This window comes from Coregonus lavaretus (assembly GCF_964263955.1).
Source record: "Coregonus lavaretus genome assembly, chromosome: 7".
NCBI lineage: Eukaryota > Metazoa > Chordata > Actinopteri > Salmoniformes > Salmonidae > Coregonus > Coregonus lavaretus.
In genome coordinates this window covers 43,679,889-43,751,977 of record NC_139994.1, presented here as the reverse complement: position 1 = coordinate 43,751,977, position 72,089 = coordinate 43,679,889, and the positions used below count along the sequence as shown (strand labels likewise).

The following is a 72,089-nucleotide window of genomic DNA, read 5'->3' as shown; positions in this document are numbered from 1 at the left end:
CATAGTGGAGTTTGGAGTGTGACTGTTTGAGGTTGTGGACAGGTGTATTTTATACTGATAACAAGTTCAAACAGGTGCCATTAATACAGGTAACGAGTGGAGGACAGAGGAGCCTCTTAAAGAAGAAGTTACAGGTCTGTGAGAGCCAGAAATCTTGCTTGTTTGTAGGTGACCAAATACTTATTTTCCACCATAATTTGCAAATAAATTCATTAAAAATCCTACAATGTGATTTTCTGGAGAAAAAAAATCTCAATTTGTCTGTCATAGTTGACGTGTACCTATGATGAAAATTACAGGCCTCTCTCATCTTTTTAAGTGGGAGAACTTGCACAATTGGTGGCTGACTAAATACTTTTTTTCTCCACTGTATGCTATGGGGGAATCTGTACTGTCTCAAAGCCACCACTAGAGGGAGAAGTGACTCAGTTGGAAGGTGGAACTTCGCCCTAGTCTGAGGTCCTGAGTGCTCTGGAGCAGGTTTTCATTAAGGATCTCTCTGTACTTTGCTCCGTTCATCTTTGCCTTGAACCTGACTAGTCTCCCAGTCCCTGCCGCTGAAAAACATCCACACAGCAAGATGCTGCCACCATACTTCAACGTAGGGATGGTGCCAGGTTTCCTCCAGACGTGACGCTTGGCATTGATGCCAAAAAGTTCAATCTTGGTTTCATCAGACCAGAGAATCGTGTTTCTCATGGTCTGAGAGTCTTTAGGTGCCTTTTGGCAAAATCCAAGCGGGCTATCATGTGCCTTTTACTAAGGAGTGGCTTCGTCTGGCCATTCTACCATAAAGGCCTGATTGATGGAGTGCTGCAGAGATGGTTGTCCTTCTGGAAGGTACTCCCATCTCCACAGAGGAACTCTAGAGCTCTGTCAGAGTGACCATCTGGTTTTTGGTCACCTCCCTGACCTTGGCCCTTCTCCCCCGATTGCTCAGTTTGGCCGGGCGGCCAGCTCTGGGAAGAGGCAAACTTCTTCCATTTAAGAATGATGGAGGCCACTGTGTTCTTGGGGACCTTCAATGCTGCAGAAATGATTTGGTACCCTTCCCCAGATCTGTGTCTCAACACAATCCTGTCTCGGAGCTCTACGGACAATTCCTTCGACCTTATGGCTTGGTATTTGATCTGACATGCACTGTCAACTGTGGGACCTTATATAGACAGGTGTGTGCCTTTCCAAATCATGTCCAATCAGTTGAATTTACCACAGGTGGAGTTGTAAAAACATCTCGAGGATGATCAATGGAAATTAGAATGCACCTGAGCTCAATTTCCAGTCTCATAGCAAAGGATCTGAATACTTATGTTTTTTATGTTTAATACATTTGCAAATATGTCTAAAAACCTGTTTTTGGTTTGTCATTATGGGGTATTGTGTGTAGATTGATGAGGGAAAACAATTATTTAATCAATTTTAGAATAATGCCGTAACGTAACAAAATGTGGAAAAAATCAAGGGGTCTGAATACTTTCCGAATGCACTGTAAATACTGTAGTATTACTATATTTATATACTATAGTATTCAATGTATTGTAGTATTTACCACAATGTTTTTTTTGGATAATACTGTAGTATTTACTATAGTATTCTACAGTATACTACACAATTATATAGTAAGTACTACACAAGCAAGGGATAATACAGTGTGTAGTATAGTATTCTACATAATACTACAAAATTATATAGTAAGTACTACACATGATCGAGGGATACTACAGTTTGGAGTATAGTATTCTACAGTATACTACAGTTTACTACATAATTCTATAGTAAGTACTATAGTATTCTATAGTAAACTGTAGTATTTTGTTCATGTGGGACTAGTTGACTGGTTTCCTATTAATTAAGTTTGAGAATGACCTAATGATCAGATAAGACCCACACAATTGGTGGTCTGATGTAATGGTCCAGGACCTGCAGTATAGGTAATAGGCTTGGGGAGTCCAATTCTTAGAAGAATAACTGTAATATGTAGGCTACCTATGAATGAATAAAGTTGTGGCTGATGTTTGGGAATGAGGTTTCACAAAGACACGGAATGCAAACACAGACACACACACACAGTAAAGTAAGAAGATTACTTGACTGCCCATTGTCAACAGGAAACTGAAATACTTTGGTCAGCATCCCAACTCTCCCAAGACACAAACAGAAGCCCTTTTTATACCTGGTACTAACATTTGTCCTGATTGTGCCCACATTTTTAGACAGGTGTGTCGACCATTAAAATAACTGATTGTGATTGATCCTTGATCCGATTACGAAAAGCACAAGCTACTACACATAGTGTAACCAAGTCTCTACATACACCCACAATCCTCCAGTGGCTGGCCCACCTCTAACCTGTCTCCCCAACAATGACATTAGTTAAATGCTCCTCATCTTCTTCTGTGTCCTGTGGATCTGAGGAGTCAATGGTCAGTCAATCTAGTGTGGTGTGAACCTATACACTCCTAGAAAAAAAAGGGTTCCAAAAGGGTTCTTCGGTTGTCCCTAAAGGAGAACACCTTTTGGTTCCAGGTAGAACTTTCTGTGGAAACCAAAAATGTTTTTTTGAAGGGTTTTCCTATGGGGACAGCCAAAGAACCCTTTAAGGTTCTAGATAGCACATTTTCTTCTAAGAGTGAAGGTGTCTAGGACCTATAGGTAAGAGGCTTGAGGAGTCCAAACACACACATGCACGTACGCACGCACACTCACACACACACTGCATGCAGTAGAAAGCACTCCCTGAAGTCAGTTCTAAGAGGGACAGTTGGTTTTGTATCCACAGTTGTACCCAGAAGTTCTAGGAGAGATCACTGGTTTAGTTTAGTGATTAAATGTACATGGTTCCATTGTGAATGAATCCCATATAGGTATTTCTCATTAGATTCAGCTCTTGTGGGGGTTACAGAGAGAATTAATCACATACAGGTGGAATCAAGGCTGTGATGGACACTTCAAGGAAATTGACACACCCTTAAGTCTTCACACGCACGCACGCACGGACACGCACGCACGCACACACACACACACACACACAGGAAGAAGAGACGGTCAGCTCCTCTGGGGTGAGAGAACCAGAGACTTCAGTATGCACATACAGAAGAAGCCAGTCACATAGGTGGGGAGTCAAGTACTTAGAAGGCTCTGGACGGTCCCAAGAAAGAGACAGGAAATGACCACAGAGAGAGTGATGGAAGAGGAGGGCAGAGAGGGACAAGGAGGTTTGGCAAATTTCAGGGCCATGAACTGACCTTACTAAACCATACACATGGGACAAACATTATGAACATACATTGATTAAAGGGACGACACCAAAGAAGGCTTACTACGTTGTCCGTAAAAAAAACCTAACCTTTCCTCTTGACGAACTGCCACATTCGAAAGACACTCTGAGACACGAGGTAGTGCTGTTTTGAAACTCACGTCAGCCACAAATACTATATCTCCTGAGAGACTGAGAAGCTACCCGCTACCTCTATGTGTGTGTGTCTGAACTTCTGTGCTACCCGCTGCTAACATCAGTAGTAATTAAACTTTACCAATCACATGATAGTGTTAAAATGCCCCCTGTAGTGACACCCCCCCCCCCCCCTCTCACCTCCTGCCCTTATTTTGTAGTCCTCCTCCTCCAGAGAGATATGGTATATCTACATGTCATCGAGATGATGAAGCTTTAATTATATCTCCCCCCTCCTTGGACACACACACAGATTCATACAGTACACACAGACATTCATCCAGCATACATGAAGGCGCACACACACATGCGCAAACAGTACACACATGCATACGCACACACACACATACAGTACACACATGCACACACACACACACACACACTCCTGAGACACACTGGGACTATCATATTCAGCTTGCTCTAGCAGTGTGGATGAAGTGAGAAAGAGGTCCCTAATGACATAGTAAGGAAGGGAGATCCCATCGTCTCAGATGTGACCCTCTTATTTTAGAATCTGATTACTCATTTTCTGGGGAATTCAGATCCTAGAATCTGAATTAGTGGAATGGATGTTATGATTACCAGTGTTCCAATGACATATGTACGTTGGTGGCCATATTGGTGTATGAATGTTTGAATCGCTTTGGATTATACTTGCACACATTTACATCATTTAGCAGACGCTCTTATCCAGAGCGACTTACAAATTAGTGCATTCAACTTATGATAGCCAGTGGGACAACCACTTTTTTTTTTATGGGGGGGGGGGGTGGGGGGGTAGAAGGATTACTTTATACTATTCCAGGTATTCCTTAAAGAGGTAGGGTTTCAAGTGTCTCCGGAAGGTGGTCAGTTACTCCGCTGTCCTGGCGTCGTGGGGAGCTTGTTCCACCATTGGGGTGCCAGAGCAGCAAATAGCTTTGACTGGGCTGAGCGGGAACTGTGCTTCTGTAGAGGTAGGGGAGCTAGCAGGCCAGAGGTGGATGAACGTAGTGCCCTCGTTTGGGTGTAGGGTCTGATCAGAGCCTGAAGGTAAGGAGGTGCCGTTCCCCTCACAGCTCCGTAGGCAAGCACCATGGTCTTGTAGTAGATGCGAGCCTCAACTGGAAGCCAGTGGAGTGTGCGGAGGAGCGGGGTGACATGAGAGAACTTGGGAAGGTCGAACACCAGACGGGCTGCGGCGTTCTGGATAAGTTGTAGGGGTTTAATGGCACATGCAGGGAGCCCAGCCAATAGCGAGTTGCAGTAATCCAGACGGGAGATGACAAGTGCCTGGATTAGGACCTGTGCCGCTTTCTGTGTAATGTAGGGTCGTACTCTGCGAATGTTGTAGAGCATGAACCTGCAGGATCGGGTCACCGCTTTGATGTTAGCAGAGAACGACAGGGTGTTGTCCAGGGTCACGCCAAGGCTCTTTGCACTCTGGGAGGAGGACACAATGGAGTTGTCAACCGTGATGGCGAGATCATGGAGCGGGCAGTCCTTCCCAGGGAGGAAGAGCAGCTCCGTCCTGCCGAGGTTCAGCTTGAGGTGGTGATCCGACATCCACACTGATATGTCTGCCAGACATGCAGAGATGCGATTCACCACCTGGTTATCAGAAGGGGGAAAGGAGAAAATCAATTGTGTGTCATCTGCGTAGCAATGATAGGAGAGACCATGTGAGGATATGACAGAGCCAAGTGACATGGTGTATAGAGAGAATAGGAGAGGGCCTTGAACTGAGCCCTGGGGGACACCAGTGGTGAGAGCACGTGGTGCGGAGACAGATTCACACCACGCCACCTGGTAGTAGCCACCTGTCAGGTAGGACGCAATCCAAGAGTGAGCAGCGCCGGAGATGCCCAACTCGGAGAGGGTGGAGAGGAGGATCTGATGGTTCACAGTATCAAAGGCAGCAGATAGGTCTAGAAGGATAAGAGCAGAGGAGAGAGAGTTAGCTTTAGCAGTGCGGAGAGCCTCCGTGACACAGAGAAGAGCAGTCTCAGTTGAATGACCAGTCTTGAAACCTGACTGGTTTGGATCAAGAAGGTCATTCTGAGAGAGATAGCAGGAGAGTTGGCTAGAGACGGCATGCTCAAGAGTTTTGGAGAGAAAAGAAAGAAGGGATACTGGTCTGTAGTTGTTGACATCGGAGGGATCGAGTGTAGGTTTTTTGAGGAGGGGTGCAACTCTCGCTCTCTTGAAGACGGAAGGGACATGGCCAGTGGTCAAGGATGAGTTGATGAGCGAGGTGAGGTAAGGGAGAAGGTCACCGGAGATGGTCTGCAGAAGAGAGGAGGGGATAGGGTCAAGCGGGCAGGTTGTTGGGCGGCCGGCCATCACAAGTCGCAAGATTTCATCTGGAGAGAGAGGGGAGAAAGAAGTCAAAGCATAGGGTAGGGCAGTGTGAGCAGGACCAGCAGTGTCATTTGACTTAACAAACGAGGATCGGATGTCGTCAACCTTCTTTTCAAAATGGTTGACAAAGTCATCCACAGAGAGGGAGGAGGGAGGGGGAGGAGGAGGAGGATTCAGCAAGGATGAGAAGGTGGCAAAGAGCTTCCTAGGGTTAGAGGCAGAGGCTTGAAATTTAGAGTGGTAGAAAGTGGCTTTAGCAGCAGAAACAGAGGAAGAGAATGTAGAGAGGAGGGAGTGAAAAGATGACAGGTCCGCAGGGAGTCTAGTTTTCCTCCATTTCCGCTCGGCTGCCCGAAGCCCTCTTCTGTGAGCTCGCAATGAGTCGTCAAGCCACGGAGCAGGAGGGGAGGACCGAGCCGGCCGGGAGGATAGGGGACATAGAGAGTCAAAAGATGCAGAAAGGGAGGAGAGGAGGGTTGAGGAGACAGAATCAGGAGATCGGAGGGAGAAGGATTTAGCAGAGGGAAGAGATGATAGGATGGAAGAGGAGAGAGTATCGGGAGAGAGAGAGCAAAGGTTGTGATGGCACATTACCATCTGAGTAAGGGCAGAGTGAGTAGTGTTGGAGGAGAGCGAGAGAGAAAAGGATACAAAGTAGTGGTCGGAGACTTGGAGCGGAGTTGCAATGAGATTAGTAGAAGAACAGCATCTAGTAAAGATGAGGTCAAGCGTATTGCCTGCCTTGTGAGTAGGGGGGACGGTGAAAGGGTGAGGTCAAAAGAGGAAAGGAGTGGAAAGAAGGAGGCAGAGAGAAATGAGTCAAAGGCAGACGTAGGGAGGTTAAAGTCACCCAGAACTGTGAGGGGTGAGCCATCCTCAGGAAAGGAACTTATCAAGGCGTCAAGCTCATTGATGAACACTCCAAGGGAACCTGGAGGGCGATAAATGACAAGGATGTTAAGCTTGAATGGGCTAGTGACTGTGACAGCATGGAATTCAAATGAGGAGATAGACAGATGGGTCAGGGGAAAAAGAGAGAATGTCCACTTTGGAGAGATGAGGATTCCTGTGCCACCGCCGCACTGACCTGATGCTCTCGGGGTATGCGAGAACACATGGTTAGACAAGGAAACAGCAGTAGGAGTAGCAGTGTTTTCTGTGGTAATCCATGTTTCCGTCAGCGCCAAGAAGTCGAGGGACTGGAGGGTAGCATAGGCTTGTGCATGCACTCTAACTCAAACACACGCTGCAGCAGTGTCTATAATGTCTATGCATTGAACGAGCAACAGCTGAATTACGTTTTTGTGGTTCAGCTAAGTGTCTATTCATTGAACACCAATGGTTCTCTTGGGTCATCTCAGGCACTAACAAGTTAGTTAGTGGCTTTATCTCAAACAAAGACCTCAACTGTAAATGCTGTATTATCTTGTCCTGACCTGATCCCTTCCTGTGTCCAGTGGCAGGTGTGTGTGTGTTGTGTGTGTTATGTGTGTGTGTGTGTGTGTGTGTATGTCCGGTGGCAGGTTATTAGGGATCAATAGTGTGGTATTATGGGTCCAGATAAGAAGCTATAGCAGAGGATATGACCTGGTAAAGAACTTAAGAGGGATGGCTGGTCATAAACCTATGGCTCACTTATGTTGTCCGCATCTGTGTCTTCAGAAGATCAGTTTCTTTTGTGACGTTGTGGTCAGGTTGTATCCTGACTGAAGAAAGAGGGCTTTTACATTTTTTTACACTCTTTTTAGTGACCAGAAGAATATCTGACTCTATAGCGAGAAGGGCTATATACACCTCTATGTGGCAGCTGATCAAAGCTAAAGCTCAGCTGATTACTGTCCTGTCCCCGTGACTGTTCCCTTTCTGTTGGTCACTCAGTATAACATACTATGGGTAGTCAACAACCAATCCTATTCACCTGAAGCAAACTGAAATCACACCCAATGGGCCAATGGATGCAGAGACCACCCTCGGAAGCCCTGCCTTCCTGGCTAAAATACCGGGGCTTGCATCCATTTCCTCAATTCTTCGCTCTTCAGCTCGCCAGAAGGAAGAATATTTCACAAAACTTTTAAGCACAAAGGCTACCAGATTCGGCTCTGACTTAGGTGTCTGTTAGTGGGGAGAGAGTAATAGTCCCCATAGATGTTGCGAGTTTTGGCTCTTGGTATCGGTTTTTGTGTTGGCTAAAAAACAACTACTTTCTGCTCTGCTTGTGTAGCCAGTGCTTCCTTGCTTGAGTAAGATGGCCAGTGGTAAGAGTTTGAACCTTCAACCGTGCCCTAGGGCATGTGGTTTCATAATGAAAATTAAAGATACTCACGAGTGCTGTCCTGTTGCCTGGAGTGGAAACACGCCCAGGAGGCCTTGGCTCGGACCAGTTTGTGTTACCATTGTCTCCAGCTGGGTTCAACGTACATTGGTAGTCGGGCTGACTTTGTGAGGAAGATTGGTGGTTGGAGTTGACAGGGGTGTCATCTCAATCGAGTTAGGCTCATTCCGGTTTCTCTGGCAGTGTTCAGAGTCTGGATTCCGGGGATGATTTACTATCCCTGATTGGCTCTGGAGGGTTTTTAGAGTGTGTAAACAGGTTTCCATCCAACCTTTTTATATAAGTAAAGTACATGTCGAATAAAAAAATGACAGGCCTGATGGAAACACAAACTGTTTCGGTAAACTTTCCAGATGTCGCCAACACTAAATATGTGGTCCTCCCACTAAGACTCATCGGGAAAGCATGCAGTTTATTAAACTACAGATAAAATAAATTATGATGAACTTCACAGGGTGGTGAAAGTGCAAGGTGATGAGCTTGATGTTCCTTTCCAATAAATATCTAGGGTCTTATTCTGGTGACATGATAATCGATGCTTGGCTGCGGTTTGAAATAAATAATCTCACTCTTTTGTCCATACACTCAAAATATTAGGGGTTCAACAACGGTTCTTCTAAGATCCTCAAAGTTCTTCCAAGAACCCCATAGGAGGTGGGGTTCACTGATGAACCTCAGTTGGTGGGGGTTCTTGCAGGAACCTAACTGCCCAACTGAAACATTTGGATTTGAAAGGACAGCAGGTGCAGGGACTTAACTGAAAAATGTAAAGATCTCCTCAATTTAAGGTAAGGTTTGTCCATTGTATGACCTAAATTGATATTGTTTTATGATGATACCATCTATCTTTTCATATTTGTGCAAATCTTTCTAAAACAGAAAATGGACACAATTCAATGGATATCAATCAACAAAGAGGTAAGAATATGTACTGTAGGCTATAAGAATATGTTGAAGGCTAGCTGTATTGGCTGCAGATGACTGAACTGCTCACCTTTGTGTCTGTCTGCAGATATACAGACGAGGAGGCATACAAAGGTATGTCAATTGGTATTGGTATGTTATGCATATCACATGTACCATTCTCCTCCCTTACCTATTCAATGAAAATCCCATAGGCCTCTATATTATGGACAAGGCATGTGTATGAAAACCATTATTAAAACAAATTTTTTCATTCACATTTACCACAAAAACGAAGGTATGAATACTGTTGTGTGCATACTTTGTTAAACATCTGTATAATTACTATTTTTTGGATTCACAGACTTCACCCTCCCTACACCTCTGATGAATATAACAGGAAACATGTTTGATCACCATGCACTGCAAAATCAATCTGGCTATGGATACGGAGATCATCAACACATTAACATCAACACGCCAGAGGATATACCCATTGGACTTGGGGCTCTGCTGGGAGGTTACCTCATATTTAGATTTTTTGACAGCTAAAATATTGTGTTGTGGTTATTGTTATGCGTATTATTATTATTATTATTAATAATAATAATGGGGGGTATCCTCAACCGTTCCATTCAGTAGCCCACATCTATGGTCAAAAGTAACCCTGACAGCGGTGAATTTCAAATCAACAACCCCACAGACACTAGAGCCTTAATCCAGCACCTTAGACCAGTTGACCACATTATCACAAAGTGTGAGCAGCTGCTACTTATAGCACACAGCAGTAACTGCAACCAGACGCCACAACTCGTGTCTCAGAGTAGGAGGGCTGATCCAGGATCAGTTTTGCCTTTTAGATCACAATGAATAAGATTACATAGACAGGGTAGGACTGGATCCTAGATCTAGATCAGCACTCCTAATCTGAGACCCTTACACATACAGCCCTAGGTCTTAAGCCAGGGCCTGTATCCACAAAGCATCTCAGAGTAGAACTGCTGACCTAGCATCAGTTTAGATTTTTAGATCATAATGAATACGATTGTATGGACAGATCGTAGGTTCACACTCCTACGCAGATGCTTTGTGGATACAGGCCCTGGGGCCTCATTTATAAACGTTGCGTATGTACAAAATATACCCCAAAACATGTGTGCGAATGTCATGAGAATTTCTATCACTAATTCAACCTAAGCTTGAATCATTACCAGGGGAAACTGGTTTTAATCATAAATGATTCAAGGTCCACAACCAGCAAGAATGATCTGTATTTTTTTAAATTCATGGTGAGCTCTGGCGCCAAAACCCATACACTCCTGTTTTATACCCCTTGACACACAAAGGCACTTTGCTCCGCCCACCTTTAGGAAGCTTTTTTTTAACCAGTTTTCTCAGTCCCCTTCACCCTGGAATGTTTAGTCCCGCCCCCCTCTGTTAGTGGGTTGCCACTACATTATAACTCTACACCGTTCACACATTTATACTGTATTTGGGGTGAAATCCTTTAGTCATTATTCTTAAAATACAAATTAATCTAACAATCCACCCCTTTGACTAAATGTTTTCACATTCAGGATAAATGTATTTTACAAGCATGATTAATCTCAGAGATTACGTCAGAACTAATAAACATTTCATCCAATTGCGGTCTTTCAGGGTCCAAATCCTCGTCATCCACCAAGCCTGGAGGATCGTTTTTCACATTCCCCTGGTCAGAGTCCGGAGTCAGTCCATCTCTCATCATTGTTTAGATACCGCATTTCACCAACGCCTGACTCACCAATCCTCGGACACAGGGAACAAGACAACAACCACATAATACAAGAATACCCATACAAACACTGACCGCTCCTAAGATGGTGGCTGCTATGGTTTTCCATTTACCAAACATTTCATCAAACCACCCTATCCACGATGTAGTACTAACTTCTGAGTTCTCAGTTCATTCTTCACTTAGTGCAGTTAATTCTGTAAGAGCTCTGGTGACTGTCCCATCCAGAGTGGTGTTGTTAGGGATAAATGTGCAACAATGGCTTATCATTCCATAGACACCGGCCCTTTCTGCCTGATCTAGAACCAACCTCTACTAAGTTATGAGCGGGATGGCGGATAATTGCTCTGAGATCCCCTTTACTGCATCTCTAGTCTGGTTAATAAATCGTTGTTGGTTGTAATAGATATAATTTATCTAATCCACATTCTTGTTTATTGTCACCCACCTGAAACATTTTGTGGTAAAACCCTCCCATATTTGATTCATAGGTTTGTATTCGTCTGGAACACCCCTGGGGATGCCTATACCATTTATCCAAATTGGGCTATTTCCTTCCTGACCTATATTTCTCCTCCTCCTGATTATTCTTCCTGTCACTGGTCTTTGATGACTAATTATTTTCCCCCCCTCCCTTCCTTATCTAAATCAGTCACATTAATTATCTCCTTACAGCCATCAAAATCACCTAAGTTACGGGTGCCATTTCTATGTCTGTAACACTGGTATTCGCCAGGAGTTAAAGTGAATCTAGGTGGGCTGGCCGAGTAAGTCAACTTTGCCAGCCCAATCCCTGTGAAATTGGGCTCTTTTTGATTGGACCCCAGGTCTAATACACAGGGAAACATTGCCTTTGGCATTGGGGCGGTCAACATTGTCAGTCGCCCAATGGAGCATACATAACAATTGGTCTCACCCAAGGCCCTAGCGGTGTACTTCATCCACTTTAACCAGAGATTCTCATCAGGGACCCCCTCCACTTCCCCTTGGTTCCATTCTTGGAGGAGAAAATCTTTCATAGTGGACGGGTTAGTCGAATTGACTCCGTCATCCCTTGACTGATCTACTCGGCTATTGCTATTAATGGATTAATGACAGTACCTGTCCTCCATATCTTTTGACTCCATCAAATGTAATCTTAGACAAGTATCCCGTCCGTATTCGTCCGCGCAAGCCCAGTAAGTTCTTTTTATGTCCTCTGTAGTGACCTTTACTATTGTTACTACCATCTCCGTGGGGATGTCGTTATACCTTCTTATCCTCCATCTGGACGTCCAGCCCCCCCCCCCCCCCCCCATCTCATCTCTCCGTCCCCCAGTATGTCTAAATACCTGAGCCCAGGAACAATCCGCCGAAGGAGCTGAACATAAATACAATGGGATCTTATAATCCCACGTTGCTTGCTTATACGCCCTGATAAGATCCCTAATCCTAATTTTGAATCTTACTCCCCACCCCTTCTCTGACTCCTATTTTGTAGATCACTCGCCCTTGACGGTCAGTATGTCGGGTTGCTTCCCTTTTATTTCTTAATAATGGTAAGGCCATAGCGTAATTGGTGCGAGGTGGTGGTGGATCTTGACATACGAAGACTATTGCCGAGACTATGATGCAGCTCAGGGTCACCCATATTCCCAAAAACCGCCAACCCTCTCCTGCCTTTAGTCCTTCTGCTTGGTACCACCCCATACTCACACCCTAAGAACACACTACAGTGATGATAGGTCGGGGTAGGAGATCTTCGTTAACAGAGGTGACCCCCGGACCATATTGGTCTAGTTCTTCTCTCCAACTCTGCGTGTGTTAAGTGGTGCTTGTATGTGGTCTTACCCTCTTGCAGTGGGTAACATGGACCCAGGTTGCTCTCTCTGCTATTCTAATGGCAAAGGCGGTGACCAACAAAACCTGATAGGGCCCTTCCCAACAGGCCTGCTTCCAGTTTTTCTTCTTTAGGGACTGGATGCTCACCAGTCACCTGGTTAGATAGAGTGGGTCACTTTCTCCTTTAGTTCACCTGTGGGGCACAAAACCTCTGACATACGGGTGTGGTTAATAAACTATCTTCACACATGTTCAGATTAATCTAACAATTTCTGACTGCATTCTCTTTCTAGACTGTATCTAAAAAAATGTTTTCTTTCTTTCTTTTTTTTTTTTTTTTAAAGTATTTTGTCCTCTCCTTCGTATATTATTTAATCCTACCATTAGCCTCTTCCCCCCTCTTGACACATAGTTCTGCTCATGTGTCAATATTACCACCTACCTACACAATCACTTAGGTAATTTATCAACCAATTGCCATGCCTTTCATTTTTGAGACTGTCTTTTGCTTCTTTATTGCTCCTCCCACTTCCTTTGTCTTTTATGGCGGCTAAATTCGACTTTCATTCAGTTCAGAATCAATTAGTAATCCAATCAATCAATCTCTTATCTTGTAAAAACACTTATGTTTAGTTCAAACTCTGTTCTACCTGAAGACTGATTGTTGGATATGACAAGTCCATATTTAAATATTTCAAACCTAACACAACCCCCCCTCCTGCTGTAATCAATCAAGAAGATAGCAAAGGAGAGACAGGTTTTAGCCTGAACTCTGCTTCATCCTGGTGCCGCTCCCTTCACAATGTTTGAAGAGAGACAAAAGACAGCCATGGATTGAAGTAAGAGCAAGCACTTCGACCCTAGGTCACCTAAGTCTTCTGCCTAGCAACAAAGAATAAAAACCTCTATGTTCGTGATTAACCCAGTTATATCTAATAGCCCACCAAAAAAAAAAAACATCACCATCTTTAAATCACGACCAATGTCATATCCCTCTTTACTCTCTACCATTTGGGTAACATCCCTGATATATGTATGAAAAGCTAAGACTGTTTGGGAAGAGAGCAACAAAATAAACTGTTCTTCCTCCTCAGAGTTCCAAATGATTTTACCATGGGCTGCCATTGCCTTCCCATAGATAAGATCACTTAATTTACCAGTATGCAGTACATAATGGAGTACCCAAGCTTTACAGCAGTCTATCATTACCAAAAAGCTCATCATTCTTCATCTATTTTTTTGGGACATCTAGTCCCTATCTTCCTGATCTTATTGCTAAATCAATGATCTAGGCAATAGCTGTTTCGCCTTAGATTGTACCTTCCTCTGATTACTGCAGCTCATTGCATTAATTTAGTTTCAAATATCACCCAACAAACCGTTCCATCCCACAGCATAGTAAACACCACCTATGAACTGTTGAAAATCCCCTAAATTCAACATAACAACCCTTTATAAACATCATGCTGGGTGTGTTTTTTATTTATTTTTTTAAACCCAATTGAAAAACGATTAGTTACCGGAGTGTAACTCCAGTTATATGAGTGGAGCGGAGCCCCATAGGGGAGCTCTGCTCCTAGTGGTTTACCCTCTGCCCTAAGGCAGCATCAGCCTGAGACAAAATTATGCACACACCTGCAGCCAATAGGAGTACAGGTGTCCCTATAAGAGGGGGACCACTAGGAGCAGAGCTCCCCTCAATCTGCCTCCCGAGATATTTATCTTCAGCGAGACTAGAGAGGGTCGGCAGGGCCTTAAGTCCTATGGGGCTCCGCTCCACTCATAGAACTGGAGTTACACTCCGGTAACTAATCGTTCTATATCGTGGAGCTCCGCCCCATAGGGGAGCTCTGCTCCTAGCGGTTTAAGGCGGAGCGTAGCGCTCCAAAATGTACTCCCTGCCGAGCCTAACACTTCCCATTAAAAAATGAAAAGGTCAAGCCTAGCAATGGCTGCAAGCAATTCCCGCAGTACTGCAACTAAGAACCCATACGGGCGTCACAATATACCGCGTCATCGGTTAAAGACCCGCCCCACCTAGTTCAATGGCAATGCCAATGACTAATGGGCAGATCACCAGAATAGAAGCCATACTAATCTGTACTAGCAGATAGATGTGCCTCAATATCCTGTGAAAACACTACCGACCACTAATGGAATGACACCAAGTGTCACTCTACATTGTGTACACGGTAGACCGCCTCACTCACTCAATGGAATCCCAGAGATTAGTGGGCAGGAACAAAACATGGGTCATACTAAACTGAACAATCAGATAGATGACCTCACATTCTGTCAAATCAATACATGCCTCTACTGTACTGAACCTGTCAGTCAGGAGTCATGCCACAAGATATGCTTTCCTATCCAAAGCGGACCTGATGGAAACCTGTGTCCATCGTCCTGCTTTTTCCCTCTCCTTCTAGCTCAAGATTCCCCTTCAGCTAAGCTGAGTACAAATCGAGCCAAAGAGATAGAAAGCCTATCTATCAAAAAACATGTTTTCCTAACCAAAGCGGACCTGATGGAAACCTGTGTCCACAGTCCTGCTTTTTTCTCTTTTCCTGGCTCAAAATCTCCTTTCAGCTTTGCTGAGTACAGTCCGAGCCAAAGAGTTAGAAAACATATCTATCAAAAACACGTCTTCCTAACCAAAGCGGACCTGATGGAAACCTACGTCCACAGCCCTGCTTTTCTCTCTTTCTTGCTCAAGATCTCCCTTCAGCCACGCTGAGTACAGATCGAGCCAAAGAGTTAGAAGACATATCTAAGAGATAGAAACGGATAAATGGAGACGGTGTCGACCATGACGCTGCTCTACAAATATCCTCTACCCCTGTTCCTCTGAAAAGGGCAGTAGAAGCTGCTACTCCACGAGTGGAGTGAGCTCTGATACCCTGAGGCAATTGTCGCCCCGCTGCCTCGTAAGCTGTCTCAATGCCTTCACAAAGCCAATGAGACAATCGCTGTTTTGAAAGTGGTCTACCTAATGCAGCCGCACCGTGACACACAAACAACTGAGGCGATGACCTAATCGCTACTGTGCGCTCAACGTAACACGCCAAAGCGCGCACTGGGCACAGACAATGAAGCTTTTCCTCACTCCTCTCCCCATGAGGAGGGGGAGAAAAAGCCCACAACTCCACGGTCTGTGATCTATATGCACTGCTAATAACCTTCGGCACAAACGCCGGGTTAGGACTTAACACCGCTCTGCTCAGATCGCCATTAATGGCAAGGCAGTCGGGTCTCGTCGACAGAGCACACAAATCACTGACACGCTTAGCGGTAGTCAAAGCGAGCAACAGTGCCGTCTTGATAGACAGCATCTTGAGGGGTATTTGATTCAATGGCTCGAACGGCGACTTACATAGCGCTTCGAGTACCAAAGCCAAATCCCACTGGGGCAGCGTGGCTCTAGGCATTGGCCTAAGCCGCCGCGTTCCCAATAAGAAACGTTTCACTAGAGGGTGGCTGAACACATTCGTTCCGCCAAACCCCTCATGACCAGCTGAAATCGCCGCTGCAAACACTCTAATGGTGGAGGGCGATTTCTGCTTATCAAACATAAGCTGTAGGAAAGAGAGAATACTCTCAACCTGACAGCTCATGGGGTCTACACCTTGTGTGACACACCATTGTGAAAACACGTTCCATCTACTGGCATACATCTTCGAAGTGGGACTGGCACGTGAACCCTGTATGGTCCTGATCACTGCATCAGATAACCCACGGCGCTCTAGCCTGTCCCTCTCAGCAGCCAGGCCTTCAGTGGTTGGCCGATTATGGGCAATTTCCCTATCGTGCCTCCCGCCTGAGACAACGCGTCCCGTCATCTGACTCATCTCCGCAAACCAAGGAGCCCCCGGGCGATCGGGCGCTATCAGTATCACTGACAGCCCCCCTGACCTCACCCTGGCTAGCAGTGGGAGAATACAGGACAGCGGAGGGAATGCATACAGGAGAACTCTCGGCCACGGTTGGTGCGCGAAGGCGTCCCTTCCCAGTGGCGGTTCGTCCTGTTCCCTCAGAGAAAACCACAGAGGACATTGCGCGTTCACGCGTGACGCGAATAGGTCCACCTCGGCTCTCCCGAATTGTTCCCAAATCTGGAGAACAATGTCCGGATGCAGACACCACTCGTCGTCTCGAGGACCCGCTCTTGACATGAGGTCTGCTCCTACGTTCAAGTAGCCCGGAATGTGTGCTGCTCTCAATGAGCGAAGGTGCTCGTGAGCCCACAGCCACAATTCCTCTGCCACCCGATGGAGAGCAGGAGACCTGACTCCTCCCTGGCGATTTATGTGAGCTACTGTGGTCCGGTTGTCTGACCAGACCAGCACATCGCGACCCCGAAGGGTAGACGCGAAGTGGGTCAGAACCAGTCGAACCGTTTCCAACTCCAAGAGGTTGATATGACGACCTGATTGAGGCCACACACCTCCTATCGCTTGGGTCTGACATGTCCCTCCCCATCCCGTCAGGGACGCATCCGTGAATACTGGGATGTGAGAGGACACCTTTCCTATCGGGACTCCGTGCGTGAGAACGCGCGGGTTTCTCCAATAGTTCAGATCTGCACTGAGCGAGAGGGGAACCACCACCAACCGATGACGTTGACGCAATGGGTCTAGTCTTGGTTGGGCGAACCATCGCTGCATCCTGCGCATATGCAGGAGTCCCAGCGGAACCACAGAGTGGGCTGACGACATGAGACCCAAAAGTGACATGATCGACAGCGCCGTCACCGTGTGATTCGGACGACACTTCCTCAGGGCTAGCAACAAGGCTACCCTTCGGGGGTCCGAAATTCGAGCCCTCATCCTCACAGTGTCTAGCTGTATCCCCAGGTAGACACTCTGATGAGTGGGCCAGGGCGCGCTCTTTTTCCAATTCACAGCAAACCCCAGACTTGTGAGATGCATCACTGTCTGTGTTGTGTGAGTGATCGCCAGCTCTGCTGACGGGGCGAGAACCAATAGATCATCCAGGTAGGCTAGTAGCCGTATTCCCTGACGACGCAACGGTTCCAATGCCGCCTCCACACACTTGGAAAATGTGCGAGGTGCCAGGGCGTACCCAAATGGCATCCTCGTGTATTCGTACGCCACCCCTTGAAAGGCGAACCACAGAAACTTCCTGTGACCGAGGCCATAGCCTGCGACAGGGCACCATCCCCAGCAAGCGATTGCGTCATCGTAGGTGACTGCAAACCGTTATTAGAGCCACTCACTACAATACTCCTCGAAGTCTGTAATATGAGGTCTCTATGAGGTAACACAAGGCGGCGCCTTGATACCGTCTTACCCTTCACCTTCTGTGTGTGTTCAACTCTGCACCTCTGGTGGGTTGAGTCACGCTCAGTGTGGTGAGTATTAGCGCATTCAAAGGAAAGTGGGGGCGCCGATACACTGGGCACCTTCGTGACCGTGGTAATCGGGCCCTCCGTGAACGCAGCATGGGTCTGAATCGCACTAACCGAGACCTTAGTCTGCGATAGTGCGCCATCCCCAAATAGCGGCTGCGTCATCATGTCTCCTGACTGAGACTGCAGCCTGCTATGAGATACACTCACTACAGTACTCCTTGGGTTCTGTAATGTGAGGTCTCTTTGAGATAAGCCAAGACGGTGTCTTGGTATCTTTCCTCCCTTCACCTCCTGTGTGCGTTCAGCTCTGCACCTCTGGTGGGCTGAACTACGCTCAGTGTGGTGAGTATTAGCGCGTTCAGAAAGAAGTGGGGGCGCCGATACACTGGGCACCTTCGTGACCGTGGTAATCGGGCCCTCCGTGAACGCAGCATGGGTCTGAATCGCACTAACCGAGACCTTAGTCTGCGATAGTGCGCCATCCCCAACTAGCGGCTGCATCATCATGTCTCCTGACTGAGACTGCAGCCTGCTATGAGAGGCACTCACTACAGTACTCCTTGGAGTCTGTAATGTGAGGTCTCTTTGAGATAAACCAAGACGGCGTCTAGGTATTATTCCTCCTTTCACCTCCTGTGTGCGTTCAGCTCTGCACCTCTGGTGGGCTGAACTACACTCAGTGTGGTGAGCCTGGGCGCGTTCAGAAAAAGGTGGGGGCACCGATACACTGGGCACCTTCGTGACCGTGGTAATCGGGCCCTTCTTGAACGCAGCATGGGTCTGGGTCGTACTAACAGAGACCTTAGTCTGTGATAGTGCGCCATCCCCAATGTGGTTATTATCAGCGCGTTCTGAGAGAAACGGGGGCGCCGATACGTTGGTTACGCCCGTAACCGTAGTAATCAGGCCCTCCGTGAACGCGGCACGGGTCTGAACTGCACTGACTGAGGCGTTAGCCTGAGACAGAGCGCCGTCCCGAATAGCGGTCGCGTCATCATGCCATTATCTGGCTGAGACTGCAGCCTGCTATGTGAGACACTCACTACAGCACTCCTAGGAGTCTGTAAAGTGAGGCCTTTATAAGGTACACTTAATACCTTTTATATACCTGCCTTATGTGTGCGTTCAGCAACGCACCATGGTGGGCTGAGCTGCACTCATAGTGGTAAGAGAGAGAGCGAGAGTGAGGAAGGTCGAACGCTCTCGGATGTATTATGGAAAAGGGGCTCTTTTTTGACAGTGTCAAGTAGAGCCAACTCTTTATTACACACATCAACAAAAAACATTCTCCTCCATACACTCAACGGTAGGGTGGGGGGGGACAGTGGGCTCGGTCACAGCAGGCGCTGCGCCGTCTTCCGTTCTCTCCCCCTCGCCTGTCATAAACGGCGTCTCTTCTGGCCGCCCTTCGGGTGATGCCAGGATGACGCTTTAATGACCTCTCTCGCCGGCACCTCTGGCGCTGCAGGGGGGGGGGGGGGCGAGGCCCGCTCCCTTGCTGCTGGAGGCCGCCGTCTGACGCCAAGCTGTAGCGAGAGTAACGGCCGCCCTTCCTCATATCCACTTCCGGGTTGGAGGGAATGGGGGGCAGCTTAATCTCCCGCTGTTTAGCAGCCCACTCAATGAGACCTGAGAATTCAGAGCACAGAGAGGCTGTGGCGTCATCATCCAGGGATGTAATGACCTCACAATTTCCTGAAGGAAAAGGGGTGTTAAACATCTGGGTCAGTGTAATGAATTGTTCCAATAGAATATTCATTTCTTCCCCAATAGCCCTGTCATCTCCTGAGTCAGCGCCTTCAGATGATGCCTCAGAAGCTGAGACTAACACTGATAGCACATCCTCAAGAGGAATATCCTCCCTAAAAATGCCCAACGCTGCTTCCACTCATTCAAAAAAGGAGGGCGCAGCTGGCGCATAGTGGGGGATTAATGAGGCCGTCCCTGGCGTGCTGTGTCCCTCGACCCACGAAACATATGTCAGGGGGGGTGACAGCCGCCAAGGGGAACAGCGACATTGAGCTCTGAAAAGAGCTTTTGTTAAATACTTACCCTATGGATAAGCTTGGTGTGCTCATTGTAGGACGACGTCGATGATCTGGAAAATCGACGGCGTTTTCTTCGTCCTGAGTCTTCTCTTCGTCTCTTCTTGGCTTCTTCAGTCTAGTCCAGTCGCTGAAGATAAAGGGAGGCAGATTGAGGGGAGGCATCCCCTCTTATAGGGACACCTGTACTCCTATTGGCTGCAGGTGTGTGCATAATTTTGTCTCAGGCTGATGCTGCCTTAGGGCAGAGGGTAAACCACTAGGAGCAGAGCTCCCCTATGGGGCGGAGCTCCACGATATAGAACAACAATCAAAGATAGCCAGGCTCAACTTAATTTGGTAGCTCACTTTTATGACCTATATACTCCCTAACTTCACTACTGCTCCCCCTCGCCCTGAGCAACATTCCAATGAGATAAACTAATCTCTTTCTCCTGGTTATACATTTTGTTAACCTTCAATTACCATCAGTAATCTAAAGATGGTAGTACACACAAAACATGATACAGATATCCCCAGTCCTAACCCATCAATAATGTTTGTATCAATCTAATTCCTCATAACTAATCCATAAAACCACTCAAAATTCCTCGAGTATACAATTATTATTTAATTGATTACCCTTAATCTGCTACATGTGATCTCATCTCAAATGATCCATTATCAATTATTTGATCAACCCCCTAGGAAAATCTGTCTCCCCTTCTATTACACAATTCAGTTATTTTTACCTTTATCTCCCCAATTTACTATTCCTTTCCTCATTGCAACTTGATGCATTGATGTTCTTAAAATGTAAACCTATTGTTTAATAACTTCATACTTATAACCAATGTTTTTTCAATCCATCATCCTAATAGTAAAAACGATATCCCATTGTTCACGTAACGAAACTAAATTATTTATTTTTTAGAATCCACCATTTATTTTCATACAATATTATAATAATAATAGAATATAATATGCCATTTGAATTCATCAAAGCACTTCCTTTCAGTAAAGTCTTTAGACTTCTACTTGAAATTTTCCAGCTCAATCTAACTCGCTGGACTGTCTCAATTTTTTCCCGCCAACCAGAGCCATAAATTATTCTCCTTTGTCCTCAACTCAATTTTCACAGCTCTATCGCCACTCAATCTCTTTAACCGTTCTCTCTGATTCGGCCCCAATCAATAAAACAAATACTTGATATCGTTGATAAGCATACACTTAATTACATTCCTATTATCTGAACTATGTACTGTCTCTCACCTCTCCCCCCCCCTCTCCTGCTCCTTCCTACATTACGGGGGAGGCGCGGGGACCTTCCCTACAAATCTTCCTTCTTAGGAAATAATGTCATTCGTACTTGTAACATATTTTCATAGACCTATCTAGAATACTACTAAAGCTATCTAATGCAACTTTTAATACACGTAAAAACTCTCTCTCCCTACACCCATTCCCCATTGAATAAGTGAGTCTTCCTAGTTACCCCCCACGCCTCAAATCTTCCATTCAGCATTAACCAACCAAACACTAAGTAGTATCCAGTTACCATTCACACCAGCCGTTGAATTCCCTCATACACACAGACTTCACCCCATGCCATCCAAATGCCCAACAAAACATAATAGCTCAATAGAACCCTCTATTGGCTCTCCACTATTTATACATTACTTCCATAACCACTTTAGTTATGGTCCGATTACCCATTAAACCTTATCACATAACCTTATCACGTAATCAAACAACGGCACAACCTTAAACCCATATCGGCCGGCTGGTAGCCCAGTAACCAAGAGCACCGTGTCAGCAACCGAGAGGTCGCCGGCTCCAATCCCCGAGCCGACCAGGCGAAAAATCTGCCGATGTGCCCCCGAGCAAGGCACCCAACCCCCACTGCTCCTGCAAGTCGCTCCGGACCAGAGCGTCTGCCAAATGACCAAAAATGCAAATGTAAATATTCTCTACTTTCTCACTCATGACGTACGTCTACGTTTGGGTGAGAAAGTTCATACGTATATATCGTTGGAAATTTATAGGTACCTCTCAAATAATCGCTTCGTGGTGTTTTTAGCCAATTCTTAATCGACACGAATCATTTCTTCAAACATTTTACCCGTTGAACCAAAAAATAGACTGTCCTATCTCCGACACTGCCCTTTCCTTTACCCCTGCAGTCACGATGGTTATGACCTGTTCTGTTACAGTATTTACACGGGGCCTTACACTCCCAAATATCCCTCTTTGTTACAGTTAAAGCACTTCCTCTCTCCTTCGCGCTTCCAAAATACCCTTGCTGTCTCTAGCCCCTCCCCTCGCTGTTTCTTCAAAATCCGTTCCACAGTTTACATGCATCTGCTTAATCATAACTTCTAACTTTTCCACATCGAGATGCCCAATAAATCCATACCTCTTCTCCCAAATGGATCCATAAAACATATTTCTTCGATCTCTTCCTAACATATATCTTTCATCCCCCGTTAATTCTCGGACCTCTTTAGAATATTTATTTCCCATGGTGGAAAAATAAGAAATCCCCCCGTTTAGTAATAATTCAATCCAGAATTATTTTCCTACAAGTTATTATTAGATGCGTCTCTTGAGCCAATGTTATGATCTGCTTTTGTAATTAAACATTTAAATTATCTAACCCGTAACCCAGAGTTTTTTTTTTTAACTCCGGTTTCATGAAAGGGGTAAGATAACCATTTTTTCTCACGCGATCTATTTCGTCCCTCCTTGAAACAATTATCACGTATTTCGATGGATCATTAAGTCTCACACGTACACAGCATTTTACGATTTATTTCTAACACTATCCGTAACCTAGAGGTCGTAACTGCTCCAGTTTCATGAAATAGACAGTTAGAGCAAATCCCCAGTTGTCTATGCAACTTTTGACTTATCTATCTTACACGATGATAATTATCTCCCTTCCTGTTTATATTGTAACACTGTACCCCGTACAATCTCAATATTAACTCGTTTATTTTGGTGATGGCCATTCACCTTGAGTCATTTCAGACCCCCTCCCTTTTAATTCTCTTATGAGATTTTGGTAACTATTCTCTGCCCTCCACAATAATAACTATTCTCATACAAGTTCAAATCATTTCACCAAAATCCATGAATAAAAATTACTGACCTTTTCCTTGCACTTTGGAATTAAATGCTTTTTCAAACTCGTTAACGTCTTTATCGTTCATAAGATTAATCACCGGCCTGTTTATAACCTTAACGTCGAAGGCCAGGACTATTCTCCACGGATGCAATCACCCGCACGTGCACGGTTTCGGTGTCCTTAGAACGACAAAGACGTATTTTAAGATCCGGCTCGAAGGACCACTTGTCATGAGAATTTCTATCTCTAATTCAACCTAAGCTTGAATCATTACCTGGGGTTGTAAGGCTCTGGTTTTAATCATAAATGATTCAAGGTCCACAACCAGCAAGAATGATCTGTATTTTTTTAAATTCATGGTGAGCTCTGGCGCCAAAACCTATACACTCCTGTTTTATACCCCTTGACACACAAAGGCACTTTGCTCTGCCCACCTTTAGGAGGCTTTTTTTTAACCAGTTTTCTCAGTCCCCTTCACCCTGGAATGTTTAGTCCCGCCCCCCTCTGTTAGTGGGTTGCCACTACATTATAACTCTACACCGTTCACACATTTATACTGTATTTGGGGTGAAATCCTTTAGTCATTATTCTTAAAATACAAATTAATCTAACAGCGAAATTTATAAAAACTGAACTTGACGTGAGAATGTGCTTAACTTCCCGCCAACTTTAGACGATGCGTACGCAGTTTCTAGTGGTTGAAGTATTGCATTGCATGCAGGCAAGTAGAACATTGCAAGCAGGCAAGTAGCCTAATATTTCAACCTTGTCTCAGAGCATTTCCTATTATTCTGTACACTCCATTTAGTATGCTATGTTACGTTTCGTATGGTATGCATTAATTTGTGGATGTCCACCATCCATTTCTTATATGTAACAAATTCGTACAATATGTTATGAATTTGCAGTAGATACAGTTGAAGTCGGAAGTTTACATACAGTGAGGGAAAAAAGTATTTGATCCCCTGCTGATTTTGTACGTTTGCCCACTGACAAAGACAGGATCAGTCTGTAATTTTAATGGTAGGTTTATTTGAACAGTGAGAGACAGAATAACAACCAAAAAATCCAGAAAAACACAACTCGAGGGAGATTGACAGTTATTTTGTGTTTCTTCCATTTGCGAATAATCGCACCAACTGTTGTCACCTTCTCACCAAGCTGCTTGCCGATGGTTTTGTAGCCCATTCCAGCCTTGTGTAGGTCTACAATCTTGTCCCTGACATCCTTGGAGAGCTCTTGGATGCGTATTCCAGCATGACAATGACCCAAAACACATGACCAAGGCAACAAAGGAGTGGCTCAAGAAGAAGCACATTAAGGTACTGGAGTGGCCTAGCCAGTCTCCAGACCTTAATCATATAGAAAATCTGTGGAGGGAGCTGAAGGTTCAAGTTGCCAAACGTCAGCTTCGAAACCTTAATGACTTGGAGAAGATCTGCAAAGAGGAGTGGGACAAAATCCCTCCTGAGATGTGTGCAAACCTGGTGGCCAACTACAAGAAACGCATTTTTCTGGATTTTTGTTGTTGTTATTCTGTCTCTCACTGTTCAAATAAACCTACCATTAAAATGATAGACTGATCATGTCTTTGTCAGTGGGAAAACGTACAAAATCAGCAGGGGATCAAATACTTGTCCCCCCTCACTGTACACCTTAGCCAAAAACATTTAAACTCAGTTTTTCACAATTCCTGACATTTAATCCTAGTAAAAATTCCCTGTTTCAGGTCTGTTAGGATCACCACTTTATTTTAAGAATGTGAAATGTCAGAATAATAGTAGAGAGAATTATTTATTTTAGCTTTTATTTCTTTCATCACATTCCCAGTGGGACAGAAGTTTACACACACTCAATTAGTATTTGGTAGCATTGCCTTTAATTTGTTTAACTTGGGTCAAACGTTTCTGGTAGCCTTCCACAAGCTTCCCACAATACATTTGGTGAATTTTGGCCCATTCCTCCTGACAGAGCTGGTGTAACTAAGTCAGATTTGTAGGCCTACTTGCTCCGAAAACTTGAGCGTGCATAACTATTCACCCCCCCCCCCCCCCCAACAAAGTCAATACTTTGTAGAGCCACCTTTTGCAGCAATTACAGCTGCAAGTCTCTTGGGGTATGTCTCTATAAGCTTGGCACATCTAGCTACTGGGAGTTTTGCCCATTCTTCAAGGCAAAACTTCTCCAGCTCCTTCAAGTTGGATGGGTTCCGCTGGTGTACAGCAATCTTTAAGTCATACCACAGATTCTCAATTGGATTGAGGTCTGGGCTTGACTAGGCCATTCCAAGACACATTTACATTTTTGATGGCCAAAAAACTCAATTCTAGTCTCATCTGACCAGCGTACCTTCTTCCATATGTTTGGGGAGTCCCCCACATGCCCTTTGGACGAACACCAAACGGGTTTGCTTATTTTTTTCTTTAAGCAATGGCTTTTTTCTGGCCACTCTTCCGTAAAGCCCAGCTCTGTGTTGTGTACGGCTTAAAGTGGTCCTATGGACAGATACTCCAATCTCCGCTGTGAAGCTTTGCAGCTCCTTCAGGGTTATCTTTGGTCTCTTTGTTGCCTCTCATATTAATGCCCTCCTTGCCTGGTCCATACATTTTGGTGGGCGGCCCGCTCTTGGCAGGTTTGTTGTGGTGGCATATTCTTTCAATTTTTTTATAATGGATTTAATGGTGCTCCGTGGGATGTTCAAAGTTTCTGATATTTTTTTATAACCCAACCCTGATCTGTACTTCTCCACAACTTTGTCCCTGACCTGTTTGGAGAGCTCCTTGGTCTTCATGGTGCCGCTTGGTTGGTGGTGCCCCTTGCTTAGTGGTGTTTCAGACTCTGGGGACTTTCAGAACAGGTGTATATATACTGAGATCATGTGACACAGATTGCACACAGGTGGACTTTATTTAACTAATTATGTGACTTCTGAAGGTAATTGGTTGCACCAGATCTTATTTAGGGGCTTCACAGCAAAGGGGTTGAATACATATGCAGGCACCACTTTTCCGTTATTTATTTGTAAGTTATTTTTTTCATTTCACTTCACCAATTTGGACTATTTTGTTTTTCCATTACATGAAATCCAAATAAAAATCAATTTAAATTACAGGTTGTAATGCAACAAAATAGGAAAAATGCCAAGGGGGATGAATACTTTTGCAAGGCACTGTAGGTGGCTAAAGTTAGCTAGGCTAGCCGTTAGGGTTAGGGATTAAGGTTAGGGTTAACTGGGCCACCTGTAGCTCAGTTGGTAGGATGGCGCTTGCAACGCCAGGGTTGTGGGTTCAATTCCCATGGGGGGCCAGTATGGAAGTAAAAAAACGATGCACTAACTGTAAGTTGCTCTGGATAAGAGCGTCTGTTAAATGACTAAAATGTTAAGGTTATGAGTTAGGTTAAAGGGTATTAGCTAAAGTTGTCCATGATGAGATTCGAACACGGAACCTTTTGGTTGCTAGACGTTCACAATATACACCCACCCACCCTCCTTTCGTTTTTGCCTTAAGTAACCTTCTGTCTTATGTAACCATACAAAACTTAACATAGCATACTAATTTGAGCTTCCGAATCTATTGTATGAGACCAAGCTGAGTATTTTGTGCAAATGGGGGGGATATGATGACACGCTTATTCATAAAAATAAAATAAACTGGTAAATATAACAAGATGCAATCATTTGCCATTAGTAGAAGAGTGAAAATAAACATGTTTGCATTCTAAAATAGTTAGAAATATGCATCTATTTCCTATTTCATTACCATGATCATTGCAGAATAAATTCCTGACCTTTTATGACTGTGATGGTTTCATACTTGTGAAGTAGCCTACAATGTCCCAGATCTCATTTAATTGGACCCACGTTACTGTTAAATCGCTCAACTATTTCAAGTATTTTGCTCTATGCGATCCGATGTGCAGTTTTTTTTTTTTTTTTCAATGTCTCAAGTAGTTCCCTTTTTGTTTTCTCAATTTGATTGGGTGCAATTGTGTTGCCAGAACCAGCTGGCTGCAGGGACTCTTTAGGTTAATCTCCTTGCAGGTTAGGGCTTTGTGAGGGAAGGTTTGGGCATATAAATATTTTTGTACATGCACAGTCTTTTCAGAAATGGCACGTAGCTATTTAGTGTGAAATGTACTAAACGTTTATAAATGAGGCCCCAGGACTCCGTCCCAGGACTGAAGTTCAGGAAAGAGATATAGACTTGATACTATATCATTGGATTCCCAAAACAAACAAAGTTGTGTGACAGGTTATGTGATAGCGTGGCCAAGTGGTCTAAGGCGCTCCAATCTCTTTAGGGACGTGGGTTCAAATTCCACTGCTGTCAGGGTTACTTTTGATCATAGTGGACTACTAAATGGAACAGTTGGAGGGACTCTAAGGATAGGTTTGGGAAACACTGGTATAAGTTGTTTGAGCCAAAAGGTAACTAGAGCCCTCAACTGTTAGAAGGTCAACATTTTATTCTAGAGAGGTGGTCCAACTGTCAGTCAGTGGCTGTTGTTGGCCAGTTGCTTTCTGGGTATAGACCTTTTGAAGCAGAGTCACTGTGCATTGGCCAATGAGTCAACTTATGACATGTAGTACACACATGTACATGCCATACACACACACAAAGAGTCCCCTGTCCAGTGGGTATACTGTCCTTCAGTGGAGGCTGCTGAGGGGAGGATGGCACATAGTAATGGCTGGAATCAAGTCAATGGAATGGTATCAAACACATGGAAACCATGGTTGATACCATTCCATTGACTAATTCCAGCCATTATTATGATACATCTTCCCCTCAGCAGCCTCCACTGCTGTACTTGTACATCAACTCTGCCTCTTGCTACAGAAACAGGAGATAAGCTCCAGCCCCATTCTGGCTCAGACAAGGCTTACTAATACGTACACACCATTGACTATGACACACAAAAATATAATGAGGGACAGTTGAGGCGGTAAGATGTACATGAACACTTTTATTGCAATAGCTCTATCGAAAGCAAAAAAGTCTGATAAATATAAACACTATGCAATGCTCCAAATTCCTCCACTAGGACTTCACCCCCATTCCCCTTTCCCTCCTGAAGTAAGAGAGAAAGAGGGGAAAACAAAAAGGCGCCTGGAGGCGCAATTAACATGAAAAAAATACTATTATATGTACGGGGGTGGGGGTGAACCAAGAACAGTTCTAATTTTTAAATCATGTATTTTTTTATTTTTTTTTACACCTTTTCTTTTTCGTAAGGACATATGTTGCAGAGAAATATAATGCACATACGAGGATCAACACCTCCACCGTATGAAGAACTGTCTGTTCCATAAAGCTAAATAACAATGGCATTAAATTCTGAAAGAAAACACAGGTAGCAATGAAAATGACATCATCATCGTTGTGGTTGCCATCAATCAACAGCATTCAAATTGTTATTTTGTAGAACTACACAGCAGCAAATAAAATAGTAATAGTTACAAAACAGAGGTTATTTTTTTATTCTGTTTTTTACAAAACTGCTAAATGTCTACGTCCTCATACTCTTGAAAACAAGTTAAGCCCACTGTCTCCGTTTAGTTAAAAAATCATTTTAAACCCCCGTCTTTAAGAGGTCAACCAAAAGTATCAACACAACACCCAAAAAACTATGGAGATTTAACTTATGCTTTCTATAAACTAGATAAAAAAAGAAAAAAATACTGTTGCACATTTATTTATGCAGTACCGTTTAGTTCCTCTGTAATATATTACGTAGTTATTATTAGAATTTCAAATTTCCCCATTATTTTCTAAAATAGTTTCTTATTATCGTTAACTCGAAACGCTACGGCTCTGTTCCAACATCCACACTAGCATACTACTTAGTATGCACACTAGTAGCTAGTCACACACTACTGAGAATACATGTCCAATACATTGCTAGTATGGAGTTTGGGACGTAACCATAGTGGCCTATAATATATCATCAACAGAACATCAGGACAGTACAAAGTAGAATCATCATCCACCAAATAGTATAGAACTGAACAAGGCTATTATGAGTATCGATTATCAAGCCTATTTTTGATTGAATTGATTAGGAAATTGATTAAGTAAAACTTCTCAATCACAGAAAGTCTTGCCAAATAAAGCTTTTGTATTGGTCAAATCTAATAGCTCAAAGCCAAGAAGCGCTGCAGCGTAACCAAAAATAAATAAATCACAGTACAGCCTTTAAATGTGTTCCAACCATAGAATTAGAATGATGATAATTCCAGTTCTATGGTTCCAGCCTTGGGTAGGTATAGTAACAGTTCCTTTTCCATAACATACAGTAACAGTAGGTTCTGTGCCCCATAACTGTACCATATAAGACATTGGTTGTCCCAAATGGGGTAACTCACACTATTTGTCCCAATTGGGGTAACTCACACTATTTCCAGGAGGGGTAGCTAGATGGATGGGATCTGACGGGTTGTTGAAGGGTTTCGTGGGTCAACTTTTTCACATTGTCCACTTTTCTGCACCAACAAATATATAATCTTTATACTGAAGTTAACGCACCGACAAAACGTACTATGGTACTTTTGAGCCCTTCTAATCCCCCCCCTCTTCTCAACAAGCATCAAGCTCTTTTTTATTTTCACTGACATTTTGGTTCAGTCATCATCATTTCAAATGACTAAGGGAGATGGAGAAAGAGGGAAGAGAAAGGAGAGGGGGAAGGGAGTGAGCGAATGAAATAAAACAGTCACACAACAGTCACACACACAAGTCACACAATCGATAGTGCCACCATCTTCTCCTCCCTCTATCCTCCTGTCTCTCCCCACCCCTCCCACACCCAGAGAGGGTTAACTATATAAAAGGCTGAAAGAGATTACACAGAAAAATACACAACAGTACTCCAGCAGAACTCACTGCTTTCAGCCTTTCAGAAGGGAGAGACAGGAGGGTAAAACATTGAGGGATACATCTTTTTTTTAAAGGCTTGGCACACGAGTCAAAATACTGAAATGAAAGAAAATGAAAAAGAGCTAAACCTACAGCTGGCTTTCAGTTAGGATGGTAACATGACTTTTCTAACGGAGTCATCTTGCTGTGTGGTGAATCGATGGTGGAAATGTGTGTTGTTGTGGCAAGATGTAAAGATGTGCGAGGGCTGCTGTTCTGTTGAGATTAATAAAGCAAATGATTCCAAGCAACATATTGGACGAAGTATTTTATCTTACTTGTACCTCATCTCTTGTTTTTAACCCTTTGTTGTAGCTACACTTTCCAGCGCTAACCCTAAAGTAACGTTGTCATATCCGGCAAACATCTCAACTGGTTCTTGTGGATCCCAGTTTAGGCCGAGAATAGACCCTCACTCCCCCTCCGCTCTCTCTCCCCCTCACTACGGCCAGCCTACATGCTTGGCAATGGGAGGGGTCTAGCGTGCTTAACCAGGGAAGTTAAAGCTGGCAGAGGTGTGTGTGTGTCTATGTGTATTGATTGTGTGTTTGTCTGTGTGTATTGAGTGTGTGTGCACCTTGGGGGGGGGGGTAGTTACTGGAACCCCTAACGTCACCCAGCACCCTTACTGATGGACTAGTGGAGTCACAGCAACAGGGGGCGTTGCCAAGCCTAAACGGGACGTGTGTGTTTTTGTGTGTGGTCAGTTACTGTAGCCAGGGCCGTAACTACATGAGGCCACAGAGGTCCGGACCTCTAATCTTTTCTAATAAAAATAATTACAAAAAATATTTTTTACACAATAACAAAGAATCTATTATGGGTCAACATCTAAATATTGCTTTCAGCATTGATCAAATCTCAGAACGCTCACATTCTTGAGCTGACAGTTTTAAATCCAGCTGGCTTCTTTGCGAACGAGTGGAATCAGGAACAGTGGTTTGTTTATTATGTTTGCCTGTGTCCCCCGGATTTGCCTCCCGGATTTTCCTTTTTAGCAGCACATTCACCACTCTCTCAAATGGCTAACTCCGCCCTCTTGTGGCACAGACTGAGGGCCTGAGACATGAAAACGAACTACCCCAGCTCGGAATCGGCTCAAGTAGGCAACTAGAGACGTTGCTGACAGTGTGTTTGTGAGATGACAGACAAAAGGCAATTTTTAAACAGTCCCGCCACTCTTGCTGTGTCTACAGACATCCGCCAAACTAACAAAAACCGACTATCTGAGAATGAGCGCACAACTGGTAAATAGTCACTTATAGATATGTCAGTCAGGTGGCTAGCTGCCGGCAGAGACCTCGATTGCAGTAATGTTGAAGGGCTCTGGCTTGTATTACTTAGCCAGCTAGAAGGATGAAGTAAGAAGCTTATGTTAAATGAAGCCTACCTCAACAGGAGCAAAAAATTGGCTCAGTTCTCACAATAACTTTGCTTTACAGAGAGTAGGCTACTGAGACAGACAGTGATGTGGCACTCAGTGTTGAGGTTGAGGCAGGCTGCAATGGAAGCAGAGGAGAGGGAGATTAGTACACTGGTTCCCAAACTTGGGTCTGGGCCCCATGTGGGGTCCCCTGAGAAAATCGGAACTAATCTTTTAAAACAGGTTAGGAACTTCAAAGATATGTTTCAATATGAACTTCTCCGCATGGCCTATCTTCAAATCAAAATGCAAACAATACAGCACAATAAAAATGACATACGTTTTCGTTTATATTGGTAGCTGTTTACCACTGGAGTTTATAGTTGACCCATTACCCACTTTTTCTTTTTTACCACTACATCACTGATATTAATACAGAATTGTAATATTCTAATAATTCATGTGAATGTGATAATACGATCTGTGTGCACGTTTGATGTCTGTTTGTGCAGAGCTTGATTAGTAATGCCTAGGAATAGAAATGTGAACGCTATGTAATTATCATTACAACTGACTCAACAGTCGCTGATGCTACGTGTCAGTTTGAATCATTACAATTGTATAGCTAATATATGTTTGTAGATCGACTGAGGTGAATGAATGAACCTACAGCAGCCAAGGTAATAATGGCTGTCGTAATTACGCTTGTTTTTGCTGTTCTACAAATAGCATTTTTTATTGTATAGAAATGCAGTAAATGAGCTTCAACGTCCCCCAAAAAGTCCGGACCTCACTAAAACCTTGGTTACGGCCCTGACTGTAGCCTAAAGAGGACAGACAAGCAGCCAGATATGTGAAAGTGTATGACATTGTCTGTCTGTCTGTGTGTGTGTGTGTGTGTATTATTATATGTCTGTGTGTGTGTGCCACACTGTACCAGACCTGTGCTAATAAGGCCCTTAAGTGGAAATAAAGTACCTGCTTCTTTTATGGAAAATATTTTTCACCAGGAAAACTGGGACTATCGTTGAGTCCAGTACCATTTTCTGCTTGCTAATAGAAAAATACTGAATAAATCATGTTAGAATAACACATGCACTATGTGGCTATAAATACATTTAGCAGTTTCTCAGTGAGAAGATAAGAGTAAACTCTAGGATAAGAGTAATACTTAACAGTAAACTCTACTGACCAGTCTCAACCCAGTCTAAGAGATGTATTATTATTTGGCTATTATTATTAATATACAGCAATTCTGTGTTTGAGCGAAGCTCCCTTTTTGCTCTGTAGATCAGAAATAATGTTTTTATATCTAAAGTCCTTTAACGATGAGAGCAGCCTCAAAACCTGCCACTGAGGAAACAAAGATCTGAAATTAAAAAAGTCAACAAAAAAATTTTGAAAATGCGAGCGCCTTCAGTCTTCATCTTCGTGATGTTGTTGTTCAAAGGGAGCGTGACCTTGTGGGCCAGCCTTGGGGTCGAGGTTGAAGGTCAAAGGGTGGTGGTGTGGTGCCGGAGGGACTTAGTCAGGGGGTCTGTAGTACACCCCTCTATCTCAGATCAGATCCCTCCACCCAGCTTTAGTCTGTGGAGAGAGAGAGAGAGAGAGAGAGAGATTATCAGTTAACTTCACCAAAACAGTTGGTAAAGAAGCATGTCCCCTCGTGGCCTCAGCAAACCTGATTTTACACACGCACAGGTTCTGGTAGTGGATTGGATTGGGCTGGGCTCTGGCTGGCCTTGTGTGTGTTCTGAATGTGTGTGCGCGTATCCCCTGTATCTAAAGCGTGTGTGTATATCCCGTGTGGCATGCACGCATGCCTGTGTGTGTGCGTGCGTGCGTGTTTTAAGGCTGGCCCCAGTTGACCCTGAGCAGGGCTTTGATAGGGGGCTTTGTCCTGTTATAACAATGGCTGCTGGGTCACAATACAGATGCTTTGAGAGAGGGCTTCAGCTGTGGACGGGCTGGAGCGACAGGAATGCTGGCTAACGCTTTCTATCTGTCTGTTTGTTGGGGGGGTGGATGGAGAAAGGAGAGGGCGGAGATGGGGACACAGAAAGAGAGTGAGCGAGCGAGAGAGAGAGGAAGAGAAGGAGAGGGGAGAGATAGGGGGAAACAGAGCGAGAGATAGAGAGGGAGAGAGATGAGACAGAGCGAGAGAGAAGAGGTGGACAGAGGTCTTTGGGATCTTTTCAAAGCAGTTGACTTTGACCATAACAATATGCTCAGGCTCCGACCACTGCAGGACACTACTGTACAACAGCCTCAACTGACCCCCTTTGGCAATGAAGCCCCTTATAGACTTTGGTCCTCTGTAGCTCAGCTGGTAGAGCACGGCGCTTGTAACGCCAAGGTAGTTGGTTCGATCCCCGGGACCACCCATACACAAAAATGTATGCACGCATGACTGTAAGTCACTTTGGATAAAAGCGTCTGCTAAATGGCATATTTAGACTTCCAGTAATTGCACTAACACTAGTTAGCAATTAAGCAAACACTAGAGAGCAACTTTCTTCAAATTGCACGCAGACACATAAAAATGATATCCACAAGTTAATCTGACTCTGGGGAAGTAGATAAAGGGCATTGGCAAAATCCCAAACTATCCATTTAAGTCTACTTACCTCGACTAGGGTTAGGTTGGTTAAACTGGGTCATATTCATTAGTACACAACGTAGCAAACGTTTTACAATGAAAAAAAAACTACAACAAGTGTTTCTTAGTGAACAAATTCAGGTAGGTCCATCCCTGTTTGCTTCCTGGTCAGGTCTGGGTTAGGATTAAGTTCTGCGGTAAAAGGTCAAGTGTTAATCAGCTTACAGGTTAAGTGTCCTTGATTAGCCGATATCCATTGTTGCTTTGGCACGGGGTCTGTCTGTGGTACAACACAGGACTACTTCACAGCTAGCTAAATACACAGCTAGCTTGGATACTGTCCTGTCTGTGGTACAACACAGGACTACTTCACAGCTAGCTAAATACACAGCTAGCTTGGATACTGTCCTGTCTGTGGTACAACACAGGACTACTTCACAGCTAACTAACTTTATAGCTAGCTTTGGCACTGTCCTACCTTTCCCTCCCTCTCTCTATTCCACATCTCTTTCACCCTTCTCTGCCTCTCGCTTTCCATCTTTCTATCAAATCTGTTTCTACCTTGTACCCTCTACCTGTTCTTTGCCCCCTTCTTTGCTCCTTTTCCCCCCTCATACATACAGTGCATTCGGAAAGTATTCAGACCCTTTGACTTTTTCCACATTTTTTGTTACGTTATATCCTTATTCTAAAATTAATTAAATAGTTGTTTTCCACATCAATCTACACACACACACACACACACAACCCCATAATGACGAAGCAAAAACAGATTAAGACATTTTTGCTAATTTATTAAAAATAAAAAAACGGAAATATTTCATTTACATAAGTATCCAGACCGTTTACTCAGTACCTTGTTGAAGCACCTTTGGCAGCAATTACAGCCTCGAGTCTTCTTGGGTATGACGCTACAAGCTTTGCACACCTGTATTTGGGAAGTTTCTCCCATTCTTCTCTGCAGATCCTCTCAAGCTCTATCAGGTTGGATAGGGAGCGTCCGGGCTCTGGCTGGGCCACTCAAGGACATTGAGACCTGTCCCGAAGCCACTCCTGCGTTGTGTTGGCTGTGTGCTTAGGGTCGTTGTCCTGTTGTAAAGTGAACCTTTGCCCTAGTCTGAGGTCCTGAGCGCTCTGGAGCAGGTTTTCATCAAGGATCTCTCGGTACTTTGCTCCATTCATCTTTCCCTCGATCCTGACTAGTCTCCCAGTCCCTGCCGCTGAATAACATCCCCACAGCATGATGCTTCCACCACCATGCTTCACGGTAGGGACGGTGCCAGGTTTCCTCCAGACGTGACGCTTGGCATTCAGGCCGAAGAGTTGAATCTTGGTTTCATCAGACCAGAGAATCTTGTTTCTCATGGTCTGAGAGTCTTTAGGTGCCTTTTGGCAAACTCCAAGCGGGCTGTCATGTGCCTTTTCCTGAAGAGTGGCTTCCGTCTAGCCACTCTACCATAAAGGCCTGATTGGTGGAGCGCTGCAGAGATGGTTGTCCTTCTGGAAGGTTCTCCCATCTCCACAGAGGAACTCTGTCAGAGTGACCATCGGGTTCTTGGTCACCTCCCTGACCAAGGCCCTTCCCCCTCGATTGCTCAGTTTGGATGGGCGGCCAGCTCTAGGAAGAGTTGGTGGTTCCAAACTTCTTCCATTTAAGAATGATGGAGGCCACTGTGTTCTTGGGGACCTTCAATGCTGCAGACATTTTTTGGTACCCTTCCCCAGATCTGTGCCTCAATACAATCCTGTCTCGGAGCTCTACGGACAATTCCTTTGACCTCATGGCTTGGTTGTTGCTCTGACATGCACTGTCAACTGTGGGACCTTATATAGACAGGTGTGTGCCTTTCCAAATCATGTCCAATCAATGGAATTTACCACAGGTGGACTCCAATCAAGTTGTAGAAACATCTCAAGGATGATCAATGGAAACAGGATGCACCTGAGCTCAATTTCAAGTTTCATAGCAAACGGTCTGAATACTTTTGGTATTTCTGTTTTCAATTTTTTATACATTTGCAAAGATTTCAAAAAAACGGTTTCTGCTTTGTCATTATGGGGTATTGTGTGTAGATTGATGAGGACAAATTATAATTTAATCCATTATAACACATATGGAATCATGTAGTAACCAAAGAAAGTGTTAAACAAATCAAAATATATTTTATATCTGAGATTCTTCAAATAGCCACCTTTTGCATTTATGACAACTTTGCACACTCTTGGCATTCTCTCAACCAGCTTCACCTGGAATGCATTTCCAACAGTCTTGAAGGAGTTCCCACATATGCTGAGCACTTGTTGGCTGCTTTTCCTTCACTCTGCGGTCTGACTCATCCCAAACCATCTCAATTTGGTTGAGGTCGGGGGATTGTGGAGGCCAGGTCATCTGATGCAGCACTCCATCACTCTCCTTCTTGGTAAAATAACCCTTACACAGCCTGGAGGTGTGTTGGGTCATTGTCCTGTTGAAAAACAAATGATTGTCCCACTAAGCCCAAACCAGAAGGGATGGCGTATCGCTGCAGAGTGCGGTGGTAACCATGTTGGTTAAGTATGCCTTGAGTTCTAAATAAATCACAGACAGTGTCACCAGCAAAGCACCCCCACACCATAGCACCTCCTCCTTCACGCTTTACGGTGGAAAATACACATCCGGAGATCATCCGTTCACCCACACTGCGTCTCACAAAGACACAGCGGTTGGAACCAAAAATCTCCAATTTGGACTCCAGACCAAAGGACATATTTCCACCAGTATAATGTCCATTGCTCTTGTTTCTTGGCCCAAGCAAGTCTCTTCTTATTATTGTTGTCCTTCAGTAGTGGTTTCTTTGCAGCAATTCGACCATGAAGGCCTGATGTTGAGATGTGTCTGTTACTTTAACTCTGTGAAGCATTTATTTGGGCTGCAATTTCTGAGGCTGGTAACTAATGAACTTATCCTCTGGAGCAGAGGTAACTTTGGGTCTACCATTCCTGTGGCGGTCCTCATGAGAGCCTGTTTCATCATAGCGCTTGATGGTTTTTGCGACTGCACTTCAAGAAACGTTCAGAGTTGAAATGTTCCGGATTGACTGACCTTCATGTCGTAAAGTAATGACGGACTGTCGTTTCTCTTTGCTTATTTGAGCTGTTCTTGCCATAATATGGACTTGGTCTTTTACCAAATAGGGCCATCTTATGTATATCCCCCCTACCTTGTCAGAACACAACTGATTGGCTCAAATGCATTAAGAAGGATAGAAATTCCACAAATTAACTTTTAAGAAGGCACACTTGTTAATTGAAATGCATTCCAGGTGACTAACTCATGAAGCTGATTGAGAGAATGCCAAGAGTGTGCAAACCTGTCATCAAGGCAAAGGGTGGCTATTTGAAGAATCTTAAATATATTTTGATTTGTTTAACACTTTTTTGGTTACTACATGATTCCATATGTGTTATTTAATAGTTTTGATGTCTTCACTATTATTCTACAATGTAGAAAATAGTACAAATAAAGAAAAACTATTGAATGAGGTGGTGTTCTAAAACTTTTGACTGGTAGTGTATATCTATCTATCTCCCCTAATGTTAGCCCCGTCACTAAAGGTTCTTAAAAGGTCAAATGGCCACCAACGCCACTGTCCCAGGTTGAGCTGAGAAGACCAACTGCTGGACGGAAAAGGAGGAAGAGAAGGAATTAGCCTAGCTACATTGGAGACAAATTAATCCCACTTGAAAACCAATTAGACTCTACTCGTCCTCTCCACCTTTCCTTCTCTTCCTCCCACTCCGTTTGCTCACCCTCTTCCTCCACCCATCTCTCTAGTTTAGGGACTTGGGGTCAGTTCCATCCAACGGGCTCAAGTCCAATAGGTAAATGCCCTAATTAAATGATGGGATGCATGAGTCGAAATAGGCCTAGTGGTAATGCCATCCACCCATGTCAACGTGGTCTCACATCCATTTGTATAACATTATACGTTTTTGAGTTACATAGTACAGGTCAAAACGAACGTGTACTATGTTACATCTAGTCGGAGTGACCAGGCTGCCCATGTGGCTTCTCAACACTCAGTGCCTTGCCTCCCCCCAATCGCCTCTTCACTGAAATGGGGAGTGCAATCCTTCCATTTGTCCTAAGGATCTGTGTGTGTGTGTGCGTGCGTGGCCTAAAGGTCTGTGTCAGTCCGTCCCAGACGCGCCCATGACAAGGTGGTCATGGCCAAGGGCCGGGGAGATAGATGATGGGTGAGGGGTGGCACACACACAAACTACAGTAAGAAAAACTTGAGTGATGCGACACACAAGAACGATTTAACGTAAATAACGATACTATATTCTACTGGCTGACAAGGAATTACCTTTCAAGCCAAACCCATTATGTAGAGTTAGAATCACAATGGGATGGAATTCTATGTTTGGAAGTCGGAACATTCTAAATTGATGTAATGGAACCCAAGAAGAGGAACTCTGTCTCTCCCAGAAACAGAACATGACAGTAACTATCCCATTGACACCTTTAGATCAGGGGTGTAGTTTATTAGGATCTCCATTAGCTACTACACATGGAGCAGCTACTCTTCCTGGGATCCACAGAAAACGTACAAATACATGACAATGTACAAAACAGTTAGACAAGAAAAACACAAGATATTACATTATATTCAAAATAAATAAAAATGAGGGTTGAGGTCGTGGAAGGGTAGAGGTGCTAAGGGGAACGGATGGGCATGAGTAATCGAGTACTCAAACGGACGTCAAAACTCAATTTTTTAACCAGAGATTTCAAAAAAAAGATACACTGTAGAACTATTTGGTGGAATGTGCTTTATGGCTGCCCGAATGGGCAAGTAAAATTTGGTCCTGAAAACAATTGACATTTGCTTTGACTCTAGTGTTCCAGTTGTACATGTGCATTTGTGGGGCACAACAAAAAAGAAAATCAAGCCAAGCATCACACAGTTCTTTTCCCTAAATTTTCTTTCTCCTCCATGTCTCACTCACTCAATTGCGTTCCGACCACTCCCTCTACACGTGTGCTGAGTGTGCACACAAGCCCCCGTTAGGCCTACAGAAATAAATGCCTATAAAAACGTATCACAAATTCAAAATTGACTGGTTGATTGAAGTAGGGAAAAATCTGTTCCAACAAGAGCTGCAGTTTTGGAATAATTACGTCCCATCTATTTTCCGCTTACACTACTTTGCGAACTGTTAGTGCCATTTAACATTGGTTAGCCTAGGCCAGGGCTATTCAACTGACGGCCCGCGGGCCAGATCCGGCCCATTTATCAATTTAGGATGGCCCTTTGATCAATTCTGAAAAGCAAAAATCCGATGTTTAGTGCCAAAAGGAGCCATCGTTCAATATTCTCCCATGGGAGAATCTGTAGTCCCGCCCATTAAGTGCTGTCAATCAATATCACCCAACATACCAGTTACAGCCAATCACAGCTTTTAACAGGGGTACAGGGTCTCGGTCTGTCCACCTATCGGCTTTTTCGCCGCAGATGAGATCACTACACTGCCTGATACACCTGATTGTGCTTCTAGGGTACTAATCGGGATACTACGATACCAGATTTTCCCTTGGTAAAAAGAAAACACAAAGCACACTAAAAACTCTATGGTCCTTTAAAGCCTACTTTTGTAAAATATTGTGTGCTATAGCTTGCAAAATAAACAAATGTGACTCTGGGTGACAACATAAGGCAGTTTTTTTTCCAACATTTGGACTGTTTTCCTCAAGAAATTCAGTCCACTTTATGATTTGTTTCCTTTGCTTGCTTTTCTTCCTGACTTCCTATTATTGCGATCCTAGTATTGTGACAACACTATCCTAGAATGTACACACACACACCAGGGTTTCCGTTAGGAAAGTGTGGCGCCGGACATCTGACCAGCAGCATTTTAATTTACCGGACCCATATGCATTGGTTGCATAACCCGATTAGGGCGTCTACCAACGGTGCTCAGAATGACAGAAATCACATTTAGATTATGGTAATTCAAATGAACAGAACATGCAAGTCGAGGATGCAACGAAGTACGGTGCTTCTTACCGAATTCAGATGCACACTTTGAAGATGTTAGAATAACTGTCCACATTTACTTTTCCTCAGCCAACAAGACGAGTAACAGACAGCAAAATCACTAGCCTATGTCAATCTACTATCCCCCATAGTAGAAAAGTTTACCTATTCTATTGATCATTTTGTCGAGAAATAAATAGCCTGTTCCAAACAGACTCTGGGACAGTTGTGGGACGATAGATCCTAAATTCATACAACCAGTAGGCCTAGGCTACATAAAACACATGTTAAAAAGCAATGAGTCTGATGCAACAGATGAGAACGTTTAGCTTAAAATGTTGATAAACTGTTATTTCTTCACAATATAAGCGTAGCAATGCACACAAGGCAGTAGGCGACGCGCGAATGTTCGTTCCATAATGCCTTGTTGCCTATACATTTGCTGTTTGAGATGCTGTAGCAGCAAGCTCTCGCGCTGTGTGACAGATTTTCTGCTCAAAGGCTCTGTATCTGTATGCTGTACAAGTGTGATAAATAACATACATAATGAATATACTGTACATACTCGCCAATTTAATTCCACTAAATTATTGAAATTAACCTATAGACCGATAAGTAATGACCAGTCAAATGTATTTACATTTACTGGTATTTCCATCAAATATGCTAAAAAGCATTATTTTGCAATGTAATTTTTTCTTCTCCTGGACAATTGTCAAGAGCCAATTTGATTTCATCAGCTTTTAATTTTTATATATATATATTTATTATTATTTTTAAATTGGCCAAAAGCCGGCTATTACCGGCTAACGGAAACCCTGACACATACCGTGGGGAGCATGTGTTGACGTGTTGGACCACCAAGAAGAGACTGTAGCGTCTTTTTACGTAACATGTTTGCTACAGAGTATACTGAAATACTACAATATTCTGGTAGTTCAGTAACTAGCCTAGGGACTAGTGTTGTCACGATAACAGAATTTTGACTTCAATACGATACCAGGTTTAGGATCACAATACTCAATACCGATACTCAACACCGAAGCGATACTGTGGCCAAAAAAATGAACGCTTATTAGCTAAAGTCATTGGGCTATATTTTTTTTAACATTGAACAGTATGTTAATAACTGGTATAACAACTAAAATAACAAATGTAATATCTTCTATTCTATATTCAATTTCTTTCTCAAATAAAACACCATATTAAATAACAGAAGAATCTTACATTTTCCTTATGCAAAACCAAATCTGATGTAATTTTACAATTACATCTAAACTGTTTAAAAAATTTATTTGATACAAATCAGGGTTAATTTGCTCATCTATGGCCATAATATTGGGTCAAATTACATTCATTAGACCTATGACTCATTATTCATTACAGCTAAATCAATTAATGTTTTCAATGAATAGTTTAGTTCCAAAACGACAAAAACACTTAAGCTCATTTCTGATGCTTCTATATTGTAATAATCTACACATACAATGGATTTTACACGGCATACTATGATTCCCAGAGTGCATTTCAACTCCCAAGGTGCAATGCGTCGCCCTGGGCTGCCAGCTTGCTACTGCTCGCAAGCTCAGACAAACACAAAGTAACGTTAGTCTAAATATATTGCTGTCATAGCTAAGTTGAGTGCATTTCACATTACTTTCAGGATGTAATCATATTATAATGCTCACATGAATGTCATGCTGAATATACTGTATGTTCATGTCATTGTCACTCAAAAATAATTCAAATTTAGTACAATGCAAATGTGTGCAAAATAGTTTTTTTTATATCATTTTTGCAACTAAACCTCCCTTGCACTGCACTGCCTTGTAACACCTGTTGCATAGTTGTTTCGGTGCGCTGGCCCGCATCTGCTCTGTAAGCAAAGTACTCCCATAGTTCGCTTCTGGAGCCAGTTTTGTGGAGGTATGATGTTTTCGTTAGAAGAAGCCATGCTGTCAGCATTTTCTCTCTCCTCGCTCTTGCTTCTCAAAAGTGGCTTGCTCTGTGTCAGCTGCATGCGCAAGTAGCCTGGCTCGCTTACTAGTGCCCCCTTTAGGAGATTCAGACAAATTACTATACAGAATGGATCCTCTCAATCCGTATATGACGCGAGACAAATTTGACTGAAGTACCGAAAGTAACAAATTCTAGTACAGAACCGTTTCATGTTCTAGTATCAAAGTAGTACAGAAGTGTCGGTATACCGTGCAACAATACTAGGGACACTGAACAATTAACTTAGTGAACAAATAGGTGCGCAGTGAGCACAATACGATCTTACGAGCAGCATTAGCCAACTTCTACTGTCCTTCTATTCTTCTTCTATGGTCATACAAACAGCATTAAGCTTTGGAGTTGACAGGGATTTTTTCACTCAAGGCACATGATTACTCAACCAAATCCGTATTAGTCACCTCACATCCTCCTCCTAAGTGAATAGGAGAGAAAGTTTACTCAAAATCAAATGTTATTGGTCACATACACATGTTTAGCAGATGTTATTGCGGGTGTAGCGAAATGCTTGTGTTTCTAGCTCCAACAGTGCTGTAATATCTAACAATTCACAACAATACACACAAATCTAAAAGTAAAATAATTAAGAAATATATAAATATTAGGACGAGCAATGGCTGAGTGGCATAGACTAAAATACAGTAGAATAGAATACAGTAAATACACATGAGATGAGTAAACCAAAATGATGTAAACATTAAAGTGACTAGTGTTCCATTATTAAAGTGGCAAGTGATTTCAAGTCTATGTATATGGGGCAGCAGCCTTTAAGGTGCAGGGTTACATAACCGGGTGGAAGCCGTCTAGTGATGGCTATTTAACAGTTTGATGGCCTTGAGATAGAAGCTGTTTTTCAGTCTCTCGGTCCCAGCTTTGATGCACCTGTACTGACCTCGCCTTCTGGATGATAGCGGGGTGAACAGGCAGAGGCTCGGGTGGTTGATGTCCGTGATGATCTTTTGGCCTTCCTGTGACATCGTGTGCTGTAGGTGTCCTGGAGGGCAGGTAGTTTGTCCCCGGTGATGCATTGGGCAGACCGCACCAACCTATGGAGAGCCCTGCGGTTGAAGGCGGCGCAGTTGCCGTACCAGGCGGTGATACAGCCTGACAGGATGCTCTCAATTGTGCATCTGTAAAAGTTTGTGAGGATTTTAGGTGCCAAGCCAAATTTCTTCAGCCTCCTGAGGTTGAAGAGGCGCTGTAGCGCCTTCTTCACCACACTGTCTTTGTGGGTGGACCATTTCAGATCGTCAGTAATGTGTACGCCGAGGAACTTGAAGCTTTCCACCTTCTCCACTGCGGTCCCATCGATGTGTTCCCTCTGCTGTTTCCTGAAGTCCACAATCAGGTCCTTTGTTTTGTTGACGTTGAGTAAGAGGTTATTTTACTGGCACCACACTCCCAGGGCCCTCACCTCCTCCCTGTAGGCTGTCTCGTCATTGTTGGTACTCAGGCCTACTATTGTTGTGTCGTCTGCAAACTTGATGATTGAGTTGGAGGCGTGCGTGGCCACGCAGTCATGGGTGAACAGGGAGTACCGGAGGGGGCTGAGAACGCACCCTTGTGGGGCCCCCTGTGTTGAGGCTCAGCGAAGTGGAGGTGTTGTTTCCTACTTTCACCATCTGGGGGCGCCCGTAAGGAAGTCCAGGACTCAGTTGCACAGGGCGGGGTTCAGACCCAGGGCCCCGAGCTTAATGATGAGCTTGGACGGTACTATGGTGTTGAATGCTGAGCTATAGTCAATGAACAGCATTCTTACATAGGTATTCCTCTTGTCCAGATGGGATAGGGCAGTGTGCAGTGCGATGGCGATTGCATCCTCTGTGTATCTATTGGGGCGGTAAGCAAATTGAAGTTGGTCTAGTGTGTAAGGTAGAGGTGATATGATCCTTAACTAGCCTCTCAAAGGGCTTCATGATGACAGAAGTTAGTGCTACGGGGCGATAGTCATTTAGTTCAGTTACCTTTGCTTTCACTCCAGCAAGGCCTATTAGTCAGTCATCTAACGTCCCAGAGAATATGAGAAAACATTTAGCACAGCACACACAAGGGTTTCCGTTAGCTGTAATTGCCGTCTTTTTGCCTATAAAAAAAAAAGAAAAGCATAAAAAAAATAAAAAAAATGTTTAAAAAAAAAATGTTGTCTGCCAAATTGACCGGGACAATAAAATACTTTTTGTGAATTGATGGAGATACCAGTCGTTGCAAATACATTTGACAGTCATGCTTATCAGTACATAGGTTAATTTGCATAATTTCGTGGAATTAAATTGGCGTGTGTATTTTCGTTAGTTGTTGGATAAATAAGATAAATGACGACTATCACACGCGCAAGCATCCTCAGCTGGATACTGCTGGAGTAAAACGTGTTCTTATAAGCCCATTCATTGCGCAACAATAAAATAAAAAATAAAATAAACATTCTGGTGCACGATTAAAAATTGCTATTTTTATTCCTCAACTGATAATTGAACCGCGCCTTCCATTAACCATTCAAGTGCAGGCAACAGTAGGCTATCAGCGTGTCATCCACCACTACAATGCAAGCTGGTGCCAGTGTGCATTTTGAAAACCTGAATGTTTTACTTCATATTATGAGGCATGTCTTACCTTGCGTCAAATTAGCCTATAGGCAAAATCTGACCATAGAAACGTGGAGGCAATTATTTTATAAAAGACTTCATTAGGAGTGTCGTGAGTTTCAAGTTGAGAAGTTCACAATTTAACCTGCCATTTTTACCAATCTGCGTGCAAGTTACGATTTTCATATGCTCATTTTCGTGGAACAGTTTCATTTCAAGAATAACGTTTTTTATCATTGTCACGTGATTAATCATACAATTCTGAATTCAAATGCTGAAAATCTAAAAGTTAAAATTCAACTAAAGGTGAGCACCAGCCTCTGCCATATGGACACATTGATACACGTGATCCATTGGCAGCTTAAGAAATGAGCGCATGGAACTAGAGATAGCCTATGGGCCAATGCAGCAGTAGGCCTATAACTTCTATTGTCAACTAAGTAGAAATACATAAAGCCGACAAATGAAGTCTAAATGATAAATTATGGTTCTTTCAAATTGCATTAATCTCTCTACAGAGCCTGTCTACCTCCCTTTCTATCTGTCTTGAGCTATTGCTAGTGAAGTGCAACATTGTTTCAAATCAATCAACTGGGTCTGGCCTGAAGCCTCCGCTAGGGAACTTGCAACATTGTATCAACTAGCCTATTCTGGGCCATCAGACAACTGTTTTTGCCCAAGGGAAAATAGTATTTTGCTCTTTCACACCGAGGCTTGATGATTACCAGGAGGGAGATTGTAGGAAATAGGCCTACTGTGAGGAACTATTATCATTCACAATGGATGTTTAAAAAATATATATACTTTGTTGTCTGACTATGTGAGGTGAAGAAAAAAAATGACAGAAGCTCAGCTTATTAGTGGTGAGGTGGTGAGTTAAGACAATCAGAAATCCCTAAAATGGGCACTTTCCTATATTTGCGCACAGAAGGCCAGGTACTTCTATGCGTGCGCATTTGAACAGTGAGAGACTGAATAACAACAAAAAATCCACAAAAACGCATGTCAAAAACGTTATAAATTGATTTGATTTTAAAATGAGGGAAATAAGTATTTGACCCCCTCTCAAATCAGAAAGATTTCTGGCTCCCAGGAGTCTTTTATATAGGTAACGAGCTGAGATTAGGAGCACACTCTTAAAGGGTGTGCTCCTAATCTCAGTTTGTTACCTGTATAAAAAACACCTGTCCACAGAAGCAATCAATCAGATTCCAAACTCTCCACCATGGCCAAGACCAAAGAGCTCTCCAAGGATGTCAGGGACAAGATTGTAGACCTACACAAGGCTGGAATGGGCTACAAGACCATCAACAAGCAGCTTGGTGAGAAGGAGACAACAGTTGGTGCAATTATTCGCAAATGGAAGAAACACAAAAGAACTGTCAATCTCCCTCGGCCTGGGGCTCCATGCAAGACCTCACCTCGTGGAGTTGCAATGATCATGAGAACGGTGAGGAATCAGCCCAGAACTACACGGGAGGATCTTGTCAATGATCTCAAGGCAGCTGGGACCATAGTCACCAAGAAAACAATTGGTAACACACTACACCGTGAAGGACTGAAATCCTGCAGCGCCCGCAAGGTCCCCCTGCTCAAGAAAGCACATATATATGCCTGTCTGAAGTTTGCCAATGAACATCTGAATGATTCAGAGGAGAACTGGGTGAAAGTGTTGTGGTCAGATGAGACCAAAATGGAGCTCTTTGGCATCAACTCAACTCGCTGTGTTTGGAGGAGGAGGAATGCTGCCTATGACCCCAAGAACACCATCCCCACCGTCAAACATGGAGGTGGAAACATTATGCTTTGGGGGTGTTTTTCTGCTAAGGGGACAGGACAACTTCACCGCATCAAAGGGACGATGGACGGGGCCATGTACCGTCAAATCTTGGGTGAGAACCTCCTTCCCTCAGCCAGGGCATTGAAATGGGTCGTGGATGGGTATTCCAGCATGACAATGACCCAAAACACATGGCCAAGGCAACAAAGGAGTGGCTCAAGAAGAAGCACATTAAGGTCCTGGAGTGGCCTAGCCAGTCTCCAGGCCTTAATCTCATAGAAAATCTGTGGAGGGAGCTGAAGGTTCGAGTTGCCAAACGTCAGCCTCGAAACCTTAATGACTTGGAGAAGATCTGAAAAGAAGAGTGGGACAAAATCCCTCCTGAGATGTGTGCAAACCTGGTGGCCAACTCCAAGAAACGTCTGACCTCTGTGATTGGCAACAAGGGTTTTGCCGCCAAGTACTAAGTCATGTTTTGCAGAGGGGTCAAATACTTATTTCCCTCATTAAAATGCAAATCAATTTCTAACATTTTTGACATGCATTTTTTCTGGATTTTTTTGTTGTTATTCTGTCTCTCACTGTTCAAATAAACCTACCATTAAAATTATAGACTGATCATTTCTTTGTCAGTATACAAAATCAGCAGGAGATCAAATACTTTTTCCCCCTCACTGTACATGTTCAATAATAGGATATATATATATAGCCTTTTGACTGTAAAGCGATAGGCTCGCTATTGTTGCCCGTTTTCATGCTCTTAATGAAAAATGTCCATTCCTTGTATGCATGCATAGTATTTTCTATTGGTCACTTCATTTTACTGTTTGGAAAAAATCTCACCGTCTATTGACCGGTTAATGAGGGTCGGTTAGTCGGCAGAAAAATTGACCGATATTTGCATCCCTAAAAATGGTAAACACTTACAACTTTGCGAAACGAAGCTTCTCCTCCCAACCGTGCCGTTCTGCTGGTAAAATTATTACCAACTTTACTCTTTTCATGTACAATTTTCTAACTGCTATTGGGTAAACTACATCTACTTGAATATAAAGTTGAATCCCCCCTTCTTCTAAAATGAATGTTTTAAGACAATTTCACAGTTATTGTCCATAATTGTGCCAATCCCCCTCCACACAGACACAAACACACACTTTACGACAGTAAACAGCTAGCTAGCCTGTTAGGGGGGGGGGTGTATTCAGTTACATATCAGGATATTATTTTTGACAATATATCTTATCGACAATAGCACAATATTATTTATGAGCTAGTTGGCTGTCCCTGCACCAAAATTCCAGTATTTTCCCTTTATAGCTTGTTTTCCATCTTATTTTTTTAAAAGCGAGCCCTTTTATTTCTGTGACTGATCAAAACTAGTTCTCATGCTCTCATGAAAATGTATGCACTCACTACTGTAAGTCGCTCTGGATAAGAGCATCTGCTAAATGACTTAAAATGTCAAATGGATCTCTAGTCTTTCTGCAGCAGACATATAGTGAGCAGTATATTTGGAACATTGAATAGCAATAAAATCACAGTATCGAATTGCAATACATATAGAATCGCAATACATATCGGCACCTAAATATTGTGATACTATCGTACCGTGAGGTCCCTGGCAATTCCCAGCCCTACAAGACACATTAACATACACATCCATAAAGACCTAATGAAACTACAAAGGAAGAGGCACTGCCATGGGAACTGCTAATAACACTACTTGAAACAGTTGCTGTAACTATACTGTATTAGTATGTTATTCGAGTTCTATGTGATTTCAGCAAGCCATGTCACCCACCATCTCAGATTGTTCTGAAATTGTTTCTGTCGTTAGAAACAGTAAGATTGGCATTCCTGAAACATTTAGTTGAAATTGTATTTTATCTCAGAGAAATTAATCTAATTGATTGCACCCATAATTGGCCATTTTAAATTTATAGAATTCCGATAATATTCAATAATTACAGTACCCAACATCCGAGTCTGACCAAACTTTGTTGTTAGTAGGCTATATATACACACATCTGTCATTAATTGCAGATTGACGTTTATTGGGATGAGCTCATTAATTGCCTTATTGCTGTATAATAAGTCACTCTATAATAAGTTGCTATGAATATGACGATAAGACTGGGTCATTCCACCTCAAAAAGCACAAAAAATAGGAATTCGACACCCACCATCTCAGATTGTTCTGAAATCGTTTCTGTAGTTTGTAACGATACGATTCCTGAAACATTATTTTGTTGAAATATAATTTCATCTGAGAAATTAATCTAATTGATTGCACCCAAATTGGCCACTTTAACTTATAGGATTCAGATAATATTCTATAAATATAGTACCCAACATCCTACCAATAAGTGAGATATGAAGAATCCCCCCCAAAAATTCAAAAGCCACCCAAGGAACCCCCACGCCAATCCCACCCAAATAACCAGTATGCCGTATCAGTTCTCTGTTTGACAAGTAGTATGAAACTGCAGCTTGGAGTATTGCTTTTCCATTCTATGTAATGTATTCCCTGTGAATCTGTTGGTTATTTTTCCCTGTTCAGAGAAATTAGTAATTGAAGTCGCTTGCATTATTTACCATATAGTAGTGTGAAAGTACCACATTTTGAATACTAGATGCCGCTGTTCCTGCTTTACCGCCACACTCATGTATACATTTTGCTGGTCTCGCGTTTATTAAATAGATCACAACATTTCCTTTTTAACTTGGGTAGAAAACCAAAAGATTTGGCTCATGATGAAAATAAATGGTGTTCATCCTCACAATTCAAGCTAGTCCTCCATGAAAGTGATTCAGTTTGTCCTAAAAGCAACCTAATGCTTCAACCCAACTATCCTTGAATAGTCTAACAAGTGGCCACTGAGGGCTATGCAATTCTCATAGGAAAACTTTTCCTACAAGCCCAAAACTTTGATGGAGAAATTGGCTAGGGACTAAAATGTTGTGACAACCCAAATAAAATAATGAATTGCATGGCAGTTTTCTGCTTTTCAAGAAGTTTGGTTCAAATCGGATGTTGGGTACTATATTTATTCAATATTATCCGAATCCTATCAATTAAAAATGGCCAATTTGGGTGCAATCAATTAGCTTAATTTCTCAGAAATTAAATTATATTTTAACAAAATAATGTTTCAGGAATGCTAATTGTATCTGTTACTTACTACTGCTACCTAACGGTGTTCCGTACATCACAGTGTTCCGTACACTTGATCTTATCTTGGCACCCAAAAAATTAAATACCAGGTCAACTGCAATATTAATACCATTGTAAAGCACAATTTCTCCTCTTTCCAGCTAAATTAACGACGAGAACTTCACGCTGCCCGTCTCTGCATGATTGAAGGCAATGGAGCTCTGCCGGGTCTTATTAGAAATGGCAGAGGGGGAAGCGAAGGCTACTGAGTGATAGTGAAAGCCGAAGACATGTTGTGTGGAGAAACAGCTTTTTTCACCTGATTTGTCAAATGTATCACCTGTAAAATGTCAATAAAACACTATAAAGAGTTTATATACGGTTTCATTACATACCCATTTGATGGTTTGTGTCGAATTTGAATAGGGGTTTTAGGGCAGCGCTAACGTCATCTTCACAAGTAAACTGCGGCTGTCACAGCTTTTGAGAGTCATGATGGCTCGCAGTGATGACACGAAAAATTTACCATTGTTTGAATTAATGATTGATGAACTCACGAGTAATTAACTTTATACTCACCATTGATAATGTCTTCATAAATAAATAAATACAATTAAATGAGTTACAAAGTAGGGAGAAAATAAAACAAATGTAATTGTATTTTGACAGGAATTGTCTTGAAAGGGAAAGGCCTAACAAGAGCCCAAGAAACGACGCCACTATACCCCTGAATAGCTAGGCTGCTAACGAGGAGGCGAAGGCAGGGAGGAGCCTGAGGGAGGTAGCTCGTGCCTCCTGTCAGTACCTGTTTTCAGGGAAGCCAATGGTCCAAAAAAGTTCCACATAGTTCATAACTATTGCAGTTTGGTGACATGCAGTCTTTTAAGGAATCCCGTTCATTTATTTCACCTGTGCACAATCAAGAGCAGAAAGAGTGGCATGCAGGAATGTCATGTCTCAAATTGGGTTAGAGCATGTCATTTGGAAACGAGTTTAATAGATAGCACACGTGAGAATTTAGGACATAATAATAATAATAAGCCATTTAGCAGACGCTTTTATCCAAAGCGACTTACAGTCATGTGTGCATACATTTTTACGTATGGGTGGTCCCGGGGATCAAACCCACTACCCTGGCGTTACAAGCGCCATGCTCTACCAATTGAGCTACATGCATTATTAACATGCGTTATTGCACATATGAGATTTCACAATTATTAAAACACAGCACTCGTGAATAGGTTGGCACAGCAAAGGTATTTCAAACCGTTAACACAGCAAATGTGAGAGCAAAAAAACGAAAGCTCTGTCAGCAGTTGACGGGTTTGCGTGTGTAAATGCAGATCATAGGTTGGTGCAGTGGTATTCTTTTTAAGATTCTGCACATCAAAGTCTTATGCAATTAATTGTTGATTGATTCAGTGTTTGTGTTATTGATGACCACACTGCTATTAGCACCCTACTCATGAAAAATGTGTTTAATATTAGCCATAATATTAATACTAATGCTAATTTAAACACAAATCATGAATAATGAAGGTTTCTTACAAATGTATATGGTTAAGCATGTTTTTAATCTGCGAGAGAAGCGCTAACCCTGGTGGAAAGACACTGTACGAGTAATGTAAATGTACGAGTAACATGATGCGTGCCGTACGTTACGTCGTGACACATCACGATGTAACGTACAGCGTCATAGAGGTCAGTGTTGCATCTTTTCTCGAATGCTATTAGGCCATTACCATGTCAATCAACACTTCAATAGAAACATAGCTAACACCCCGGATTTGATGCGAACACAGTCGCTACATTCCCATTAGTTTTCATTGCAGCCTTGTTTGAATGCTGCGGTTACACAAAATGTGTACGGAACACCGTTAGGTAGCAGTACAGAAACGATTTCAGAACAATCCGAGATGGCGGGTGTCGAAATCATCTTTCTTGTGCTTTTTGAGGTGGAATGACCCAGACTGATATCGTCATATTCATAGCAACTTTTAATTGAGCGACTTATTATACAGTGATAAGGCAATTAAGGAGCTCATCCCAATTAACGCCAACCTGCAAATAATGAGATATATATAGCCTACTAAAACAAAAATGGATTTGACCTAACATCATGTGCTTACATTAACATCTGTATGTATTTACGTGTTTGAGAGCGAGTTTAGGTTCTTCGACACACACACACACACACACACGGATCCAGTTGCCTGTGCCTGGGTAGTATCCTGCTTTAGGGCCAGTGTACATGCTGTAGTGCACTACATAGGGAATAGGGTGCCATTTGGGACGCAGCCTACACATGCCTACTGCTAGGCCCGGCTCATAAATAAGTGTCAGTCTGAAAATAAAGCAGTAAATATAGATGGAGGTGGTATAGGAAAAGGCAGTTAGCGAACACTCAACAAGGCTAACAAGGTAACTCTACACTAGGCTAAAACAGCAGCTAGCTAGCTAAAATTCTCTGTACTCTACACTACAGAACCATAACCAAGCTCCAAACAACTCCGTGCTCCATACAACCAGTAGGCTACACTCATACTTTCACACTCTGGAGCCTACCTATGGATGTCACAGGGACAGGAAGGGGCAGCAGCAAGCTAGCTAACACAACACTATGTACGCTCTTCCACCCATGCTCCACACACACTACCCTCCATATACTCTCACTTTGAAGCCAGGGTCGTGTTTAGTATGGCGCACGAGAAGGAAAGTCTGTGCTGTTATCAGACAACTTCGAATAGTAGCCTACGTTCCTGTTTCACTTCGCCTATGTTCCCGTTTCAAAAGGTTTCATTACGGCGTGCCCTAATGAACAGGATCCAGTAGCCCACTAACTTCCCTGTTTCATGCCATTTCCAAACATTTTCGTCTGGAGGAAAAAAGGGAAAGGGTACTGAAAGGGACTCAGGTGTGCCTGGCTGCTCGGGGCAGGTCACAGGAAGGAATGCATCCTGTGTGATGATGCGTTTCCTGTGCCTCTGTTGCCGTGCTGCTCCGACACGCTGGGCCAATTAGAGCACATCAAAGACCCACCGCATGACTCACACACACGACAGTGGAAACACTTCAAACAGTGAACACAACCTTCATCAGAGAAGAGTGTTGGTTTTTCTATGGAAAACCAAAAACACGCACACCCACACACAGTGTGTTGATTCTCCTATGGGAGAATGACCTCACTAAGGGGGGCAGCAAGGGGTCAATGCAAAGAACACAACTCTCAGGTGAAAACACACACAGGGGCAACTGCAGGTCAAGGTTTCTCCATATTACCTTGGTACTGTTTGACCCACTTTGGCACACTGCCCAGGACCAGGGTCAATGAACTTACACCCCTTTGTTCATTTTGGCCCCAGCTCAACAGTTAACATATGAGTCAGCCTGTGGCTGGCTGAAACTACTGAGTCACACTATCAAGGACCAATCACCCTGGATGACATTGTTCATAGTCTAGGATTTGTGAGTTTCATTAGATGGCGCTTAGGATCTGTTGTAGAAAGAATTATAGACTAAAGGCTGAAGAGTGAGATGCTTGTCTCACTTAACACTGGATAGACTGCTCTTAACACACACGCAAGCAGGCAGTGTGTGTGTGAACACGTTTACTAGGCTGACACATAATGCTTCTTTCCTAATGGGCTGTCAAACCAACCCAATCTTGTCTGTACTGTACTACAGGTAATCTAATGTTCTGTGGACGGATTCACAAAACACTACAGACAAAGAAACGTAAGTGCAATTCCTCAAAATATTCTTAAGAATTTCGCAAATATCTTTCCTAAGACCTTCGTGAATACAGTTGAAGTCGGAAGTTTACATACACCTTAGCCAAATACATTTAAACTAAGTTTTTCACAATTCCTGACATTTAATCCTAGTAGAAATTCCCTGTCTTAGGTCAGTTAGGATCACCACTTTATTTTAAGAATGTGAAATGTCAGAATAATAGTAGAGAGAATTATTTATTTCAGCTTTTATTTCTTTCATCACATACACTCAATTAGTATTTGGTAGCATTGCCTTTAAAATGTTTAACTTGCGTCAAACGTTTCGGGTAGCCTTCCACAAGCTTCCCACAATAAGTTGGGTGAATTTTGGCCCATTCCTCCTGACAGAGCTGGTGTAACTGAGTCAGGTTTTTAGGCCACCTTGCTCGCATGCGCTTTTTCAGTTCTGCCCACACATTTTCTATAGGATTGAGGTCAGGGCTTTGTGATGGCCACTCCAAAACCTTGACTTTGTTGTCCTTAAGCCATTTTGCCACAACTTTGGAAGTATGCTTGGGGTCATTGTCCATTTGGAAGATCCATTTGCGACCAAGCTTTAACTTCCTGACTGACGTCTTGAGATGTTGCTTCAATATATCCACATAATTTTCCTTCCTCATGATGCCATCTATTTTGTGAAGTGCACCAGTCCCTCCTGCAGCAAAGCACAAGTTTGAGTTATTCACTGCGTTAGCACACTGTTGCACACACACGTTGCCAACCCTGATGTTCTAGCAGTGTCTGAATCTTGGCTTAGGAAGGCCACCAAAATCCACCCCTCATCACTGTCAAACGCTCCCTAAAACACTTCAGCGAGCAGGCCTTTCTAATTGACCTGGCCCGGGTATCCTGGATGGATATTGACCTCATTCCGTCAGTAGAGGATGCCTGGATGTTCTTAAAAAGTGCTTTCCTCGCCATCTTAAATAAGCATGCCCCATTCAAAAAATTCTGAACTAAGAACAGATATAGCCCCTGGTTCACCCCAGACTTGACTGCCCTAGACCAGCACAAAAACATCCTGTGGCGTACTGCATTAGCATCGAACAGCCCCCACGATATGCAACTTTTCAGGGAAGTCAGGAACCAATATACACAATCAGTTAGGAAAGAAAAGGCTAGCTTCTTCAAACAGAAATGTGCATCCTGTAGCACTAACTCCAAAAAATTTTGGGACACTGTAAAGTCCATGGAGAATAAGAGCACCTCCTCCCAGCTACCCACTGCACTGAGGCTAGGAAACACTGTCACCACAAATAAATCTACGATAATCGAGAATTTCAATAAGCATTTTGCTACGGCTGGCCACGCTTTCCACCTGGCTACCCCTGCCACTAGCTCTGCATCCTCCGCTGCAACCTGCCCATGCCCCCCCCCCCCCTTTCCTTCACCCAAATTCAGATAGCTGATGTCCTGAAAGAGCTGCTAAATCTGGACCCCTACAAATCAGCTGGGCTAGACAATCTGGACCCTTTCTTTCTAAAATTAGCCGCCGAAATTGTCGCAACCCCTATTACTAGCCTGTTCAACCTCTCTTTCGTATCGTCTGAGATCCCCAGAGATTGGAAAGCTGCCGCGGTCATCCCCCTCTTCAAAAGGGAGTGACACTCTAGATCCAAACTGTTACAGACCTATATCCATCCTACGCATAGCCTACAGCCTTTCGAAAGCCTAGTTAACAAACAGATCACCGACCATTTCGAATCCCACCGTACCGTCGCCGCTATGCAATCTGGTTTCCGAGCTGGTCATGGGTGCACCTCAGCCACGCTCAAGGTCCTAAACGATATAATAACCGCGATCAATAAAAGACAGTACTGTGCAGCCGTCTTCATCGACCTGGCCAAGGCTTTTGACTCTGTCAATCACCACATTTTTATTGGCAGACTAAATAGCCTTGGTTTCTCAAATGACTGCCTCGCTTGGTTCACCAATTACTTCTCAGATAGAGTTCAATGTGTCAAAACGGAGGGCCTGTTGTCTGGACCTCTGGCAGTCTATGGGGGTGCCACAAGGTTCAATTCTCTGGCTGACTCTATTCTCTGTGTATATCAATGATGTCGCTCTTGTTGCTGGTGACTCTCAGATCCACCTCTCTGCAGACGACACCATTTTGTATACATCTGGCCCTTCATTGGACACGGTGTTAACAAACCTCCAAACGAGCTTCAATGCCATACAACACTCCTTCCGTGGCCTACAACTGCTCTTAAAACCCTAGTAAAACTAAATGCATGCTCTTCAATCGAACGATGCTTGCACCCGCCCGCCCGACTAGAATCACTACTCTCGACGGGTCTGACTTAGAATATGTGGACAACTACAAATACCTAGGTGTCTGGTTAGACCGTAAACTCTCCTTCCAGACTCACATTAAGCATCTCCAATTCAAAAATAAATCTAGAATCGGCTTCCTATTTCGCAACAAAGCCTCCTTCACTCATGCTGCTAAACATGCCCTCGTAAAACTGACTATCCAACCGATCCTTGACTTCGGCGATGTCATTTACAAAATAGCATCCAACACTACTCAGCAAATTGGATGTAGTCTATCACAGTGCCATCCGTTTTGTCACCAAAGCCCCATATACTACCCACCATTGTGACCTGTACGCTCTCGTTGGCTGGCCCTCACTACATGTTCGTCGCCAAACCCACTGGCTCAAGGTCATCTATAAATCACTTCTAGGCAAATCCCTGCCTTATCTTAGATAATTGGTCACCATAGCAACACCCACCCGTAGTATGCGCTCCAGCAGGTATATCTCACTGGTCATCCCCAAAGCCAACACCTCCTTTGGCCGCCATTCCTTCCAGTTCTCTGCTGCAAATGACTGGAACGAACTGCAAAAATCTCTGAAGCTGGAGACACTTATCTCCCTCACTAACTTTAAGCATCAGTTGTCAGAGCAGCTTACCGATCACTGCACCTGTACACAGCCCATCTGTAATTAGCCCACCCAACTACCTCATCCCCATATTGTTATTTACATTGTTATTTATTTTGCTCATTTGCACCCCAGTATCTCTATTTGCACATCATCTTCTGCACATCTATCACTCCAGTCTTAATACTAAATTGTAATTATTTTGCACTATGTCCTATTTATTGCCTTACATTTTACATTTACATTTTAGTCATTTAACAGATGCTCTTATCAAGAGCGACTTACAGTTAGTGCATACATTTTTCATACTGGCCCCCCCGTGGGAATCGAACCCACAACCCTGGCGTTGCAAGCACCATGCTCTACCAACTGAGCTACAAGTTACCTCCATAACTTACTACATTTGCACACACTGTATATAGATTTTCTATTGTGTTATTGACTGTACGTTTTGTTTTTGTTTATCCCATATGTAACTCTGTGTTGTTGTTGTTGTTATCACACTGCTTTGCTTTATCTTGGCCAGGTCGCAGTTATAAATGATAACTTGTTCTCAACTGGCTTACCTGGTTAAATAAAGGTGAAATAAATTTTAAAAAATGTATGCCTAAGGTTGGGTAGGGGGGAGGTCCAGAGAGGGTCAGTCAACTTCCCCCTCAGGAAGTTGGAGCATTTAGCATTTTTGATTAGGTTTCAGGAAATGGCAGAGTCTTAAAATTATATCAAACAATGTAGCCAACACAGAAGTCTTGTGTTTAATCCTAAATTAAAATTGAGGTGGTCATCTCAATGACACCTTCACATTTTTCTAGGTTAAATGTAGGGGTACTGACTATTTTGATTATTAGGTGTCTTTATGTGGATAGTCTAGTGAAAATGCAAACTGGCTTCTTAATTTTGTTTGGGGATTACTGGATTAGGGGTGATATGGCCAAAATATCATATCACTATTTTTAAATTGTTGGACGATTTGATGGTATTTGACAGTATTTTATGTTTTGGAATGACCCTAGAGTGGAAACACATACATTCTAAGTGATTTCAATGGGTTTCTCTACTTTCTGATCGTTTTCTACTGTTCAATTAAACTTCAACCCAACATTTTTGTTCTGCATTTTCATCAGTTTCTGCATTTCCTGCACTCATTTCCACACTGCCACGTAGGGCTGCACGATATGGGCAAAAAAAACAAAAACACTTATGAGCAGTAGGCTAATATACACAGACCCCACGTTTTTAACCAAGTGTTGCAATTGCGATTTGCTTTGCGATTCAGATCAAAACACTTGGATGAACAGATTATTCTAATTCCATAGTTAAAAGATAAGTGGGCACTTTGAATACAGTGTTTGGCATGACAACGAATGAAAATGCAAGGGAGGAGTTATTGTGACAGGGTAGGAACCAAAGTGTTGGTCAGTGTTTCCTAGGGGACCCTATAATCTTTGGCTACATTAAATATTCTCTCTTAGCTACTTCATGTAGCTAACATATTCATGCTTCTCTTATTCCTCTTTGATTTAGAAGATACTGTTGTAAAAACAACATGCTGATTTAGGCCTACACCATCACTGGTATCAGGCTGTATAGCTAGCTACGTTTGCACTGACTCAGTACATTAGCTAGCTAGCCAGCTAACTAGCGATTAACAGTTTACACGATTTAGCCACAACTTGCTAAGAAAAAACTAGCTGTTTGCAGATTTAAGAAACACTAACTAATAGTTTAATTATAGAACGTTTGTGGATTTATATTAAGAAGCAAAGTGGAAACAGCATCATAGTCCTCAACATTGTTGCATGTGCTGCATTGACCATACAGACTGAATGCAAGTGTCTCGTGGTCGAGCAACAACAGATGCGCTCCTTGAGTGACAGAAGGCGGGGCTAGGTCTGTGGAAAGTAGCATAGAGAGAGAGAGCGGAGAGAGATGACTCAAGTAGCAGAATAATCTATAAAAATGGACTTTACGCAACACATATCACATTTAGCAAACCAAACATTCAAATACCATTATAGAAGGTCAAGTAAAAACCCATACCGGTCCGTGCATCAATACCGGTATATAGTAAAATACGGTATACCTAGGGCTGTGGCAGTCATGAAATTTAGTCAGCCGGTGATTGTCAAGCAAATAACTGGTGGTCTCACGGTAATTGACCGATAATTAACATAAACACCTTTAGCATCTCCTGGCTTCTATGCATAGCCTACAAGCAACTGACGCAGACCTTTGGAACATCTACTAATAAATATAGCCTACACCATCACAATAAATCCATTATTTATTTTAGACAGGTCTAAAGAAACATGATATGCTATGCTATTCTATTTCAGAAGAACAGAATAGCATACTCCGAGTTGTCCTTATGTTAGGTCCTGATCTGGCTATGCCATATGGCTGTCGGCTACACTAGTTCATTTAGCACACAAGAGTTGCTTAGAATTTTATTTATTTATTTTATAGTATAAAGAATACAATTGGACATAGCTGAATAAAATAGAAAATATATTCTCTCCAAATGATTTGAGGAGTGTGCACATGCGGCTATTCAGTGTTGAGTGGTTAACAAAGAAACAGGTCCTCCTATATACTTAATTTAGAGTTATTTATGCACCTTTAGTTGTGATACAAACATTGGGCTATATGTTTAGATTGTTAATACATTCTAAGACGGCATGCATGATGCGACTAAAAAAATACATGTCATCTATGCACTTAAACAGCTTTTCCCGTGGTTCATTTTCATGCCAGCCAGGTAGGCTATATTCCTGTTGTAAAGAGAAGCAATGTGCTTAATATAAGGAAAGTTGAGAAATACATATAGGCCTAGCCTATAGAAAGCTGATGGGATCCTCCTCTTTTTAATAGAGGCCACACTGTTTTCTCACGCAATTGCATAGCCTATAGAAATGTTGCGTAACATGAGCTCATGGGTGTTCGATTCCATTTTCAATTACATTTGCATTGATGTCAGAGTGATTAGAGGGACAATAGAGTGCTGAGTACCAGGCCGTTAGCGACTGGCAGTTAGCAAGTCTGGTAGGCTACTAATGACCACCAGCGGCATCAGAGCCTAGTTACAGTGACTAAACGGTCATGTGGAATTTGATTGCGGTCATGACTCGTGACCGCCGGTGTGCCGGTAATACGGACGCCCTAACAGCCCTAGGTATACCGCCCAGCGCTATACTGGATGCAATGTAGTAGTCTAGCTTACTGTAGGCCATATGGAATATGATACAACTGAACTGGCCTATATGAGATCGTTTCTGATCGCCAAGTTAGGTCTGACTACTAGGCTACCATTCATTCAACATGCCTTGCTGTCATTGATGACATATCACTATATGAAGAGGACAGATCCAGAACTGATTAATTAACATAGGCATACTAATCTTTAACAGTCTAACAACTTTCTGTGAAGGACGGTGTTAGAGGAACAGCCCGCTCTGCCAAGTCTGTTTACATTCATTCCATGAACTACCGCAACAGCTCACGTTTCCTTGCTCTTCAATGCGCTTGCGCCTACTACAGTTGTGGAGATCAAAGCATGTGCGGGCAAGAAAGTGTTCTCTTAGTTGACTAAATCCTGTAGATAACTACCTTTGTCGTAATGACGCCTTAGCTAAGGAGCTAACTAAGAAATAGTAGTTATGTGCTTGACCCCCCCCACATCAGCGGTATCAACGGACTCCGAGGGAGGAAAATACCACTACAGGGGGCGGGCCGGAGCGGAGCTAGAGATTTTTTCTCTTCGCCGAAGTCCTCCAATTGGCTTAGCTCCAACTTCAGATGGTTTAGTCAAAAACCACAATGTGCCTACTAGAAGACTATATTTATATTTCACGTTCATTTTTCATACCTGCGCACTTTGAACTCAAATTGCGTGCATTGTACACAAAATGTGTGCAAGTTAGCAGGTCTGGAGAGCGTCCAGTGTGCGGTCTGAACGCTCAGAGTGAAACGCTCTGAATTTAGGAAGGGACTATCTGACAACATTTGAATTTACAAAAACGGCCACTGAGTGCCCTCTGAGCACCCTCTGACACTCTAGAGTGAATTTACGAAGTACCCTTAAATCATCCAAAGTGTTACATTTTAACTCACGACTGACGCACCTACAGGATGACACAGGAATGCCGCTGATTCATTTGCAAAAACATGCAGAAAACCCCAAGCCGCGTGTGTTTGTGCGTAGAGTATAGGGCTGGGAATTGCCATGGACCTCACAATACGATATTATCACGATACTTAGGTGCCGATAAGTTATGTATTACGATTCTATATGTATTGCGGTTCAATACTGTTATTTTATTGCAATTCAATGTTCCAAACATATTGCTCACCATATGTCTGCTGCAGAGGGAAAAGAGAGAGCATGAGAAAACTAGTTTTGATCAGTCATGGAAATAAAAGTGCTGAAAACAAATTGGCTACCTATTTAAAAAGAAGATGGAGAACAAGCTATGAAGGGAAAATACTGGAGTTCTGGTGCAGGTACAGCCAACTAGCGCAAAAATAATATTGCGATAGTCAAAACGAGACGATATATTGCCAAAAATAATTTCCAGATATGCAACTGTATCGATTTTTCCCCCCATGGCTAGTACATTTTTACATTTTAGTCATTTAGCAGACGCTCTTATCCAGAGTGACTTACAGTTTAGTGAGTGCATACATTTTTCATACTGGCCCCCCCGTGGGAATCGAACCCACAACCCTGGCATTGCAAACGCCATGCTCTACCAACTGAGATACAGGAGGCCTAGTAGAGTACAGTAAGTGAGAATCCCTCTCCTCATTATCACCTTTTACACTGCAGGGCAAGCATGCCTCCCTGCATGCCGACAGACAACTGGAGGGCTGCACACACACAGCAAGCGTACGCCACACACACACACACACACACTGAAACGCAGACCTCATACACGCACACTTAACACAGAGCAGATGTCAGCACACAGAAATACATATCTACACACACACACACACACTTATGAGCAGTAAGCTAATATACACAGACCCCACCTCATCCCCCACAAACACACTCCCTCTGTCACTCACCCGTGGACGTGGTAGTCATCCCTTCTGACTTGCTGAAGTCTACACTGGCGTAGGCTCCGTTGTTCTCTGCTACCGGCACAGTCACGTTACTGGCTGAGGGGGCGTTGGGGGTCGGCCCGGTACCCCCCTGCTGCTGCTGGGGTATGGGGACAGAGTTAGAGTCCTGGTCCTCTCTCAGCTCCAGGGCGATGTAGTTGAGGCCGTTCTGATAACCAACAGACACATTCCTGCACATACGACCTCCAGGAGGGCCCCCAGAGGAGGCTGAGTCCATGCCCAGATCAGAGGGCCCTGGCTGGGCAGGGCAACTGTCCAAATCCACCCCTATCCCTTCCACACACATCCACACACTGTCAAAGGAGCCAGAGCCGGCCCACTTGGAGCCCTCGGCCAGGTGAGCTCCGTTGAGGGCCGAGGGGTTGGCTGAGCCCGAGGGCGGGTTGGTGCCGGTGCTGGAGCTTGTGGTTCTGCCTCCTCCAGGGGTGGAGGAGAAGGTTTCAGAGCTGTGTCTGCGTCGCCCCTGGGGGTCAGCACGTACCACTATGGGGGGATCAGGCTGGGGGCTTGAGGGAGGGGTGACATGGTGGGGGAGTAAGGTAGGGGGGTAGCGGCACTCCATCACACACAGGTGCTGCAGCATGGCTGTGGGGCTACTCTGTGACCCCCGCGACCCCTCACCCCCGCTATGGTTAAACGTCATATCTGTGTAGCCATCTGTTCCCGTCCGCCAGTGAGCTCCAGAAGATCCAGGGGCTACGCTCAGGGAGGCCCCGGCGGTCAGGGGTCGAATGTAGCTGGGTGGGTTCCAGGGGGCCACCAGAGAGGGTCTGGGGGACTGGTTCTTAGCCAGGCGGCAACCATCATCACCCCCACTACCACCACCTCCAACCCCCACCTCTACACTCATATAGTCCTGGTTCTGTGGCTGGGGAGGAGAGTGGCGCTGCTCGACAGAGCCCAGCGAGGGTGAGAGGTACTGGTCAGAGAGAGGGCAGGACGTGGGGGGTCCGTAGGGGTCCCCAAACTCGATGTTGATGTACTCGCCGGGGCTGGAGGGTCGCTCGGCAGCGGCTGGCTCACTAACCCTCAGCGACCCGTGGAAGCTGCGGTGGCCCAGGGGGAGGCGGTTGGGCCGAACCGGGGTCGTTCGCCGGTCACCGTGAGCCGCTTGGTGGTGGGCCCTGTAGGGCGGGGGTTGGTGGGCGTGAGGGCTGTCTGACCCCCCACTACTGACACCCTTCGTCGTCATGCCAGCGACCTGGGAGTAGACGGGTTTCGCCGGGGAGCTCATGAGCACGTATTCATCATGCTCCCTTTCTCTCTGTTCTCCATCTCTGGCGACGGGGGCCTTGTAGGAGCGAGGCAGGGAGAAGTAGGGACTGTATGATTTGGGGGTACCTTCAGAGATGCTCAGTGCGTAGTATCCCCCCTCGTTGGAGAGCTTCCGTCCACCTGCAGCGTTCCCCCCTCCTCCACTGCTGTACGACATGTCCATGTATTCTCCAGTCTCAGGTTGCTCCACTATACTACCAGAACTACTGACACTACCTAAACCCAGACCCATGTTACTGCTACTGCTGTGGGGGCTTGGGGAGGCCTGGACTGGGGAAGAGGAGCTCCGTCCCCCTGGTAGCATCATCATGTAGCCCTGGGGGTCCGTAGGCTGGTGGGGTTGGAGCTGGTTGGCCGAGCGTGGGGCCAGGGAAGGGCTATAGGCCTGGGGGGAGTGGGAGGGCTGGGGATGGGGAGGGTGTGAGAGAGAGTGGTGATGGTGGTTTGGGTGAGAGTGGGAGCTAGGTTGCATAGGCATGTAGTCCGGGGTGTCACCGGGTGAGGCTGTCACCCCACACAACATGGGCATGTAGCCACTGTCCTCCTTGGCCGAGGTGGAGGGGTAGGAGGAGAGAGGAGGGGGTCGGCCCTGGCTGTGCTCGGAGCAGGAGCTGTAGTCAGAGCGGAGGGAGGAAGAGGAGGAAGGCTGGTTGCTGCTGCCGGTGCGGACCAGAGACAGAACCTCTTCCACAGACCCCAACTCATCCTGTGAGGTGGTCTGGGTCATCTTCTGGTACACCGCCACGCCGCTGCTACTGCCGGCAACACCATCCTGACTCCCGGGCCGTGTGAACGAGTGTGTCCGTCTCCTCAGAGACCGGTCTTCATCCGTCGACGTGCTCTCGTCCCGGTGGGGGGCCTCAGCGCCGCCAGAGCTACTCATGCCGCCTGCTCCAAACACCTCGCGGTGCCAGCCCATGGCCATGTAGTCGCTCAGGCAGTTCTCTTCTCTGATTGGTGGGGTGTTGCCCAGCGAATCGGGTGTGTTACTCCGGACTCGGAAGTAGCGAAAGTCTCCGGGGCTTGAGCCGTACTCGTCAGAGGAGTTGAAGCCTCCGTCAGAGGGGGAGCCACATATGGACGCGCTAGAGGGCCGGGTGAGGGTGTCGGAGACCGAGCCGTGACCGCTGCTGCTGGACACGCTGACAGGGGAGGTGGTAGAGGAGAAGTGGGAGACGGGGAGCGAGGCGGAACGGGCGTGGCAGGTGGAGCCCGGAAGCGCCCTGGCATAGCGCCCTCCCACCCCGGTGTTCCCTGCACCTCCCCCGCCCTCCTGGCGCCCTAGGTGTATCCGGGCGGTGTTCAGGTGGATCAGGCTGCCGGTAACGGACCGGAATGGCCGGTTCATCGTCCCCTCACCCTCACTCGACGTCCTGAAGCGGTAGCCGCTGGCGCCGGAGCTCTTACTCGATGGCGGTGTCCCGACCACCGACTCGGTCCGGGAGCGGCGCTGGAGACCCGTCTGGCTCGGCGGAAGGTTGCCTAGGTGACGGCGGGTGGTGATGAACGCCATGGGGTTGGAGCCAGACGATTGGCTCTTACTCCTGGGGCGAATCTCTGCAAAGGCCTTCAGAGCCTTCATGGTCTCTAGGATGGTCTCGTGCATGTTCTGAGCCACTACAGAGTCATCTACCTGCATCCATATCTCCCCTGGTCCTATGGAGGACGACCGACCCACCTCGATGAAGAAGAAGCTTTCTGAGTGTCCACATCGTCTGATGTTCATTAGCTGGAGGTTGACATACGGTGTCTCAGAGTTTAGTTTGACCAGATGGATAGTTTTAGAAGAGAGGCATAAACGATACACACCTGTGAGGTTTTTGGTCTGACCCAGCCCTTTGGGTTTCACGTTCACCTGCCACACCTCTTTGAAAACCGTACCTGGTGTGACTGTACCATAGCCATCATCCAACTCGTCCGAGTCTAGATTACCCTTTTTCCCCTCACTCATCAGTTCACTCAGGGCTACATACCAGTCCTCTTGCTCCTGCTCGTTTTCAGCCACAATGGCAAAGTACTCATCCTTAGTGTAGAGGGCTATGAGGTGTTTGTTCTTGGAATCCGCTCTTTTGTTGACGGTAAAGCACTGATACAGATAGATCACCCGTTTCGGGGGAGAAGGGGCGACTGCACCGGCCGCTGTGGCAGACCGTAGGCTATTGCGGAATTTTTTCTCACTGTCATGGTACTCCAGCCGGCTGAGGCCTAGGTGGCTCGCCGCCCTCAGCACGAAAAACCGCTTGTGTCCATGCTTCTGTTTCCGCAGGTAGCCACACTTCCGAATGTCATCCACAACACCTTCTGAGGTAGCGACGCTAACGTTAGCATTCGCGGCTAATTGAATCGCGGCAGACGCTGCGTTCACCGATGCAGCGAGTGCGTGGTGGCTAGCAGCGGGGTCCTCATGTACCAGGTTCAAAGACGACGACGAGGCTTTCCTTACCGGGGACCCCGTGATGTTTTCACCAGAGAGATTGTGCTGCTGTTGCTGTGTCGCCGCCTGATACTGGTGCGACAGCGGGCGTTGTTCTTTGGGCAGCGAGCTCTGGGGGTAGTGATGGTGGCTGTGGTGGTTGGAGGGCGGCAAGTGCTGATGAAAACGAGCTCCGCTGCCGCCGCAGATATTCAATAAAGGGGAAGGGGGTTCCCCAATTGAGGTATCGCGGTTGGCTGCCGTAGCCGCTGGTGTCGTCCCGATGCCCCTCTGTTGCATCTCCACCAACAACATAGCGGCATTGTTTTCTTGGTAATTCATAAAATTGGCCATTTAGAGAACACAACCAAAGGTCACTTTACCTAAGCCGTGCTGTGGACCTAGACCACATTCTTGTTTTGGAGACGGGCTCCGGCTGGCGCTGCTGTGTTGTACTGTGGCTACACGACGCGATGGTTAGCTACAATCAAAGCAACAATTTCAGTTGGTTAAGTTAAAAACGGTCGGTCCAGGCCTCTTCGTGAAAAACAGGTATCCAATATGGGTTGCAGGAAATAAAGCCGCCCCTGTGCAACATAACCACGTTCACCCCCGTTTCTATAATCGTTAGAATCCAAGCTAGTTTACTAGCAATCTGTCCCCTTCTCCCTCTCTGTACATATCTCTACCCAGCAGAGCACAAACAACACGTGACCTGTGCGTCATCCATAAGTAGGAGGAACAATGAATCAGACGGGCCTTCTCATTGGAAGTTAAGCGAGATTGACAGGAACTGACACCCAATTGTTTTGGGTCATTCGTGTTTTACGTCAATACGGTGGACCAATGACATAGCACAGATTTTCAGTAGTTAAAAAGAGGAAGGGACGTATTCGAGATTATGGACAGCTGACTGGCCAATGATTATAGGTACAGTGATACGCATTCGTTGATGCTACCCCTGTCATTGGACAATATTGTTGATTGACGTTGAGTGACCACTGTTTTGATTTGGCACGACGGTGAATCCCCCCTCATATTGCAAGTTGTTCCTTGAAGGCCTTGGGCAAAATGTGCCCCAAAACAACCCCTTGCCTCTTTCCCATTTCGTGTACTTTGCAGATCCAAAATAACTGGGCTCCCCTAAAACCATTGGAATAGCAGGGGAAGATATTACCAAACTGATAGCACCTATCCGATTATTTCAGATCTGCAAAATTGGAAGGGCCAGGTGTCACAGTCAGGGGCCACAGTCATTATTTAGGGTGTTGTTTTTGCATAATCTCTTTTCTTTTTGCATTCATCTTATTAGTTAGCTTGCTGTAGTATGAGTAGTGGTGTGAATCATGACTCAGCATGGCTATGTTTTTGTTTTGTTGTTGCTGCTTGGGCTTGTGCAATAATTTACCTGTGACCTGCTGTCTGGTCAAGCTGCAGAGAGACTGAGATGGGTGTAAAGTATAGTAATGAGTTATTCATTCAATCCAAACATGATTTTAAACACTACAGTACCTTGATCTTTTCACATTCATTATTTTACATGGGACATCCCTGGATTGGACAAATTTCCCCCCCAAAAAATGGATTTAGCAAACAATACTGGCCATTGAATGAGTGAAAACTCCTTTGTTGATATATCTGTAAGAAATTATACCACAGCTTTTAAAAGTCATAGTTATGTGTTTGTCAGTACTTTTGTTAGACCTATGTTCACCAGTATTGCAGTGGTATTACAACAGACAGTTTGAGAAATGGGAATAGTGTCCTCTACTGGCTTCCTTAGTACATTACAGTAGGTCTGCCTATTGCGCTGTAAATGTAATGCCATCTGATAATAATGGGACCACCATAATATATTGTAATATTACTGATTAAGCAATGTGCCAGAGAAAAATGCATTTAGGTGTGCTGTAGTTACATGTATAGTGATGTATTGTAGTTTTTTGGTTATTTTATCAAAAAATGCATGGATATAGAACTAAAATGGAATAGCGGCAGATGTGTTTCCTCAAGCGGAAAATACACTAAACTGTACTGAATATAATGCTATAGGCTATCGCTTTTCCTCCCCCTCCTCTCCTCTCCTCTCCCCTCCCTCACCAATCCCCCTTCTCTTCCCTCCCGTTTCCCTCCATTTATTTGTAATACATTTGCAAAATAATTTAAACCCATTTTTTGCTTTGTCATTTTGGGGTATTGTGTGTAGATTGATGAGGATTTTTTATTTATTTAATCCATTTTAGCATAAGGTTGTAATGTAACATTACAGCCTTATTCTAAAATGGATCAAATTGTTTTGTTGTTGCTATGAGACTCGAAATGGAGCTCAGGTGCATCCTGTTTCCATTCATCATCCTTGAGATGTTTCTACAACTTGATTGGATTCAACCTGTGGTAAATTCAATTGATTGAACATGATTTGGAAAGGCACACACCTGTCTATATAAGGTCCCACAGTTGACAGTGCATGTCAGAGCAAAAACCAAGCCATGAGGTCGAAGGAATTGTCCGTAGAGCTCCGAGACAGGATTGTGTCGAGGCACAGATCTGGGGAAGGGTACAAAAAATGTCTGCAGCATTGAAGGTCACCAAGAACACAGTGGCCTCCATCATTCTTAAATGGAAGAAGTTTGGAACCACCAAGACTCTTCCTAGAGCTGGCCGCCCGGCCAAACTGAGCAATCGGGGGAGAAGGGCTTTGGTCAGGGAGGTGACCAAGAACCCGATGGTCATTCTGACAGAGCTCTAGAGTTCCTCTGTGGAGATGGGAGAATCTTCCAGAAGGACAACCATCTCTGCAGCACTCCACCAATCAGGCCTTTATGGTAGAGTGGCCAGACGGAAGCCAATCCTCAGTAAAAGGCACATGACAGCCCTCTTGGAGTTTGCCAAAAGGCATCTAAAAGGACTCTCAGACCATGAGAAACAAGATTCTCTGGTCAAGGACAAGATTCTCTGCACAAGGACACTAAGGTAACCTGCCTAAATGACTACCGACCCGTAGCACTCACGTCTGCAGCCATGAAGTGCTTTGAAAGGCTGGTCATGGCTCACATCAACACCATTATCCCAGAAACCCTAGACCCACTCCAATTTGCATACCGCCCCAACAGATCCACAGATGATGCAATCTCTATTGCACTCCACACTGCCCTTTCCCACCCGGACAAGAGGAACACCTACGTGAGAATGCTATTCATTGACTACAGCTCAGCGTTCAACACCATAGTGCCCTCTAAGATCATCACTAAGCTAAGGACCCTGAGACTAAACACTTCCCTCTGCATCTGGATCCTGGACTTTCTGACGGCCCGCCCCCAGGTGGTAAGGGTAGGTAACAACACATCTGCCACGCTGATCCTCAACACGGGGGCCCCTCAGGGGTGCGTGCTCAGTCCCCTCCTGTACTCCCTGTTCACCCATGACGGCATGGCCAGGCACAACTCCAACATGATCGTTTGCAGATGACACAACAGTGGTAGGCCTGACCACCGACAATGATGAGACAGCCTATAGGGAGGAAGTCAGAGACCTGGCTGTGTGGTGCCAGGATAACAACCTCTCCCTCAACGTGATCAAGACAAAGGAGATGATTGTGGACTACAGGAAAAAAAAGAGGGCTGAGCACGCCCCCATTCTCATCGACAGGGCTGTAGTGGAACAGGTTGAGAGCTTCAAGTTCCTTGGTGTCCACATCACCAACAAACTATCATGGTCCAAACACACCAAGACAGTCGTGTAGAGGGCACGACAAAGCCTATTCCCCCTCAGGAGACTGAAAAGATTTGGAATGGATCCTCAGATCCTCAAAAACGTATACAGCTGCACCATCGAGAGCATCCTGACTGGTTGCATCACCGCCTGGTATGGCAACTGCTCGGCCTCCGACCGCAAGGCACTACAAAGGGTAGTGCGTATGGCCCAGTACATCACTGGAGCCAAGCTTCCTGCCATCCAGGACCTCTATACCAGGCGGTGTCAGAGGAATGCCCTAAAATGTCAAAGACAGCCACCCTTGTCATAGACTGTTCTCTCTGCTACCGCACGGCAAGCGGTACCGGAGCGCCAAGTCTAGGTCCAAAAGTCTTCTCAACAGCTTCTACCCCCAAGCCATAAGACTCCTGAACAGCTAATCATGACTACCCGGACTATTTGCACTGCCCCCCCCACCCCACCCCATCCCCCTCTCTTACGCTGCTGCTACTCTGTTGATTATTTATGCATAGTCACTTTAACTCTACCCACATGTACATATTACCTCAATTACCTCGACTAGCCCCCGCACATTGACTCTGTACCTGTACCCCGCTGTATATAGCCTCCCTACTGTTATTTTATTTTACTGCTGCTCTTTAGTTATTTGCTTTTATTCTTTTACTTAACACTTCTATTTATTTTACTTTTTATTTAAAAAACTGCATTGTTGGTTAAGAGCTTGTAAGTAAGCATTTCACTGTAATGCCTACACCTGTTGTATTCGGCGCATGTGGCAAATAAAATTTGATTTGATGACACCAAGATTGAACTCTTTGGCCTGAATGCCAAGCGTCACGTCTGGAGGAAACCTGGCACCATCCCTACGGTGAAGCAAGGTGGTGGCAGCATCATGCTGTGGGAATGTTTTTCAGCGGCAAGGACTGGGAGACTAGTCAGGATCGAGGGAAAGATGAATGGAGCAAAGTACAGAAATCCTTGATGAAAACCTGCTCCAGAGCACTCAGGACCTCAGACTGGGGTGAAGGTTCACCTTTCAATAGGACAACAACCCAAACACACAGCCAAGACAACGCAGGAGTGGCTTCGGGACAAGTCCCTGAATGTTCTTGAGTGGCCCAGCCAAAGCAGGCTTTTGTTCTAGCCCAACACTAATACACTCAATATGACTAACTATGGTCCAGACTGAAGTGATCTGTTGATTGAAGTCCACAATATATCTATTCAAACCGGTCTGGACAGAAACAAAACCCTGCAAACCACATTATTTCTGCTCACCCTGATGTACTGTAAATGGTGCTTTAGTCTGTTGGTACATATTTCCAACACAGCAGACCAGCGGTGTGTTCTAATATAACCTGTCTGTAGTCCTGGGCTGGAAAAAATCTCTGCAAACTCAGACAGTAGCCCCCATGTACAGTAAATGGTGCTTTAGACTGATACTTATTCCCAGCAGACTAGCAGTGTTATCATATAATCTGTGTAGTGCATATACATACTCCCAGGCAGCAGTGTGTTCTAATATAATATGTCTATGGCTCTATGAGTTGGTTTATAAATGGTGCAGAGGGACTATAATCTGGGTTTGCAGTTTTTGATTCCTGACCAGTAGTAGAATCTGCTAACACTGAAATGGTAATGTACTGTAGTCTGATACATATTCCCAGGCAGCATATAATCTGTGTGTGGCTCTATCTATGAGCAGGTTTATAACTGGGGCTGTAGTGTGATTATAATATGGTAAAGGAGGACCCAGCCCTCTTACACATGATGCCCTTCTAGGAGCAGGCAGACAGCCCCGGCTGCAGGGAGTAGAGCAGTAGATAATTCATAGATCTATACCGAACAAAAATGTAAATGCAACATGCAAAAATGTCAAAGATTTTACTGAGTTACAGTTCATATAAGGAAATCAGTCAATAGAAATAAATTCATTAGGACCTAATCTATGGATTTCACATGACTGGGAATACAGATATGCGTCTGTTGCCACCTACAGTTATGGAATGTTTGCTCACAAGTATAATTCATTGGCTGATCCCTAATGATGACAGGATGGACTCATGTGATCCTTCCTTAACCCATAGAAAGTCCCACCCAGTTGACTACTTCCAAATTGTGAAAGTCCTCAATGGCACTGCCCATGCCAAAACAGGCTTTTGGGCACTTGAGTCCTCTATCTATCTCTATGAGGTAATCCCAATCCCAGCTGCATTCTGGGTTACCAGCTGCCGCGTCTGCTCCCTCTGCCACTCCACTGGGGGGTGCTGTAGTTGATTAAACCCTGAGACGTATACTGGTACATAGGGATAGACAGTAGGCCTACAGGTACAGGGGTTGCCTGTAACCAATTATACATATATTTTTCCTAACCCTTAAATTGAGATTTAGTAGGTTTTATTTGCCCCATCTTTTATCTAATTTGAGATCCATTCAGAATACCAAAGCTACAGTATTTGTGATATAGGAAATGTTTATTGTAACAGTGTGCCGTCGATCATTTAACTATATTGCTATACTGTAGGCCTATGTATTGTTTGTCTGAGTCACCACATATGGGTCATGAAAGTGCATTATTGTGACTAGTCTATTATGAAGCCATGAAAATAGTATCTAATGCAATAAAAATGCCACATTTGTATTGCAAGCCATGCTAACAAGTTACAGTACACAATTATAGATGAATCCAATGAATACTGGTACACAAACAAACAAAAATAATTTGGAGAAAATAAAATACAGGAATGTTTGTGCTTCATCAGAGTGTATAATTGTGCATCAGATAACTCTTCCAAGTGAGCTTTGATGGATTGTCTCTCACCTAAAAAAGTGTCTGTGATGAATGCAATAACTGTTAGTCGCTCTGGATAAGACCTTCTGCTAAATGTAAATGTGTCGCTGTGAGCACATACTGTTCATAGCAGCAACCTCTAGGCCCCACAAATTGAACAATTTAAAAACCTAAAACCTTTTGTGAGTGATTCCACAGATGTACTGTACATGTTACAGTAACTTATAACTTCTATGGGGACTTGGTCTTTACACCTGTAGCTACCCATCAATGGAACCTCTCCTGTTCAAAATCCAGGAAGACTGAGGTGTGCATAAAATAACATCATTATAACACAAGACAAAACAACTAAAGAAAGCAAAGCTTGAGTTTCAGTAAGTCAGCAGACAGACAAAGTCAGCAGACGGACAAAGTGTGCTTCCTTTGGAAGTGTGGACGCAGGGAACATGACAATCGTGTCAGACTGTTTCGTTAGGGCACAATGAGAGGATGAGAAGGAGGGAAGTAGTAGGAGAAGAAAGAAGGGAGCAGGAGGAAGAG

General features: G+C 44.2%; 1 protein-coding gene across 1 annotated transcript; it reads right to left on the bottom strand.

Moving 5' to 3' along the window:
* Positions 1 to 28,088: 28,088 nt before the first annotated feature.
* On the bottom strand, positions 28,089 to 65,684 carry LOC311132719 (insulin receptor substrate 2-B-like). The gene is made up of 2 exons (XM_084166003.1): positions 61,300 to 65,684; positions 28,089 to 33,007 (listed from the first exon to the last, which is right to left on the bottom strand). Exons 1-2 carry the CDS (start codon positions 65,396 to 65,398, stop codon positions 33,003 to 33,005), a joined length of 4,104 nt encoding a protein of 1,367 aa, XP_084022129.1. The 5' UTR covers positions 65,399 to 65,684; the 3' UTR covers positions 28,089 to 33,002.
* Positions 65,685 to 72,089: the final 6,405 nt, after the last annotated feature.

Bases quoted from the DNA above. Each gene is read 5' to 3' on its own strand.
- LOC311132719 (XM_084166003.1), bottom strand. From the start codon at position 65,398: ATGGCCAATTTTATGAATTACCAAGAAAACAATGCCGCTATGTTGTTG.